Source organism: Chrysemys picta, chromosome 4, assembly GCF_011386835.1.
Source record: "Chrysemys picta bellii isolate R12L10 chromosome 4, ASM1138683v2, whole genome shotgun sequence".
Taxonomy (NCBI): Eukaryota; Metazoa; Chordata; order Testudines; family Emydidae; genus Chrysemys; species Chrysemys picta.
This window is the reverse complement of record NC_088794.1, coordinates 93110186-93181442: the sequence shown is the minus strand read 5'-3', so window position 1 is coordinate 93181442 and position 71257 is coordinate 93110186. Positions and strand designations below refer to the sequence as shown.

The following is a 71257-nucleotide window of genomic DNA, read 5'->3' as shown; positions in this document are numbered from 1 at the left end:
AAGGGTATGGCCATGTCCTTCATAGTTAGGACAACACACTCACATATCACATATCGCAAGTACTGTGTGTAAATATGATGAGAGAAAAATTAATTTTAAATCTTCCCTGTAGTGAGCCGGTGTGGCGCCCCTCCGTCCCGGATAGGGCCAAACTTCCCCTAACCCCAACGTGGGCGGAGCCACCGGGTCCGGAGCCCGCCCCGCCCCGGAAGCATAAACGCCCGCCGGCAGAGCTCAGTGAAGCCCAGACCGCCAGAGAGAGCAGACGTCTCGGGCCGAGCTCCCGCTTGGGAGACAGCCGCAGGCCGCGAGCCGACTGCTAGCCCCCCCCCCCCCCCCCGCACCAGTCAAGCCTACCTCTTGCCAGGTACCCCGAGGAGGACTGGCCAAGCCTGCCCCGGGCCCGCTACCCCGAGAAGGACTGGCCAAGCCTGCCCCGTGCCAGCTACCCTGAGGAGGACTGGCCAAGCCTGCCCCGGACCAGCTACCCTGAGGAGGAGCCAAGCCTGCCCCGTGCCAGCTACCCTGGGGGAGAGCTGCCGGACCGGCCCCCAAGCCCCGCACCAGAGGAACCGATGCTGCTGGACTGGCCCGAACCCGGCATCGCCAACGAAGTAGGCCCCGAGGGGGAACATGGAAGTAACCCGGGGGTAGCCGACCCCGGTCAGGCTGCAGAGGCCTGTGAGCCGATGTCAGTGTGTTTCGGTCAGGATACCCCACTGACCGGCAGCGGCAGTAACCGCTGCTAGGGCCCCGGGCTGGAACGCAGTGGAGTGGGTGGACCTGCGTTCCCCCTGCCACCCCACTCACGGGTGGCAGGCTTCCCTAGGGTTACCATACGTCCGGATTTTCCCGGACATGTCCGGCTTTTTGGGCTCCAAATCCCCGTCCGGGGGGAAATCCCAAAAAGCCGGACATGTCTCGGAAAATCGGGACATGCGGGGCCGGCAGTGCTGGGCCAGAGGCTGGCGGTGCCGAGCGCCGGGGGCCGGCGGCTCCGGGGGCCGGCGGTGCTGAGCGCCGGGGGCCGGCGGGGCCGGGGGCCGAGCGCCGGGGGCCGAGCGCCGGCGGGGCCGAGCGCCGGGGGCCGGGGGTGCTTGGCTGGGGGTCCGGGGGCCCGGGGGCCGGGCCGGGGACCGGGGGGGTGCTGAGCCCGCCGGGGGTGCTCGGCGGGGGGGCCAGGGGCCGGGCCGGGGACCGGCAGTGCTGGGTGAGCCGGGGGTGCTCCCCCTGGGGTGCCGGGCCCGGGGCCGGCACCCCAGGGCCTGAGCCGACCCAGGCTGGAGACGCCGGGGGGGGGCAGATTGGGCCGCGCCCACTCCCCCCACACCTCCTTACCTGCTTCAGGCTTCCCGCGAATCTAATGTTCGCGGGAAGCAGGGGAGGGGGCGGAGTTGGGGCGGGGACTTTGGGGAAGGGGCGTGGGCGGGGCTGGGGCGGGGCCGGGGCCCCGTGGAGCGTCCTCCTTTTGGAGGCTCAAAATATGGTAACCCTAGGCTTCCCCCTCACCCAATGCTCAGGTGAAGGACCCTGGGCTTACCCCAACTGCTTGTTTGCTCAGTCCCTGCATCCAAGGGCCTGAGCTGTGACTGTTTGTGCCCCGCCCTGACCCAGGGCCTGGGCTCCTGAACTACTCGTCTGTTCAGCCCCTGCACCGGAGGGCCTGAGCTGTGACTGTTTGTGCCCTGCCCTGACCCAGGGCCTGGGCCTGCTTAAACTGTGGACTATTGCTCAGCCCCTGCACCAAAGGGCCTGAGCTAGCTGAGTGTTTGCTAAGCCCTGCCTGAGGGCCTGAGCTCCCTGAACTGTGGGCCGCTCAGCCCCTGCGTAAAGGGGCCTGAGCTTTGACAGTCTGTGCTACAGTGAGCCGGTGTGGCGCCCCTCCGTCCCAGAGGGTAGAGCCCCGGCGCGACCCTACTACATTCCCCCAGCTTTTAATATACAATATCTAGCAGTTATGTCTGAGACAAAGCCTGACTAGAGGTTTGGTAAAGGAACAGGTTTTAAATGTCAAAAAAATTCCCAAATCCTAGTGATCCAATGGGTCCTAATAGCACAAGATGCTTCTACTCTCTCCCTGGGAGAATTAAAGATTCAGGTGTCATGCGCTATGCCTCTGAGGCTACGCCTACACTTGGAGATGGGAGTTCCCAGTTTGAGTAGACACCCGCATGCTAGTTTTCAAGCTTGCTAAAAACAGAAGTGTACCCATGGGCTCACAGGCAAGGCAAGCGACAGCAAGGGCTACCCGCTCTGAGTACAGACCCAGTGGATGCATACGCAGGGTGGCTAGTCCATACCACTGCCCGTGCCACCATACCTACCCTACTATAAGCTAGCGCTAGTATGTCTACTCGAGCTCGGAATCACACCCCTAACTCCAAGTGTAGATGTAGCCTAAGAGAGAGTGGGGGCTAGGGTGACTTTAAGCCAGCTTGGCACCTTCCTGATCCTGCACTGGGCTTGGCTGCAGCCTCTGGTGTAATTTAGATATCTCTGGAGGCCTGTCTAAGTTATGGCAGCCTGTCTGCAGCTGCCTAAAATACCGCCGCTGTGCCTGTGATATGTTCCTCCTGCACCCAGCCCCACACTCACTATGCTTCCAGTGACAGGATTTAGAAGCTGGCCCTCAAAAGGCAGCCTTGTGACAATGGTAGGAACAAAGAGCAAGTGCAGGCTATGAGTGAATTTTACAAGAAACAAATAGGCTGAAATACATTTGAATGAAACAGTCATTGAATACTCTTCAGTAATGAACACACTGGTAAAAATCCAAGTCTGTTCACAAACGCTGCCTGAAAAGAAAAAAGATGAAATTCTCTAAATATTAGTTTGCCACAAATAGTTCCCTTATCTCTAACATATTTCAGTTTTCTCCATGTTGTATGGTTGTATCACAACCATTTATTACTTTTAAGAACAATAGCAATTTGTTTTAAAAGATATATGGAAATATTTCTGTTTGCTCCCCAGAGTTGCTGAGCACCAGCAGCTCCTCTTGACTTTAACGAGTGTTGTGGAAACTCAACACCTTTGAAGATCAGGCCCTTAATGACTATCCCTCAGCATCCAACCAAAAGTGTAGGCCCAATCGAGCAAAGCACTTAAGTACATCTTAACTTTAAATTCAAGTGTAGTCCTGTTGCTTAAATGCTTTGCCAGATTGGGGTTTAATAGTCTTCTCAGTGCCTCCTCAAACACAAGAATATTGAATAATTATAAACAAAGAGGCAGAGGTTATCCACAGCACTGAGTTTATGCAATTTCCTTGGATTCTTGTCTATATCGTGTAAAACTGGCTTTTCTAGCCCTTCCAGGAAGCCTGAAAAAGACATTATAAACCAGCATCAGATCTTTACCTTGGAATCTGTTACTACCATTGATGTCAACGTATAAAATGCTGCAGAAGTATTTTTGACACTTCTAGAATGACCTCTCTCATTATTTCTAATGCAGACAGAATCTCATGGAACAAACCTCAATGCCAACTCTGCCCACATATCTACACCAGCAACACCATCACAGGACCTAACCAGATCAGCTACATCATCACTGGCTCATTCACCTGCATGTCCACCAAAATGTTATATATGCCATCATGTGCCAGCAATGCCTCTCTGCTATGTACATTGGCCAAACTGGACAGTCACTACGCAAGAGGATAAATGGACACAAGTCAGATATCAGGAATGGCAATATACAAAAACCTGTAGGAGAACACTTCAACCTCCCTGACCACACAATAGCAGATGTAAAGGTAGCCATCTTAGAGCAAAAAAACTTCAGGACCAGACTCCAAAGAGAAACTGCTGAGCTTCAGTTCATTTGCAAATTTGACACCATCAGATCAGGATTAAACAAAGACTGTGAATGGCTATCCAACTACAGAAGCAGTTTCTCCTCCCTTGGTGTTCACACTTCAACTGCTAGCAGAGCACCTCACCCTCCCTGATTGAACTAACCTCGTTATCTCCATACTGATTTATACCTGCCTCTGGAGATTTCCATTACTTGCATCTGAAGAAGTGAGGTTCTTACCCACGAAAGCTTATGCTCCCAATACTTCTGTTAGTCTTAAAGGTGCCACAGGACCCTCTGTTGCTTTAAATTATTAACGCTATTCCAGAACTCTCTTCACTTGCTTCATTTGCCTCTGTCAAACTGAATCTTGTTCTTTTTAAAGTATATATGTTTACCTATAAATACAGGGATCAATGGGTATCCACAACAAACACATGGATATACAGATTTTAGGTATGACTGATACCAACCAGGAAGTATACAAATATTTGATGCAACACCATTGCTGCACCAAATACTTGTAACGTTCCCTGTATATAATTATCATTCCTAAAACCTGTACATCTACTTGTATATTCACCTTCATATTTATATGTAAATAAGTATGACTGGTGCAGTTGTGTATATTAGGTAAATGAAATTTTGGTGTACAATTGTTATATTCACAAGTGTTATTTATTCAGGAAACAAATAAGAGACTGACAAAATTAATGATGGGTGTAGTATGTTGCTTTATCTCAAGGATATTGGTGTTTGTTTTTGTTTCATTCGTATTATAATTACTGCAGTGCATTGACTAAAGCAGAACACTTCTCAAATGGGTTTTGGGGCAGTCTAATCCAAATTGTGATCTATGCCGTATCTTGTATTTCTCATATTTTGTTTCTCTACATTATCAGTGTAGGGTTCACTCTTGTGAGTCTTATGCCGATAGGTTCATCTGCTGCTATTGTTAGTATGCTCTATAAATATTTTTGTTATGTTGTGAATTTGCAGGAGGGGCTTCAAGACCATAATAGGCTGTAGTTTTTGATGCATGTGTGACCAAAATGCCTGGATCTGTGAAGAGACCAAGGAAAATGTTTTGTTTCCTACTTGCTCATACCATCTCTAGCAGAAGCTTGAGTTGTTTAAGATGTAACTGCACACTACAACGCACAAGAACAAACCATGTTATACAATTGCAAAGAAGCCAAACAAAATAGAAGAAATACAGACTAGGGAAGAGGTCACAGCTTGGATTAGACAGTTCCAAGATTGGTGGGAGAAGTGCTGGACTTTAGCCAAATGAACAACGGGAATTGTGATTCTGAAGAAACAAACAACAATTTACCTTGCGTTAAAACAACATGCTATTGTATGTGCAAACATGTCAGTTTCCTATCTGTATAATGAAGGACCTTATGAGGATGTGCCCTTTCCTTACAATAAGAAAGGGAAAAATCAGAGGGAAAAACAAGAGAAGCTAAGAATGTTTATTAGCTAGGAGAGAGGGAGATACAGCAAGCAACAACCAACTGCAAAATGCCCACTTTAGGGGAGCAAGGGCTTGTCTCTTCCAAATGTATAGGGCTAATTACCAGAAAGGCAAGCTGGGAAAGGTTGGTGACCCTATACTGCAGACAGTCAGAAGTAAGCAGGCACTCACAATGTATATAAAAGTAGCCTCTACGTGAAGGACGGACAGGGATACAGGGGCAGAGTTATGGTTAGAATCTGAACTGTAGGATTTCCCAAAATTATAGTGTTTACTGGTTTGCTTTGCGTTTTTAAACTGGACCAGCCTGTTAAGATTGTTTTGAAGGACGCAGAGGAGGGAGACAACCTTAATCTGTTTTAACAATTTGTCTGTATCCTCTTTTATCTCTATTTCCATCTCTCACTTTCATTTTTTCCTCTTTTCCATTTTCTTTCAGCTTATACTTTTTTCTCCCATTTAATTCATCACTTCTTCATCTGTCTCTCCCACTTTGTCCTCCATTCTTTCAGTACTTACCAGGTCTTCTATATCTATCCTTTCCATTATCTCCTTTTCCAAAAGACCTTAATTTTCCACCTCTGACTCTATGCTCTCTCACACATCTATTTTCCTCCCCAGCCCATCTCAACCCCTTATTATTTCCCTCCATTGCCAAGTCTCCTCCATAACTCCTTTTTCAGTTGTCTTCAGGTATTGGTTATCCTTTCCCCCTCCTTCAGGTCTCCTTCCATTCTCCCCTCCATATCATTTTCTCCCTTGGGTCTTCCAAGTCTCTCTCCCTCTCTTTTTCCCCTTGCTTCTCCAAGGCAGTGGGAAACCCAGAATGTGCAAGTCTGACCAATGTGAGAGAGGCCGATGATCAAACGGTAGATTTGGAGTCATGCGCAGAGGTGACAAATGAAGTCACTAGAGTGGATGAGATCATTCAGAGATAGGATATGGTGGAAGGAAAGAAAAAGGCCCTGGACAGAACCCTATGGGATATCAGTAAAAAGGAAGAGAATTAGGTGCTGAAGGGCAAGTTGAAGGTGAGAAATCTGAGGTAACAAGAGACTTCAAAGAATGTGGTCAAAAAGGAGGAGGGAGATTGGGTGGTAGTTGGAGAGGGTTTTCTAAAGATAGGAAAGAGTATGGAATGTTTGAGGAGAGGAAAAGAAGCCACATGAGAGAGAGAAATTAAGGATGAGTAATAGGGGAAGGATGGTGTGAGGAAGATCAGGATGTGCGAGAAGATGTTACCTGTTAATCCACATACCAGAAGTTGAGAATGGGGAAGCTGCTTCTGCTGGAAGTGAGGCACTCATGCCTTCCCATGGTCATTCTTGCTCAGGTCGCACTTTGGGGTATTATATGCAGACAGATGTTTTTTAATTTTTAAAACTTTTAGTGTGAAAACAATGCATTGTTTCCGATGGCTTCTGTATGGGTGTCACAAATTCCAAATGACTCCACAGACAGGCTCAGAGCTGGGTGCTAAAACTTATGGCCCACCTCACTCTTACTGTTAATAGCCTTTCCATCATCACTCTTTTCAGTATAGAACAAGAAGGATGGAAGCAAAATGATACTATGGACCAGTGTGGATATAACTATAGTACATGTCGCTTGTAAATTTCTTTATTTTCATCCTAGTGAGTGGCACCATAGACCTCTTGGGAGAGCATCTGCATTCCCAGGCATTTCAAGGTGTCCAAAATCTCATTGGTGGGTTTTTTGTTTTTTTTTAGCTTCTTAGATGGTGCATCCGCATGCTGAGTTCCACAGTTCTTTTGTGTAATGCACTCTTGCAATAATAGGAAATTCTGGGGAAATGCATGCGAATTCCTTCATTCACATGCAGATAATTCATTTATAAGGAGAGGCTAGGACCACATAAGATTAAAATGTGTTAAAGATTAATTATTGTTGCATTCAAGTTTACAGTTCCAGCCACCCTAGTAACTATGTGTTTTAATTTAAAAAAAAAAACTACAACAAATTAATAATACCATAAATTACAAATAACACCCTTAACAATGCTTGCACTAAAACTGCCAATAGGACACAATCCTGACCCTTTCAAATTCTTCTTGTCTTCTAGCCTATTTCCTGTTCGGCAAGGTGAATTCCATTAAAAAACAATGATTTCCTGGGGGGGGGGGGGGGGGGGGCGGGGAGGGAAGAAGACACTACCTGCAGGAAAGCAGGGGTTTCAAAGGGCCGGGACTGTAGCTCACACCAGGATGCCTTCCACACTTTAATGAAGCACAAATGTTAAAATAGAAAACAAGGCCAATTACCAACCAAAAAAACCCCAGAACAAACACCAAATCACACTTAATTGTTTGTAGTGGGAATTGCAGACACAGAATAATTATTTATTATTAAAATTTACAAAAAAGAAAAAACCTCTAATAAACATGGACTAGGACCAGTGGCAAGATGGACTCCAGAGGACTGAGCCATAACAGATGAACAGTTAACCAGAGCTATCCTCTAGGATCTCTCACAGACTAAGAAACAAATCCCAATGAATGGGCACTCCACCCCACACCCCAAGATCCTGCATGAGAGAGCCTAGAAGGTGATTAGAGGGGTGAGGGAGCATGGGCGATGAGTGAACGTGCCACTGGGGGAGACTAGCCCCCCCGCCCCGCCACCTCGGCCCAAGGTCCTACCCCTCCCCTTCCGCTCCCTCTTCCTCTGCCTGGAGCGCACATACTCCCCTCCGTGGCCGCCCCTCCTCTCCCCCCCGCATCCCTAGCATGCTGGGTGGGCAGCATGGCCGGAGTGCCTCCAGCCCCAGAATGCCCAAAGTCCCAGAGTGCTGGGCGGGTGGCATGGTCCCAGTGCCCCCAGCGCCGGGTGGACAGACAGGTGGCATGGCGTGGCCCCAGCCCCAGCGTCCCAGGCCTGCAAGCAGTGGCCCCAGCCTGCCTGCGCCATCCTCTTGGCCACAGAAGAACAGGAAGGGAACTGGAAGCAGGCAGGAGGGGGCCTGGGGATGGAGCATGGGCGGGGCCACACCAGGCTGTTTGGGGAGGCACAGCCTTCCCATGCCTATGCTACCCGCCGCCTATGTGAGGGAGCCTGGCACAGCCAGGGGAGAAAGCCTGGGGGTGGTATCAGGGGCAGGAGGAGTCTGGAGGGCTGCAGAGTGGGAACCTGGAGCAGCCTCCCTTTAGTCCCAATCTCCCCACTAGCTTCCATGGGTCTGTTCCCCATTCTGTCTCCCTTTCGCCCAGCACCTCCATTCTCTTTCCCCTTTCAGTGCCCCCTACTCTGTCCCTCACCTCCCAAGTTCCCACACCACCATCTGCCTGGTAGCAACATTCATTGACTGCCTTCTCTTCTCCAGTGTCTGGGCACCAGAAGGAACAGAGATAATGGAGGCAGCCAGGCCACCTCAGATTTGGTGCCACAATGGTCCCTGAGAGATGGGAGGCCTGCCAGATGCCTGAAATTGCAGCTGGGGCACAGGCGCAAGATGCATGACACTTGTCAGCCCTGAGTGTGTGCCTCTGCACTGAGACCTCCCTAGCCATTACTATGCTCTTCCTGTCATTTGGCCAAGCCCCTGCCTCATCAATCACTGCAGCTCTCGGCAGGCAGGCAGATGGTTGGTATCTGTTCCCTCTTGGTCACGTTCCCTGATACTTCGTTCTACCCTCAGCTTGATTCTCCGCAATCCCCCCAGGCTCTCTGGTGTGATTGGGTGCTATGATAGTGTCGCTAGAGTAGATATGGGGACAGAGTAGGCAACGGGGTTTGTTGCAGGGATTGGTTTCTGGGTTAGTGTTTCTGTGGTGTGGTGTGTAGTTGCTGGTGAGTATTTGCTTCAGGCTTGGGGGCTGTCTGTAAGTGATGACTGGCCTGCCTCCCAAGGCTTGTAAGAGTGGGGGATCGTTTTCCAGAATAGGTTGTAGATCATTGATGATGAGCTGGAGAAATTTTAGCTGGGGGCTGTACATGATGGCCAGTGGTGTTCTGTTATTTTCCTTGTTGGGCCTATCCTGTAGTAAGTGACTTCTGGGTACCCATCTCACTCTGTCAATGTTTCCTCACTTCCCCAGATGGGTATTGTAGTTTTAAGAATGCTTGATAGAGATCTTGTAGGTGTTTGTCTCTGTCTGAGAGATTGGAGCAAATGTGGTTGTATCTTAAGGCTTGGCTGTAGACGATGGATCATCTGATGTGTCCTGGATGGAAGCTGGAGGCATGTAGGTAAGTATAGCGGTCAGTAGGTTTCTGGTATAGAGTGGTGTTTATGTAACCATCACTTATTTTCACTGTAGTGTCCAGGAAGTGGATCTCTTGTGTGGACTGGTCCAGGCTCAGGTTGATAGTGCGGTGGAAATTGTTGAAATCCAGGTGGAATTCTTCAAGGGTCTCCTTCCTGTGGGTCCATATGATGAAGATGTCATCAATGTAGCGCAAGTTGAGGAGGGGCGCTAGGGGAAGAGAGCTGAGGAAGTGTTGTTTTAAGTCAACCATAAAAATGTTGGCATACTACAGGGCCATGCGGATACCCATAGCAGTGCTGCTGACTTGAAGGTATAGGTCGTCCCCAAATCAGAAATGGTTGTGGGTGAGGATAAAGTCACAAAGCTCAGCAAAGGTGTGCTGTGCTTACATCAGGGATACTGTTCCTGACAGCTTGTAGTCCATCCTTGTGTGGAATATTGGTGTAAAGAACTTCTACATCCTGAAAACACCATTCTGGCCACCATGGAAGATCACGAATGCATTGTAGTTTCCTCAGGAAGTCAGTGGTGTCTCGAAGATAGCTAGGAGTGCTGGTAGCATAGGGTCTGAGGAGAAAGTCCAAATAGCCAGATAATCCTGCTGTAAGAGTGGCAATGCTTGAGATGATGGGGCATCCAGGATTTCCAGATTTATGGATCTTGGGTAGCAGATAGAATACTCATGGTCGGGGCTCTGGAGGTGTGTCCGTGTAGCTTTGTTCCTGTTCTATAGCAGGGAGTTTCTTGAGCAGATGGTGTCATTTCTTTTCGTACTCCTCAGTAGGATGGGAGGATAGTGACCTGTAGAATGAGGTGTTGGAGAGTTGTCTGGCAGCCTCCTATTCATAATCCGACCTGTTCATGATGACTACAGCACCTCCTTTGTCAGCCCTTTTGATTTTAATGTCAGAGTTGTTTTGAGGCTGTGGATGGCATTGCGTTCTGTACAGCTGAGGTTATGGAGCAAGTGATGCTGTTTGTTCACAATTTCAGCCTGTGCACATCTGCGGAAGCATTCTATGTAGAAGTCCAGTCTGTTGTGACAAGTCTGTCTACAACTTGTCAGCTGTTGGGAATGGGCCACATCCACCCTAATTGATTTAGCCTTGTTAGCACTGACCCCCCACTTAGTAAGGCAACTCCCATATTTTCATGTGCGGTATATTTATACCTGCTTACTGTATTTTCCACTCCATGCATCTGATTAAGTGGATTATAGCCCATGAAAGCTAATGCCCAAATAAATTTGTTAGTCTCTAAGGTGCCACAAGGACTCCTTGTGGTTTTTACTGATACAGACTAACACGGCTACCCCTCTGAAATCACTCTCCAAATGGATAGAGATGAGATGCTGAATATGGTGAGAGGGAGGAGACAGAGGACAGCCTCTTTCTGGGTTAGATTGTGCTCTGAGGGAGCATGTGTAGCGTGGCTACATAGGGAGTAAAGCTTTCCCAACTCTTCTGTGTGGCTATGTTAGACCAGCCTGGATTGTGGATAATGAAGAGGGGCTGTGTGCCTGAAGCTCCCCTTGACAGCAAATGGGTGGAGAGAAGATGGAGCCACAACTCCACCTGCCCCCCCCCTCCCATGCCGTGACCCATGCAGCTAATTGGATGCAAAGGGGTGAGGACACTGTACCCTGTAAAGGACTGTAGCAGATTACTGCCCACACACAGTGTGGAAAACACCAGAATAGCTGTGTCTCAAAGGCAGGGTGAACAGACGTTTTTAAAGGGACAATCCCGTATTTAAGCCCTCTTGGAAGTGTTCTGACTTTTTCTTAAAAACGGGGAAATTGTCCCGTATTTTCTGCCCCCCCCCCTCCCATCAGTGCTGGTGGGTCTTGCAACTGGCCAGATCCTTGCTCGCCAGCCACCCACCCACCCACCAGCGGTGAGTTGGGGGGTCCAGTGGCGGACGATGGGGGTGGGTGTGCAAGGCTGGTGGCGGGGCAAAGATGCAGTGCGCGGGACAGGCAGATCACCCTGTTGGTCTGTCAGCACAGCCCCCGCTGCATGCTGGCTCTGGGCCAGCAGGGCTCTGCCCCCCCATCCTATTTCCGGCTAGCACTGGCTGTGCACTGCGAGCTGCAGTGACTGGTAAGTGCAGGCAGGTGGTGGCTGGTTACGTGTTGCCTATGCTGCCCACCCATCGGCCCTTTACTTGCTGCCCCTCTCAGTATCCTCTCCCTGCTTTGCCCCTTCTCCCCCCCTTGCCCCACTACTCCTCCCTATCCCCCCCGGCGGGGCACATCCTGCTCCCAGCGCTGTGCGGAGAACCAGCCCCTAGTTGGAGTGCTCAGCTCAACAACAGCCTGGCGGCAGGCTTCTTCCTTCCCCACTGCCTCTGGCTAGGCCAGCACCCTGGAAAAGGCCCAAGATCCTCCGGACCATGGTGCTGACCAGGAGGAGCTGACCCCTGTATGTGCTAAAACCCTGCACAGTGCTGGCACGGGGGCTAAGCTCTGGAGTGGCAGGGGTGGAAGCGATTTGCAGCCTGTTCATGCCCCAAACCTGCAGGCTCCACAGCAGCCCAAGGGGCAGAGGCTTAGCACCCTCTTCACCCACCCACCCACCCCCACCCTGAGTCCTGCCCCCAGGGAGCGCGTGGCTGCTCCGTCCCCTAGGTACTGCTGAGCCACCTCTGTGGCTGGATTCAATGAAGCCCTTTCAGTCAGGTTCCTTGGGCCCTGGTGCACAATGCAGCCTTAGGGCTTGACCCCTTCATACCTATCTGTAGCCAGAGGGGGCTGGGTTATGTCGATGGCCAGGAGCAGCCTGGAGGTGTTCGCTGACTTTTGACACTGTGTGGGCAGGAAAGAACAAGCTGCTTCCAGCCACACGGGGAGGGCAGGGAAGATGAGCTCTGCAAAGACATGGGCCAGGTCATCCCTTCCCCCTCTCCTCCTTCCCTGCGGCTGGAAGCAGCTCCTGTCCCTTCCCTTCTGCATGGTGCTGAAAGGCTGCTGCTGGTCACATTCCGGTGTGACCCCTGGCAGAAATCTGGCATGTGACCCTGCATGCCCCCCCACCCCATGTGTTGCCTCAGGAAGACATGGCCCCAGGTACCAGAAGAGGCAGGTCCATCCCAGGGGCCCAGCCAGGCATGGAGGGTGGAAAGCACCGGGCAGGAAGGGTTGGATCGGTTGGTCACCCCCAGGCATGAGAGAAAAGTGTGTGTGTGTGTGTGTGTGTCACCTCTCCCCATGTGTGTGTACGGGGGATAGGTGTGTGTGCGCATCACCTCTCCCCTTGTAAACCCTAAAGATTTGTAGTTAGCAATACCAGTACCATGGTGCTGGGTTCTGTTCTGAATAGAACAGAAATAACGTCAACCTTTTAAAATGTTCATTTTCATTACTCCTGACCTAGATAACTGGCCATCTCCCTAAGCTCTCCCTCTTTCCAGAACCTTGAAATGGCTGGTTGTATCCCTTCTGTTGGTAATTTATTCTGGGTCCATTGTTTATGATGTCATGCTTTGGTTCCTAATTTCTGATCCTGTGCTCTCGCCTTTAGGAAGCTACATACATTGGGATAGTGAGAGGGATTCAATAACTTGCCCAGATGTCCTTGATAATATCTTGATTTTTTTCCTTTAGCGATTTGGAGGCCAATCACACTTTGATACCATGTTCATTACCCGACCTTGGCAATATACCCAGTGGTAGCCTGGAATCTAGTGCATGTGACAAAGTCATAGAGTTTAAGGCTAGAAGGGACCCCCAGACCATCTAGTCTAACCTCCTGCATATCACAAGCCACCAGCTCCACCCAGCACCCACATACTAAACCAAACAACCCAAATTAGACCAAAGTATTACAGTTCACAGGAAACTAGACTATTATGTCTTGTCTAGTTATGTCTGTCAGCTTAGAAAGCACCAGCCACAAGAGTGATTGGTCAGAACTCAGTATTTCCCTACTTACTGAACACATCTGCTTTCTGCTGAGCATGTATTGACGGCATACCTGTGAGGTGGAGAACTCTCATCCTCATATGGGAGTTCTCTGCCTCACAGAGCTCAAGAGTCACGATCCTGGCTTATATTAGCACACTATTCTAATGCTTCTCTTGCCATCCAGTTACCTACAACTGTTCTCCCACAGAGGATAGTTAGCACTGAGGGGGTTGTGGCATCATCCCATATTGGACGATGAGCCTCTACTATTTCTCAAGGTCCACCTCCCTCTTTTGGCTTTTAAATATCAACTTTGGGCTTTCATTGAGTTCTTTAAGTGTCATTCCTAGCCCACGTGCTGTGCCCTATGCCCACTCAAGACAGCATGTCTATCTGCTGATATTTCAGCCTTTGCATTCATGAAGGGGCATAGTGCAAAAGAAGACAGTCCCACACTCATTGTGAAATATTGTAAAAAGCATACCAATAAAATCTCAGGACTGGCTGACTTCTCTCCTTTCTGTCTGCAATTGTGATGCGGGGGCAATTTGCATATCTTTTAGCTCATCCCACTCCTGAGGTATGTATGTGCTGAATTTCTTCTGCCTGACTGCCAATGCAGTGCTGCCTGCTGCCCATCTTCTAGCCACTTCCAGTCACATACTTCTGTCACTGTTGTGCCATCCTTAATATGGATTCCCCCTGCATCTTTGCCACTATTCTCATGAAGGAGACACTTGTAATTTATAAAACTAGAACAATGCTCACTTCTCTTGCACTTTGCCTTTTCTTGTGCCTTCTTACTCCCCTGCCCATCACCCCTCAGTTTTAGCCTTTTTAGTTCCAGATTTAAGTTTCTCCGAAGATTCCTGAATATCTTCCTAATAATGGCATTCCCGGAGACCTGATCATCATCTGAATATTAAGATACTCACACTTCTATAATGCCTGCTTTCACGGATGGAGCCCTGTTACATTTTACCTGTAATATAAGCAGTCACATGAGTGTTATAACCCTGAACTGTCATAAGGTGGCAGCTGTCCCCTGTCTCGCTGCCTCATCTACTCTAAATCTCTCTCCAAAACTGATTTGGAAATCTCTCCCACCCCAATTTCTTTCCTATTCCTCTTAATTTCTCTGTTCTATTTGCCATTCATTTCTGTAAGAGTTTTGTATGCAATATGTATGAAAATCAGTTGCATTTTTAAAGACCATTACTGTTGTGCTTAATCATGCTGATGTGCATTCACCTGCACTTTAATGCTAAATAGCTACTACTCAGGGATAGAAATTGGCAGTAGGAGGGTTATAATGTAAGTAAGCATCTTAAATCCAGAGACCTGGGATAGGAAAGGGTGTGGTGGCAACTCCGGCATTATGCAATATCAAATCAAGCCGAGCTGCATTAAAATACAGCAGCCGCCTTTCATCTTTTACTGGCAGTTGCCTGCTTTACCAGATGCCAAAACAACTGATTTCATCACAGTAACAAGATTAAAAATGCAAATGAATCATCATAAGACTATGCAAAATATTTTCAATAAATAGTGAAACTACTCAAAATTTACATATTTTGTAACAATGTCAATGATTTTGTGCTTTAAAATACAGTAGGCCCATTCAGAGTTAAGCTTGACTTTGAAATTTCAAGGTTCCAAATTTGACTGATTATGTTTCAGATGTGAAAATACATTAAGTTGGGGGGGGCCTTGGGGAGGGTGAGAAACAAACGTCATAGGTCAGAATTGCCTGAAATGACGAGTGAAAAATGTTGTTTGAAATGTAATTTAAATATTTTTCACCATTTAGCACAGCCTTAAGCACTATTTGCAAAAACTTTGATGACATTGCAAATGTTTGATATTTTTAAAGTTTATGCTGTTTTTAAAAAAAAACGATATACAGTTTTCATGAAAACTTTTGGCAACAATATTTAATCTACATATTGATCATTTTTGAGCAGCTCTATAAATTAGTAATAGTGAAGGGGCCAGACTCCTTGCCTTTTGAACTGGGATCAGTGGGCAGGGCTACAGCCCCTTCCCTGTACAATTGCCAGAGCTGATTGAAAGCAGGGAAACAGGCTACATCACCCTCTACTCACGCACACCCACTTACCATCAGTAAATAGACAAGAAGGATTTTAATAGAGCTTTCAGATTCCTTTGTTAAAGATTCAAGTCAGGAAATGAAAAATATCAAACTTCTCATAATAGTGTTGACTTAAATCTGGTCTACACACAAAGTTGCACTGGTTTAACTAAAGATGTGATGTTAAACCAGTTTAGTTAAAACTTGTCAATTTTGTGTGTGGGCACCCACATTTTCAGTTTGTTATGTATTGCAGAGTTCTGTATTGACAAAGCATAACTTTTCCAGTGACAGTTTCTCTGAGGCAACTAGGTTTCAGCAGGTGGGGAGGCGTGGGATGGAGCTGTTGGAAAGTGAGAAGGTATGGTAGGCAGTTTGGAACTGTGAAATAAACTCTTTAGTTTGATGTTTCTGCTTAAAATGGTCAGTATTAACAATGCTATTATTAATATTAACAATAGTAATACCATTAATAATGATATTTAAAAGTAATCTATATACAGTATTTCAGAGTTAGTACCTCATCACCTTGAGATGAATAGAGTGGTTCATACTTCTCAAAGCTATCATTTCAGGCTGTCTGAAGACTCAGGGCTAGTCTTCACATATAGTTGTGCCTGATTAACTCCACGTGTAGACACTCTTATTCCAGATTATGAGTGTCACACATTAGGAGTTGAGCAAATCATTGTTTTTTCAGTTCAGTTGCCAAATTGGGGTGGGGGTGGGAGGAAAACAGGAAAAAAGTATTTTAGAACTGAAAGTGTGTCTTTGTTTTTGTTTTAAGGTTTTCTTGCCACAGCAAAAAACAGAATTTACTTGTCAAATATTTTACTTGTCACAGATCTAGCAAGTGCTTTTATAAGTCTGCAAATGGCTAGAAAGTTTAATTATTGTTTCACAGGCATTTCTGCAGGCCAAGAAAAGAAATACAAGAGAAGAGGGTATTCTTGTTGGGTCTGTAACTACTGTTTGCCAAATACTTCTTCTCTCACTTCACTTCAAATCTTTCCACAGCAGATATTACTTTGCTGATTGCTAAACTGATTTCTGCTGTAGCTTCCCATGTTAATATTGATTTCACGAGAGGAGAAGTTCTTTATCAAGAATCTTTGTCTCTTTTCCTCCATTTGCCTCTTGGTCTTTTCCCATTCCATGATTTCTTTAGGAACCTATTATCCATGTGAAGATGAAGCTGTGCTTCCATAGAGATTTCTTCAAGTTGTTTGAGCAACCTCTTTATGCATGATTTTATCTGGCCATTTTATGTGAATAATAGCTTGAAGCAGCCATTGGTGAAATATTTTCCAGTTCTTCAATGTGCAGGTGCTAACTTGCCTGTATTTTGTAAAGAAAGGCAAGAATGACTATAGTATGACAAACATACACCTTAGTAATGTTTTCAGTGATATTCTTCTGTGTCTAACCCAGATGGCACAATTTTCAGAATGAAAAATAGGTCATGAGAAATCCCAAAATGTTGGGGAGGGGGATTCTGTTTTAGAACAAAAAATAAAAAAGTTTTGAAATTTGCCCTCTACCAGACTCCTGTACCCCATTGGTCTGGGTCTGTCACATATCCCATACCATACCTAGTCAGGGGCAGGGCACAATTTGGACCTTGGTTGATTAGCCCATCAGTTTAATTGGAGATATCCAGAGTTCATTCACTCTGGGCTAAAAGCATAGAATTTAGTGGATTACAAGAACTGTTCATTCCAATTGAAATATATTTATTTGGATGTATTTTCAAGATGTTCTTTGGTACCCAGAGCTAACACTTCAAATGTTGGGTCTATTGCATCCACCAAGATGTTGACAGCAGCCAGAGTTGCTGAAAGGACTGCAAGAGGGGGAAGATTGGCCCAGACAGCCCTTCATGGTGGGGGCAACAGCCAGGCCAAATTTGAGTGAGTGACAGTGCAAGCTGGTGCATGGGGTCACTATGCCACACAAATTTGGCCAGGCCACCCCTCCATCATGAAGGAGGAGTGGCCAGGCGAAGGGAAAGGGCTCCGTTATGCCACCTGGTTCCGGTCACAGGTTACAAAATGGCTTCTAAAATACATAGGCCTGTTAACAATTGTCTCCTATTTGAGGCCTTCTAACGATCCACATATCTATTTCTCCCCCTCTCCTCCCCCCCCCCCCCCCCAGACTCTTATTTCTGAGTGCTCCTTGGACATTTCCCTTTGGATTTCCCTCTACCAGCTCAACCTCAGCATGTCTAAGCAGCCACTGGTTTGGGGTAACACATGAGATGCATTGCAAGTTAGCACACCATCAAAGTTCAGTTTCAAAGGCTTGTGCCCTTCCCTTCCTTCCTTCCTGACCATGAGATAGGCTGTGGAATACTCAGGGTGAACTCCTATCTCACTTCAAGTTAATGGCAAATATCCCATTCACTCTAATAGGACCAAGATTTCACTCTTGTCTACGGGCGCTACTGGTATCTAGCCAACAGTGGCTCTTCTCTATTAATGTTACCACAATGCCTAGTAATACTGCTTCCCACTATTAGGGTAGTGCTACTGCAGGTCAGGGACAGTAACCAGAATGGACTAAGATGTACTTGGAGTTTTTTCATGTGCATTTCCCTTCCTTCGTAGCAGAGTTACTTCTGGCCACAGGATGCTGAGAAGAATTTGTTATTGTGGTGGAGAGGTAGAGGCTGACATTTTTAAAGCATATTGAAAACAAGGTGTGTAATAATAAAACCCAGGATTTGGCTGGTATAAGAGCATGTTAAAAATCAGCCACCCTGCCTTGTTCTTACTGAAGCCAATGGCAATACTTCTATTGGGAGTTTTGGTATGGACTTCAATAGGAGCAAAGTTAGTTTTAGCTAATAAAAAACCTTATTATAAATTAAGTCTGTCACATTAAAAAAAAACCCTCGGGATTTGACTAATAAGAAGCCTATAAGAGCTCAGGCATTACCAAATGTAACACAAAGAGGCAAGTGTGATTTCTTTTTAAAAGTCATCTTTGACTCCTAAAATGAAAATCTTTTTCTCAGGAAAAAGGATTGCTAAATACATAAAAGATTATGTGAAAGAGACTGCTATATGTTTCATTTGTAGCTTTTTTTATTTGTAGTTGTCAGATGAAGGTTTACTTCCATGAACTAAGACAGTGATCAGATGAGAAGTCCCAGCTGAAGTTCCCAGTATTAGCAGAAGTATAGTTATTGCCTCCAATAATTCCATGTCTCAATCAGAAACAACCAAAATGAAATTAGCCTAAAGGAGAACATCCCACACTAATTAGCTGAATGACTTGGCTGCACTTTAATGCAAATGAAAATAAAATTACATGTACACTATGCAAACTCCTCGGGAGTAATAATGCCTTATTGCAAAAAGAAAATCTTCCCATACCCAAACTAAACTCTCAGCTTTGTTTGTGAGGAGGTGTGTGTTGGGATTCTGAACTAAACTACCTAAAACATTAACCAACAGGAAACAAGCTTGCAATCTTCAGAAACTGTGGACCACATTCTTCTTTCTGATCAGCGCCTTTGTGCCACTCAGGTAGCGCAAAGGAGCTGAAATCTCTCTATAACTGGCCAACAGAGAATTCCCTTAGTGGTGGAGAATTCTTAGCTGATGCCTCACCAGAGGTGCTGACTCCTGCACCAATAGCTTTCAGTATAAAGGAGTCTGAGGAGAGGGAGGGGCTATGCTCCTCTCCACTGATCCTGAGCTGGCATATGGCTCCTTATCAAACAGCTTTGACAGGCTTTTTCTGTTATGTTAAATCTCTCCAAACGTTGGGGGAAATTGCGTGAAATTCAGGTTTCACTAGATGAACTGTCATTGAAAGCAAAGGAAGCTCAGGGGGAATATACTGGCTGGCAAAGTATCGAGTGCAAACTAAGGGCTGGTCTACACTGGGGGGGGGGTGGATCGATCCAAGATACGCAACTCGCGTAGCTGAAGTCGAAGTATCTTGGATCGAATTACCTGGGGTTCACACAGCGCGGGATCGACGGCCGCGGCTCCCCCGTCGACTGTGCTACCGCCGCTCGCTCTGCTGGAATTCCGGAGTCGACGGTGAGCGCGTTCGGGGATCGATATATCGCGTCTTAACGAGACGCAATATATTGATCCCGGATAAATCGATTGCTACCCGCCGATACAGCAGGTAGTGAAGATGTACCCTAAGTGCTTGTCTTCACTACCTGCCTGGATCGGTGGGTAGAAATTGATCTCTCGGGGATTTAATTGTCGCGTCTCGTCAGGACGCGACAATCGATCCCCGAATCGACGCACGTACTCCACCAGCGCAGGTAGGAGTAAGCACCGTCGACGGGGGAGCCACAGCGGTCGATTTGCCGCCGTCCTCACAGCAGGGTAAGTCAGCTCGGATATGTTGAATTAAGCTACGCTATTTGCGTAGCTGAATTTGCGTATCTTAAATCGATCCCCCCCCCCCCCCTCCAGTGTAGACCTAGCCTAAGTTTGAATTTCCAAACTCTCCAATCATTTATTTTAACCTGGGGTCCACAACAGATCAAGTAGTTTTGAAAAGAAACTGTTGTGCCCCAGGCAGATTTTGTAGGAACAGCACATATGCTTATGAATGTCTTGGCACTGTCCTGTGCCTTGTAAATCAAAAGTAGCTAATGGCAATTGTATGGGTGTCAATAAATCAGTTTGTAAGATCTAGAGAAAATTTAAGCTGGCAATTATCTCAGAGCAGGGGACAGTGTCCCATCTCCGGCCGTTAGAGTCGCAGTCACAGATCGGCTACATGCCATTATAGGCAGTCCCATCATACCGTCCCCTCCAAAAACGTAACAAGCTCAGTCTTGAAACAATTTAGGTTTTTTGTCCCCACTGCTCCCCTTGGAAGGTTGTTCCAGAACTTCACCCCTCGGATGGTTAGAAACCATTATCTAATTTCAAGCCTAAATTTGTTGATGGCCAGTTTATATCTACGTGTTCTTGTGTCGACACTGGTGCTCTTAACTTAAATAATTCCTCTCCCTCCCTGGTATATATCTATCTGATGTATTTATAGAGAGCAATCATATCTCCCCTCAGTCTTCGTTTGGTTAGGCTAAACAAGTCAAGCTCTTTGAGTCACCTCTTATAAGGTAGGTTTTCCATTCCCCTGATCATTCTAGTAGCTCTTCTCTGTACTTTTTATATTGGAAGCATGTAAAGGTGGTGTAAAGCCAACTTTGCAATGCCTTCTTGAGACATGTTGTGTAATCCTGTGGCTCAAGCATCACTCTCTGTATTAGATGAAATAGATGAAAAAGAAACTTTTGAATAATAATCTATATTGAAATATATGTATTTGCTAAATGTAGATACTTTTACTTTAATTACACACACACACACACTTCAAGTGCTGCGTGAAAATGACCTCCTTATAGCTCAGCCTTGTCCTTCCTCTCTGTGCCAGATTCTTGAGTTGGCCAGTCCCATCCTCCAAACATATACAGCTCCTGTGGGTTATCCCTCTCCCCTACACCATGTAGCCACTGAGCAATTCCCACTTGGCTCCTGCTTCCAGCCATTCCCCTAACCCTCCAGAAATACTTTAATTATTTTGCCTGGAAAATCCAGTTAATTTTTCAAAACAAATTCTAGTAAGTATTTTACAGGGGGAAAAAGCTGTTTCCCAATGTGCCACATTGCAGTCTGTGTTCTCCTGCACAAAGAGGTCCATAGGCACATCCGTTGTAAGTAAAAAGGGTTTTGCAGGTGCATACAGAGGAAAGAAGGCAACACAGTGTACTCCTGTGTTACCTTGTAGTGCTACTGGCATCAGCAATTCCTCTTTGCTACAAGTGAGAATTAGGGGGCATTGCATGGATCCTGGAACATTGGGTCAGAGTTGGAGAATAGCCACTGAGGAGCAAAATGCTGAATATATAGTTTGACGCTAGTGTAGTTCAGATAATCTGCAGTGCAAATATATGTATACACACACACACACACACACACACACACACATATATAGTATTTAGTTATACTCATTACTTTCAGAGCTACAAGGAACCTCTAAGGAACAACTGAGATACACTGCTCTACCTTTTGCAGATTTCTTATTCTAATTATTTTTACAGAGAGCAAGCTGCAAGGGGAGTTCTTCTGTCTGTAGCACAATGACAAACAAAGCGCCGGAATGAATACTGAACTGTGCACACTTATATAATAGATACACTTGCCTATGTGACTATGGTGTCTATATACGTACTGGCTGCGGTGTTCAAAGCAGTACAGTAAAACTAATAGAAGATGTGTAGCTGAATCCCCTGCACTGCTTTGAAAATCTGAATCTGTATTTGCATATGTGTATTGAAGGCAAAGAGGCAGAGACACTGAGAAAAATTAATGTATGCCTGGGAATGCCGCAAAGTAAAAAAAATTAAGGTTATAAAGTTGTTTTGAATCAAATATTTCTGCTTTTGGTCACTGGTTTGATTTTTAGTTAAACAAATCCTTACTAATAACTTCAACTGAAGAAATAAATAGGCAAAGCATGTGTATGCATGCATGAAAACTCCCAAATTTAAAAGTTTTCAGTAAAAAAAAAACAAAAAAAGTTTTCAGTTTTCGAGTAAAAGGCAAAATTTTCCATGAAAAGCAGATACTTTCCATGGACAATGTGACAATTGCAATCCCAGTTTTCCATTGCAAAACAGCTTCAGCAGAAAATTTGTTATTCCTTATCTGACTGTTTTACAAATTTCCAGGCATTCAGTGAAGAGAGGAAGGATGGTCCCATGGTTAGGGCAGTAGTCTAGAATACAGGAGTTCTGGTCTCTGCTCCACAGACTTCCTGTGTGGCCTGGGCAAGTCACATAGCCTTTCCGTGCCTCAGTTCCCCTTTTATAAATGGGAATAAGAGCACTTCCCTACCTCCCAAGGGTGTTCTGAGGACAACTAAACTGAAAATTGTGAGGTGCTCAGATACTACAGTAGTGGGAGCCATATAAAAACCTGAAACAATCAGGAAGCAGAAACAATTTCACGTAACTTAGGTGACCACAATGCCAAAAATAGCAAAAATGCTAAGAGCCAGATTCTGATACCTTCCATGATCAGTCCTGTCACAAGGTGGCCACTTCCCAGGTGCCCCCTCACATCCTCAGGTTGGCTCTGCCTCAATTTCTCTCTTCCAGAGTCCCCAGTAACTCCTAGCAAGCTTTCCAAGTAAATTAACCCCTCAAGGGCTATTTATAGAATTATAAAAGTCTCACAATCATAATCCAGAATTCTCTAGCACCCTCCATCTTCCAAGTCCCAACAGTCCATCAACACAAAAGTATGCCTCTGGCATCTCTCACTCCATTTAGATGTTCATATAGGCCTCCAGCATCTCTCACCACACCTCACCTGTATGGCTCTGATATCTTTCACCACTTGTCAATTCCCTGATCTCGCAGGGTCTTGGGCATTGGTGCACCTCGGCCCCTTCTATTCTCTGCCTATGGCACATAATAGTTTAGTCACCTGAGGACTGTAATAGTTTGGTTTGATGTGTGGGTGTTGAGTGGTGCTGGCGGCCTAGGATGTACAAGAGATCAGACTGAATAATCTGGTGACCCATTCCGGCCTTAAATTCTATGATTCGATAACCATTACACTTGCTGTTAGGGCCCTAGTGCCACCCCACAAAAGCAGGCAGAGATACACACACACACCCTTCTGCAGATGATTTTAGGGTGTAAAAACCTAGCTGAGAGATACCATAGGTGATGCTAATATTGTCAGAGCTCACACAGCTGATCAACTGTTAGCCCATGAATTATAAACAGGCACGATGCTGGTCCTATGCTTTTTCAGTGTGAGTACAAGCATCTCCTGGGGGCGAGAGACCTGAAAGTGTCTTGCCCAGGTCCACTCACTCCCCTTTTCCGCCACTCCACTGCATGAGGCACCATGCGCGACACCATGCCATTCCCTAGTCCGCAAAGAGAAACAAATTAGTGGGCTCAACAGAGGGGTAAATGGATGAAATGTAATGGCCTGTGCTATGCAGGAGGTCAGGACAGAGGATCTAATGATCCTTCCAGCCTTAAAAATCTATTAATTGTCATGAAACCGGAAAGCACCTTTATTACCTTTACCATGGCAGGAGCCTGAGTGGTTGCAGCTTCAAGGCTGAGCTTTCCAGTCTGAGTCCAGGGTAAGTGGGACAATCTTCATCACGACCTGTCAGAAAGCTTTACCAATGAAATAAGTCAGGAACCTTGTGCTGTGAGTAGGAAGATGGAAATGGGTAGCAAGACCCAGTCTGGGGAAGAGGAGGCTGGAGTTAGGATTGGATAAGTTAGCCTGTCATCTGAAGAGGTGGGGGCCAGTCAGCAAAGGCCAGGAAAAGCATAATGTGGAACTGCAGGAAAAGGCATGAGTTTATGTGCTGTCTGTTGGATTGTTGCCATCTTGGTGGAGGCTGCAGCCTCATGGTACGTGGCATGCAATTTTATGTCCATCACATTCATATTTTGGTTACAATTATCATTTAATCAGAGTTCATTGTACACTAGATGCATGCATCAGTATGTGATGTTTGATTATTAGTACCTTCTTTTCTTGAAGCACTTTTGTTGCTTGTGAATAATACATGAGTGTTTACAGAGGTAGATAAATGATCTCATGTATAACTCAGATTCATGTGTCTCATCATAGCTGCTTTTTGATTTTTCAAGTGTGGTCTATCTCCTATTTCACGCTTACACACACATCATTTAATGTACTCACAGGAAGGGTATCAACTCAATTGTTCTTTGCTAAATGCAGTTTAATTGTGGACCACAGTTTAACATGCATTGTTTTGACAGTGTTATGAAAATTAATTGGCACTGCTTTTATTTTACAGAAGTCTCCTCCGCTGTTTCATTGCACATGCTCTGTGTCAGTGTACTGGATCATCAGCTAGTCAATAGCATATAGGACAGCATAATTACCACGTTGTTATTTAATTATATACCAGTGCACCTAGTAGCTGCGTTTGATATTATGTGACTGTATAGCAGCTAACCCCCCGATGCACTCCACAGCATATTGGTATTTTACTCCTTTCCCCTCTTGTGTATATGCATTAAGATATGATCTTGAAGTATATGAACACATACTAGTTGTTGCCATAAGATTCCTGCTTCACTCACTGTGTTGAACAAGAGTAAGATGAGGTTGATCAAATTTCACTTTGGGTGGATAACTTCAGCTCACACCCACATGAACAGGAAAAAAGAGACACTGTTGGAGGCTGATGGTCTACTTCAAACATCACAAGACTGGTCTGACTAATAAGCGCATGGGCGTAATTATAAACTTAAAGGCCACCATCAAACAAAACATTTATAAAAACAACAGGTGAAAGGCAACGTGTTAATGCTGATGAAACTGAGGAAAGTGAATCTCCTTGATACTCTATGCTACATTGAGCATAGCAATTCATGAAAGAATACACTTGACCGAGCTGTTTTTAAAAGGCTAGATATTATTTAATTAATGTGATAGCGAGAACAAAACCGAAATAAATGACTTTAATCAATAATGTCATATGATCCTCTTATGAGTGGCGAGGATTTTATGGATTTTGTTAACATGGATGCCAATGAAACAACAGGAGATTTTATAGATGAAAAGGTACTAGGCACTCTACAGAGAACAGTTGCTGAAAATAAACAGATAGCTGAGGAGGAGTTACACTGATTGCCCTATGCACACAGCAGTATCCTTGCATTTTCTCCACAACAGTGAAATGGAGCCAGAAAAGTAGACTAGTCAGTGTGTGAGTAAAACTATTAGACAGAGAGTCAATTCACAGAGCAGACATTCCTGACTTAAACCAGAATTACTGAGGTTTTAAAAGATTATTTACATGCTCGTTTACTGTGCTGTCATTTTTATTATGGCTTTTAAATATGTATATTATGTATAGTATTTCATAAAATACCATGAACTGTCCTTTACTTAAAACAAATACCTAGGTCATGACTCAATTAACTTTATTTCCTGGGATGGCTACTTAATTGGAATGAATCAGAATCCATCAAAGCATCCCAAGTTAAACATCTATTGGTCTGGCCAAACATGAGAAAGCTTTAGTCACTTCCAAGTGGTAGAAGATAGAGCATTCAGGAGGATTAGAGCAACAAGGTGGGTGAGGTAATATTTTTTACTGGACTGACTTCTGAGAGACAAGTTTTCAAGCTTATACACAGCTCTTCTTCAGGTCTGGGAAATGTACTTAGGGCATGGCTACCCTTGCAGATGTAGAGCGCTGTAAGTTAAACCTGCCTTCGGAGAGCGCAGTAGGGAAAGCGCTGCAGTCTGTCCACACTGACAGCTGCTTGCGCACTGGTGTGGCCACATTTGTGGCACTTGCAGCGGCATTGGGAGCGATGCATTATGGGCAGCTATCCCAGCATGCAAGTGACTGCAACATGCTCTTCAAATGGGCGGGGGGTGTGGAGTGTGACAGGGAGTGTGTTATGTGTATGTGGCGGGAAGAGAGTGGGTTTTTGGGGGGCTGAGAGCATGTCAGCATGCTGTCTTGTAAGTTCAGACAGCAGCAGACCCCTCCTCCCCCTGCCTCGCTCTCTCACTCACAGCATTCCACACTAATGGCTTGCATGCCGGCTGTCAGAAATGGAGCTTTGAAAGGGCATTTCCACACTCCTACAGGAGTTCAAAACAATGACAAGAGTGGCCACTTGACTTAAGGAGATTATGGGACATTTCCAGAGGCCGATCAGAGCGCAGTAACCCAACACCTCATTCATACTGATGCCCGTGCGTTGTAGCCAAGGCGCAGCAAACGTTATTCCTCTCACCGAGGTGGAGTACCAGCAGCGCTGTAGCTGCGGAGACAGAGCGCTCTACGTGCCTTGCCAGTGTGGATGGGGAGTGAGCTAGTGCGCCCGGGGCTCCTTTATTGGGCTGTAACTTGCAAGTGTAGCCAAGCCCTTAGTATCACAGCTAAATACAAGGCGGAACAGATTGTTTAGCATAAGTAGTTGACACATATTTCAAGGGATCATTCAAGGTAAAGTAGCCTGTTAGCACCTTACCAGTCAGAGGGGGAAAGGGTGGGGGAAATGGAGTGGGGAGGGATAGTGAGTTATAGATTGTTGTAATAAGCCATAAATCCAGCATTTCTGTTCAGTCCATGACTTTACTGTCTAGCAAAGTTATGAATTTAAGCTCCCAGGCACATCTTTTAAAGGAATTGTGCAGGTTTCCTTTGAGGATGACGGCTGAGAGATCAGATATGGAGTGATCGCTTTGTGAAAAGCGTTCAGCACAAGTGATAGGGTATTTTTGTCTTTATCATTTTTCTGTGTGAGCTCATTCAAAAGTATAGTGATTGTCTGGTTTCACCCACATAGTTGTTATTGGGGCATTTAGTGCACTGGATGAGGTACATGACATGTTGCAATAGGCATGTGTAGAACCCATGTTTCTTGAAAGAAGTGTTGAGTGGGGCATTGATCATTGGAGATATGTCTGCAGGTTTTCCATCTGTTGTTCTGGCAGGGTCTGATGCCGCTTTGAGTTAGTGTTTCCTTGTCTGTGAGGATGATGATCTGGGAGAGATTGGGAGGTTGTTTGAAGGCCAGAAGAGGGGTTTCAGGAAAGATTTCTTTCAGGAGGATGACTGTGCTTGGGATGGGGACTGGGTCTGAGATTGTTTTCTCCGCCTCACAGCTGCATGCAAGGCCTGAAGAATCAAGTTTTCATTATTCTGGATGTTGTAATTAGTTAGTTTCAGCAGCTTGTTGAAATCTTGTGCCTTCAGTGAGACCTCCCTTGTAGAATATGGGGAATAGAAACTGGAGACATCAACTTTGCCCAGTTCTATTTCTGATGCACTGCGTTCCACACCTGGGGAATGAAAAAAACAGAAACAATGGGATTCACTACTGAGGCCCTGTTATACGCTGTGGTACATATCCATCTAATACACTGTGTCAAGAACAGCCCAGAGGGTGCTGACAGATTTAATTACCAATCCAGTACTTTGATCTCTGGAACATCAGTCTCAAATCTGAACCCTAATGTGATGAGTGTGAGGATGAAGGAGACTGCATTGCTGTCAGCACCTCCTACTGTCCAGTCCATGGAAAGTCATTTATAGAGGTCTTACAGAGGACTGCATGTCTACCACCCAGTCTGGAGAGGAAGAGGGTTCAATGACAGTGAGGAAAAAATAAAACAGGACGTTGAGAGCAGGAAGAAGTAGAAAACTGGTATCTCCAGAAATGATCATAAAAAGAAAAAACTGTGATTCATCCAGTAGTTTTGCAACATAAACAACCACCTGGCCCACAGTATAAAGTACAAACAGCCTCCTCTCATGTCTGCTTCACCCCATCAGAAAAACCTTCCCAACAATCATCTGAAATCAAACAACTGCTCAACTTAAAAGATATGCTTTGCACTGCACTCTAAAGGCTGTTAAACTTGGACTTTGGAAGATGTCAACAAGGAGCACTTTTCCTCCAGACCTCAGTTGTGTGTAGAACCCATAGCCAGATCCTAAAGTCCTCAAGGTTTTATAAATGAAACCCCGCACCTTGAATTTCTCCCACAGTACACAGGAAGTCAGTACAATTCACAGACCACAGGTATAATGTGCGAATGTGAGCTCACTCCACTGAGCAGATGGTCCACTACATTTTGTACTCGCTGAAGTTTTTAAGTGGTCTGCAAAAGTATCCCCAAGCACAGCACAGTGCATTAGACTGAGCAGGAAGAGACAAAGTCATGAATGATGGTGGCTGACTCCATATCATCAGAGAAAGGCCACGTCATCTTAGCTAACTACAGACACAAAAAATAGTGGCACATACCCACATTCATATGATTAACATATCCTTTTTCAACATGACACAGTTACCATTACTCCCTCATAATCCATGAGTAGATGACAGTCCAAAAGTATCTAAAACTGTAAATCATTGTGGCCAATAGAAGGAGCAGTGGAGATTAGTATAGGAACAGAATTTTGTTTCAGGGAAAAAATTGTGAAGGCGTACAATTGTTTTCTATGTCATCAATTGACACTTAATACCAGTTATACAGCAAGGTGAACAAAAAATTCTTTTCAGACGCTTAATCAAGTCTAATGATTCTGAATTTGCTCTGAAATTCTGCTCTGCTCCTTGGATTTATTGCAAAGTCTGCTAATCAGTTTCACCTCCTCCTTATCCAGATCCCTGTCTGAGGTAAACCCTGGAAAAACAAGAAAACTGCAGTACCCAAATCTGATGAAAAAAGTTATGTAAAGCTGAGTAACACCAACATATGGAGAGAATTACAACCTCAAATGCCTCACCTTTTCCCACAGCTGCCTCAAGTAACTTACATGTTGAACACATGATTTATATTGAAAGCCTAGCTCTCAGCCATCCAAGACTTAAATAATTTGTTGTGGCCTTCCAAATTGTTCAACAAAGGCCTAAAAAACAAGTCATGGAATAAAATACAAAATACAATAAAAATATTGTAAAGGTGTCGGAACCTATATTAAACTGAATGTTTTCTATAACCTCAATGTTAAACTTTTGTGGTCTTGGGCTGGTCCACACTAACCCCCCACTTCAAACTAAGATACGCAACTTTAGCTACGTGAATAACGTAGCTGAAGTCGAAGTATCTTAGTTCGAACTTACCGCGGGTCCACACGCGGCAGGCAGGCTCCCCCGTTGACTCTGCGTACTCCTCTCGCGAAGCAGGAGTGCCGTCGACGGCAAGCACTTCTGGGATCGATTTATCGCGTCTAGACAAAATGCGATAAATCGATCCCAGAAGATCGATTGCTTACCGCTGGACCCGGAGGTAAGTATAGACATACCCCTTGATTAATTTACACTAATACTTGGTGAGATAACACCAAGTTTGAGTCAGACTAAGGTAAATGTGAAACTAAAATAAGGGCTGTCATATAGAACAAATGAGTAGAGCTGGGTGAAATTTTTCAAACAGAATCTTTTTTTCAGTGAAAAATTCAGACTCTGCAACACAGAAACGTTTCATGAATTCACATAAAATTCTCTGAAATGTTCATATTGAGGGAAAAGTTTTGATATTTTTGAACTGAAACATTTTGATTTTTTGATTCAAAACCATTTTTATTTTAAATGTCCTTTATTTTCACTTTTTAAAATTTAAAAATGAAAAAAGCTTGAAATTGAAACAAAACATTTCATTTCAGATGAAACATTTCATTCAGCTTGAATTTTTAATAAAAAACTTTTCAATTCGTCACAAATTTTGAAAAAAATTGGTTTTGGCTGAATCCAAAACAAATTTTTATTTTCGAGTTTTTGGGAATTGCCAGGAAACTGAAAATTTTTGGCCAAACTCTATAAATGAGTGATATTACCAGCTGAAAGTGGTCATTTAGAAGTCAGTCATGTTGAAAGTAGAAAAAGGGACCCAGACAAGAGAAATGTTTATTGGTATGAAATAAAACACAAAACTCTAGAGAGTGAGCAAGCTGCTCATGCTGACTGTAATGCAACGACTGACTGCTATTTACTTACCAGGTGCTATGTATCTTTGGAAGCTGTCATTCACAAGTGGGAAATAAAGCAGTATGGGAGCATCTGGGTTCTCTCCATCTTCAAACATATAACACTCCTTTAGATTCTTCCTTTCTTCCTCATTCAACACAGGCTTAGGAAATGGGATTCCTTGCTCTGAGAAGTACGTGGAGGCCCGGTCCAGAGGCTAGATCACCGTAGAACAGAACAAACATTAGAACCAACAAATAGACAAAAGTCAGGATGGGATTGTACTGGGATGCCAATAGGAATGCAAGCGACTGGAGACACATGGGTTACATTCAAAGGGTTTAGGGTGACCAGACGTCCCGATAAATTTGTCCAGATATCCGCCGGCAGTGCTGGTTTCTTTTTTGCTCCGCCGGTGGGACTGACTCAGCTTTTTTTTTTTTTTTGCACCTTCCCCCCATGTGTTCCAATATTTTCTTTCCCTCATCTGGTCACCCTAAAAAGGTTGCTGACAATACATTTTACTTTGTTCCTTGAAGGGCTGTCCAAAAATAATCTTACTGCACAAAACAGGAAAACACTTAGTACAGATTGCAAAGACAGTTCAAAATTATACTATTCATTTAAAGACACAAGTGGCCAAGAGAGTTGTAAAACAGGAATTGGACTGGGAACAACACAGCAAGAATTCAAAGGAAAGAATGGTGTGACTGAAGATAATGTCTGCATTTAAATATAGATGGGTCAGGGAGGTGGCCGGCAGATCTGGTTTAGACTCCGTTTTAGGGTTTGTGTTTGAGGACAAATCAGAAGTAGAACTCTCAGTCAAAATCTGACTCTAATGCACTGAAATCTAGTGAGCTGTTCTCATAAAACAAGTCTGACATTTAAATGGGAACACCAACAAGCATGTGAAGAATTTTTTCATTCATTAAATCACACTTGGATAACTCAGGAAGTAAATAAATAAAAAAGTTTTATCAAACTTTTTTTTCAATCACATGTGGACTGAAAATGAACATTCAAACCCTAATGGCTGTCAGAGAGTTGAATTTGTTCCTTAAAATATGGGACAGGTTTCTAATGGAAGTGGCATTTCAACCATCACTACTGCTTAGTGCCACGCCACACAATGCTTTAATTAAATGTAGTGCATAGACCAGTGTTCCCAAAACAGGGATACATGCCACTATCTACAAAGTAGTTCAAATTAGATCAAGATTTTTCCTCCTGGAATCACTTTTTTCTTCTAATATTTAAAAGTAGGAAGTTACTAACACTGGCTAATAAAGACTTACAGACAACTGGCCATTACTGAAGAAAACAAAGGAGAAGCTGACCACTCTTACCATTGTCTGTGATCCTCCACTGTAGTTCAAATGCAGGATGACATCCACTTTCCTCTCTGGTCTCATAAGTGGTGGGTAACTGGTATCAAAGAAGAATGCAGTATCTACCAGCTCCAGATGCTCTGCAGTGTGTCTCAGTTGATTAGGCAAAGAGTCTAGCATAGTGTCTGAAAGGTAAGTATTGCTTATAAATGAACCATTGCAGGAGCAGATCTGCTACCTCTTGAATTTCAAGGGTCAGACAGAAAAGAGAAGTACAGCTTCCCTCCCGTCCAAGGCATGCACAATTTCCTTTGCTTTGTGACAGCTATACCACTATAGCTTGCCCATGCCATACAGCAGTGGTTCTCAACATTTTTTGCACTGTGATCCCATGTTACAAGAGGGGAGAGTTTCAGGACCCCACCTCCTATCATTTGGGGACCCCTTTTTATCTAGGCGAAAAGGAAAGTTGTTAAAATCTAGCTGGAGCTATGGAATTCCCTTTCTCACTCCCCCGGAGGGCCATGATCCTCAGGCTGAGAATCCATGCCTTGACATGGGTCCTCTCTGATATAGATGGCCATTCCATTTCTGGTATCCTCCTATTACTTCACCCCAGGCACTGGCTCTAGTAGCCAGCCTCTCCTAGGCTGAGAAGGCATTTCTTCTGACCGTCCATTCAGTCTCTTCTGTCTGTTCATCAAAATCTATGAATCATGCCAAACCTGAGAGAGCTTTTCCATGTGACCTACAGCAAAATGAGTGGGGTCCCACTAAAGCAATTCTACTAAGCACTTTCAGCTCCAAACAATTCAATAGATGAATCAAATAGTTCTGTTAAAAATTAGCTTCAAGTTTTGCGATTTGGGGTGAACAGATTTTAAAAAATGAAGCTAATTCATTCTCCCTGTCCTATTCAGGATGGATGAGTTAAACATAAAGCCCATTCAGTTCTCTCCAAGACATACAAGTTTCCCTAACTAAATTCCAGACCCCCAAATTATCTCAAAGGAAGCCACTCAAAACTGAGTGGCAGTACTATACCTTTCCATTTAGAAAACTGCTCATGCTGTGTGTACTCGTTGTGCATCTGAAAACCCCTTAAGAAACTGTGGTACTTTGATACCGCTGGGCGATCCGTTAAAATATCTCGAAGTGCATTGGAAATGCCTCCTGCAGGAGTGTACATACAAGTAGCCATCTCATGTGGCCTCTCAGGTAAATCAGGCTCTTCCTCTGAAGAAAGGTGGTAGAAATATCATAAATTATCCATGTCGTAGGGGCAAGTAGGGGGGAGGTGTGGAATAGTCTTCTGCAATAGTAGTAATAATAATAATTTATTATTTATATAATTTTCTAAACATGCGCCTAAGGTCTGGATTCAAAGCCCGCTGAAGTCAATGGGAGTCTTTCAACAGACAACAATGGGCTTTAGATCAGGACCTTAATGCACCTTCAGAATGAGGGCTGAGATTCAAATTAGACAACGTTGTCATGATATTCTTTTCCTTGGGGGAAGCAATTGGAAGAACTGGCCCAGACTATTTCATCTCCCTTGATCTGGGTTTTCTGAAGACCATTTGTGACACAGTTTCACTGCCTGTGTGGTATATTGGATACATGCACTCAAAACTGTAGAAGGGCTCATTTGTAAAGGTCCAAATAAAATAAATATGTATACATTACAAAAAATAAAACAACAACATTCAAATCCAGTAGGCCTAAAGCCCATATTAATAGTTTCCTGGTCCCAGCAAAACTAACATTTCCCTCCCCTGCTCTACTTACTCCCACAGAACCCCAACAGTAAGGGCAAGTCTACACTTAAAACACTGGACCAGCGCAGCTGTAGCACTTCAGTGAAGACACTACTGACACCAATGGGAGAGGTTCTCCTATTGGCATAGGTACTTCACCTCCACCTTCACAAGAGGTAGTAGCTGTGTCAACAGGAGAAGCCCTCCTATCAACATAGCACTGTCTTCACCAGGGGGTCATGTCGGTTTAATTGGATCGCTCAGGGGTGGATTTCATATACTCATAAACAACATAGTTATAACGACATAATTCCCTAGTGTAAGACCTAGCTTAGGAAAACTGGGGAAATAGACTGACTTTGTAACGTGACCTCAAAGTCAGCAAATGCAGAGAAAAGGGGAGGCAAATTGTAGCGTCAAAGACCCCTCATTGAAAATGCCCTGCTATCAGCCCCACCCATTTACACCCAAAGGTGTTAGTTTGTGCAGTCCAGCTGACCTTAGTTGCCGCTGTTTCACACAAGGAATAAGGGAGTGTCCAACGTAGTCCAGGGGAAATGTTTAGAGTAAAAAGCAACATTTTGAATTGCATCTGGAAACAAACTGGGGGGTTAGCAGAGATTCCAGAACACAGGCAAAATATGCTTTATGTGGGAAGCAACACTAAGTGCTTTCCTGCATGAACACTAAGTTCAGTAGAGGAAATTCTTCTTCACGGTCCTTATGAGACAACATCTTGAGACTACCTCATTTTTTCTTAGCTCCTTTTCATTAGGCCCTACACTATGGCAACTCTCCTTCACCTAAAGAGTATCTTATTATTGCTGCTTCAAGATCAATCAAAGAGAGTGCTATTCAGCAACACCAGCCATTGCTTACCTTTCCTGGCCCTGCCCTGGCCCTGAGAATGAGCACACTGCCCAGGTATAGTTCTCACATCAGATGAGCATACAGGAGCAATCAAAACAAAATGGAAGGGAATGCCAGATTTACCTATTTCAGTCACTCTGTCTTGGGTCCATCTGTGCCAGAAGTCCTCTGAATTGTCAGCTGCATGCCATGCATCCAAGAGATTCTTGGAAAATACACTACTCCACATTCCTATCAAGGGGAAGAGATTTAATAGCAACATATGAGTCCAAGTGAAGACTGATGCATTTGTAGTGAACATGACCTTTTGTCCCTCCCCACAAATCTGTTTCACGTTTCTTTCTAATTTTAACATATAGCCCAGGCTTCTACAACTAGATTCCTGGAGCAGGAAAAGAAGGATGTAAAGCAAGTCTCTCCTGAGGGTGCAATGTCTGTAGATCTTATATGAGTTAAATTTGCAAAGCTGATTTACACCCATATTTATAATCACTGTAAATTACCAAAATAAGAGACCTCTGAAATTGGACTATCACCTAGATCCAAATATTGGCAGATTCCTCAATCCAGCTTTTGCTCCTCAGCTGTTGGAACTCTGTATTTCAATGAGAGAGGTGGTTCAAAAATGGTAAAAACTTCACAGGATATTTCAAAGTTGTTTCCATTTCCTAGTGTTTGACCTGGAACAATTTGTTTTTCTTTTTCCCTGAAATATGTCTGACAATTTTGAATTTTAATTTGTCCCCTTTCTCTTTTTTCCCTCCCTTTTTGTCATTGAATGCAGTAGAATAAAAAAAATCTCCAAAGTCAGGCTCCCCCATTCCCAACTTATTTTGTTTTTTTTTTTTCCTTTTGCCATTCTGTAACTTTTCCAAAGTGGAAAAAGTCTTGAAAAGTTACAGAGTGGCCGAAGGAAACAGAGAAAAGAAAAGCAAAAAAGTGTGGGGGGTGAGGGAGAACCCTAGATATCATTCATTCTACTGCATTCAGTAGCAAACAGGAATGGAAGGGTGGAAAAGTGGAAGGGAACACAGTTCAAAATATTTAGTTTGATAAAAACCCAGAACATTAAAAATACATAAATAGCCTTTTTCAAAAGTCTTTGTTTTAATAGAAAGGCATTTTAATAAAAAAAATTAAAATTAAAACTCTCTCTAATCAGCACGAATTCAGGGAATCAGCCACAGAGGTTATCATTAGAGGTGGATGGGACACAGTTTTCCCATCCCACAAATATTTTTGAGAGTTCACATTTTTCTGCCCATTTCTGAAAGTCAAAAATCTCAAAAATATTTGCAAATGAAAATTCCAATTTTTCCCCCACTTCGGGTCAATTGAAACATTTTGTTTTGATAATTTTGAAATTTTGCATTTTGATTTCAACTTTTTTCTTTTATTAGACCCTTTCCCCCATCCAATTAGATTACATTTCAAAACAAAAATCATTTTGAAGCAGAAAACCAACATGACAATATACTTTCCCATTTTGACAATTTCCAACTTTTTTTTCTGTTAAGTCAGGAAATTTCACAGTTTCAGTTTGGACAAATCAGCATTATTCAATGAAAACAATTTTTCAAAAAAAATTCTGAGGTGCTCTAGTTCTTATCTCTCTAACAGCCAGAAGATAGCAGACTTTCTATATCTCTATTTATTCTCTTTTTTCAAATTTCTGTGGATATATAATTTTCTTTTATACGTTGCTTCTCCAGCTTCTTTCATAACCCCCCGTTTGCTACTATATATTGTTTATACATGTAACTATTCTTTAAATCCTTGAAGAGATGTTGGCATACAGTATGAATGAAAGACATTATTACTGGGCTTAGACATGCTGCTATTTATTGGGTTAAATTTTCAATGTTATCGTGCTGTATTCCTCAGGGTTCTAAATTAACAGTAGAGCTACGCCTAAGGGGCTGAACTGCAGAGATTTGGAATATAAAAGTGTGTGATGTTTTCTGCAAACTCAGGTGTTAAAGGTGTATAAAATCTCATATCTGCTCTGAATCTATCATTTGGAATCACAAGAAAATGAAACCAAGTGCAACTGTTTAGAACAATTAGGAAGATTTAGAATCACATTTAACTTTATCTGCTGCTCATTAAGGTATAGAAACATTTTCTGCAATTAATACTGCACCACTACAACCAGTCACAGAACAGTGGCTTGCCAGGCACTGGTTTCCATTGCTATTAGTGTTCTTATTAGGTAAACACTTTCCCAAGTGAATAAGACACCTTGCATGAAGCAGATCCGAGATTCTGGGAGCTTCTTCATCAGCCGGCCCATGAAGAACTCGCTTCCAAAATCCTCCGCACGAATAAAGGCTCCATATTTCAGGAATCCCACCTCATAGGGGGTGAACTCCACCCACTCTGCAAACAGAGCCACAAAAAACTATTTAACTGCAGTGGGTAACTAGACATGGTGTTAGCCAACAGGTAAAGAGAGTCAAAAGTAGAATAAACCTTCTGAGTTTCAGCTTTTTCAGGTTATAACATAGTTCACCTTGGTCCACCCAGTCTGGGGGTTGTGGCGGCTCAAGGAACCCCAAACCCCTCCATGGGGGAGCCTGCAGCCAATCAACCAAAGTAGCAGAAGAGGGGCAAGGCTAGGAACAATGGGGAGGAGTAATGAGTCAGCATGTCCCCATGGCAACCTATAGTGACAGGGCTCCTATGCAGCCCCAAATGACAATTCAAGTAGCTCTCCCCTGACAGGACCTAAAGGTGGGCAGCATTGCAAACGCTGGGGAGCATAGCCACTCTTGCAAAGAGAATGGATGGGAACTCTCAGTGGAATGGGATTAGTGCTCTGTGGATATAAACATTTTATTTCAAATGGGTAAAAGGTATATTTACAATTAATCTGACAATGGTCAGAACACTCATGTACCAAAGTAAATGTAAGCGATACATATAGGGTGATATTTGTCCCTATGCAAGGGCCAGCAAGAGGTCTATGCATCACTTCAATCCCATGTACACCCTCTAAATCAGAATTATGAATGTGTCAAATGAAGATCGAGAATAGTGTAACACCACTTTGTTTTCCACTTCCTGTCCATTTCAGATTCATTGATGGAGCAATATTGGGTCTGAAAGAGAACATAGATTCAACTTCCTTTTCATTGAGGAAAGGGTTCGTTCCTCCAATGAAAGGGAGACCAGGATGTAATTTGACTTCTATTCCTTTTGATTTGTCATGCAAAAGAAGCACTGAACTAGTGGTGAGTGATCTCCAAAAGGTTCAGAGAATTAGTTTCTTTAAGGGCCTATAAGTTCAGATACTTAACTGAATATCTAGACCTCTAAGGTCTGCAAGATGTGTCTGGAAATCTCATGAGAATGGGCTCTTACAAGATGTCCACAATCCCTGCTTCCAATCAGGCTGATGGAGTAATACTGGGAGAACAACCTATTTCACCATAATTCTGCACATTTAACTTCAGGCCCTGGCTAGATCCCAGTGTATATGTGCACACACATAAGGAAACACAATAATATATGTATGCTAAAGTATGCAAACTTTGTTAACCCTCCTAATAGGATTGTTTCAGTCACAGGGTGAAAGTTTGGAAGGTTCCCGTGTTATCCCATCGGTGTGTCCAAGCCTAAGTAGGAACTTCTTAGATTTAAACTCAGCTGTAACTCTGAAATATAATCATTACCTCTAAAATCTTTAGTGGTAATGTTGTCCTTGACATTGAGAGCCAGGTAGATGGGCAGTGGGTTCTGACCCCAATTCACTGCCCGTTGCTGATCTGAGAGTTTATGTTCATCTTTCTGTTTTTGAAGAAAAAATGGTTAACTGAGAAACAACAGCAATGACACAAGAATCTACTGTAATACTTGCTTATAGAATCACAGAGTTCTATTGGGCTACTGCAGGTACCAACTCCAGCACACACTGACAGGACTGAACTTTCTGCTAACCCCCACTCCTCCCTCAGGTCAGATCAACAACATAACACACAAGACAACAACTTAACACTAAAATAAGGATATAGCTCCATGTACTGGTGGAGGTGCTGCATACACTAATCATTGCACTACCACAACATCTGAGTTTGGAAGTCACTGAAATGTCTGAATTCCCTCCTAGGTTCTCCTCTATGTACTTCACTCACAGGAAGAGAGATTTGGGTAGAAGTCAGGGGCCTCTGAGTGGTCTTGGTTAAGATGGATCCTATTAACCAGCCTACACTCTATTTCAATGTGTGATACTAGAATTTGCAGACTAAACAGTATATCCTTAGCATTGCATTTTCATGTATTGTGCAAAAAATAGGATAGACAATGCTATTTCTACTGTTCTCCTATATTTGAATGTCATCTTTTTAAAATATGATTTTGTCAAGCCACCATGTCAATGACACTCCTCCCAAATTAATTCCAAAGTTTGTTTTTTTTAGAAAAAGCGAATATTGAGATACAGTAGAACCTCAACGTAATGAACACCAGAGTTATGAACTGACCAGTCAACCACACACCTCATTTGGAACCGGAAGTACACAATCAGGCAGCACCAGAGACAAAAATAAAAAGCAAATACAGTACAATATTGTGTTAAACATAAACTACTAAGAAATAAAGGGATAGCAGCACTTTTCTTCTGCATAGTAAAGTTTCAAAGCTGTATTAAGTCAATGTTTAGTTGTGAGCTTTTGAAAGAACAACCATAACGTTTTGTTCAGAGTTACAAATATTTCAGTTACAAACAACCTCCGTTTCCAAGGTGTTCGTAACTCTAAGGTTCTACTGTATCTATAGTGAGGGAAAAAATCTGAAATGAAATATTTTTTTTAAAACAATCTCTCAAAACAGCGAAACAGAATTTTATCAAATTTTACAAAATAACTTCTGGCCCGAGAATAAGAAAGAAAAATGTCACATGAAAAAGGGGTTTGGCTTTGCCCATAAAATTTGAAAGGGCTTCTTTCACCATTAGTGTGGCAATACCACTGAGACACTATGATTTTTCAAGCTTTGCTTGTGCACGTCTTACAATAACTTTCAAAGTTAGCCACAGAAACACCCGCTTGAGATAAAATCCAAAACAGCTGCCACAAGCTGATGAACAGCAATTTTAAAGGTCCTGTAAGTTTAAGGTCTGACAGAGCCATAGCTCCACTATATATTTTTAATGACTGCATTGAACATACAATGTACTTTAATACAGTTGAACCTCACTAACGTACACCTTGCTAAATGACACCCCTTATAACCACCACAAAAATTGACAGTCTCCAGTTCTCAGCAAAGATTTAGTAGCTGATGCTCTAGGGGAGCTTCAGCACACTAAGATTTGGTTATTTTTTTACTAAATATGCTACACAACATTTACTAGTATATGCCGTGTTGTGGTTGTGCCAATCCCAGGATATTTGAAAGGCAAGATGGGTGAGATAATATGTTTTATTGGACCAACTTCTGTTAGTGAGCTCTGGCTAACTGTCTCACTAATCCAATAAAAGATATTACCTCCCCCACCTTATCTCTTTAATTTACTAATATACTCTGGATTACAGATGCTCTCCGGGTTACGCAAACGCGACTTATGTAAATCCGCACTTACGGAAAAAAATCCGTAAGCTAGAAAGTTTGTGGGGGGTTTTTTTTTTTGCATAATGGTCAGGTATACATTCCCGATTTATGCAAAATTCGAGTTATGCAAGGCATTCCGGAACAGAACGCTTGCGTAAATTGGGGAGTGTCCATATTAACTTATCAGTGGTTCTCAATCTTCTCCATACTGATACCCCTTTTCCATAACAAAAACTTGCCCACACACATCTGAATTCCCCTTTCATTTAGTCAGGATCTAGCCAGGTTCCCCTCTGCCATTTCACTCTGTGAGAAGGGCAAGAGGGTTGCAACCCTTCACGTTGTGAACCTCTGTCCTAAATAATTAGCCTGAAACTACAGTTGAGAAAATACATGAAAATGCAGTACGTGTTTCATTGCCCTTGATTTGTTTCTCTTCTGTTGTTCATTTATTCACTAAGTCACAAAATTTAGTAACTCTCTCTGTATCTCACTATCATTAGCATGTGATCATAAGGTCCTATTCTGTGCATGAGATATTGATTTGCCATCAACCCAGTGGAATTTCTTTGAGTGAATAACTCTATAAAGATATTGTATGGGTCTCTCTTCCTAGGGTTTAATTCTCTCTTAATTTTTAGAAAGAGACCATAATCCTTAGTGAAAAGAGGGATGTATACAGTACCCCATCATTCAACATGGATTCAATCATGAGCCCCCAGAGATCTATAAAAGATGTCTTGTATCCTGCTTGGGTGCGTTGACTGAGCTCCCTATGATAATTCTTCAGACTTTCCAAGGAAAAAGCACTCATTTTGGATTTGGATGCTTGCTTCCGAGCTTCAATGATTAGCTCCCCTAGATCCTTATGTGACCAATCATCATCTTCATACAAGTTTGTCATGGTCCTGGGAACAGAAAATACTATGTTAAAGACAACAGTGAATTAGAATTAGGAGCCTGTGAAACTCAAAGGATCTATGTGGCAAAGCTTCATGCAAACTTTTTTCAGATTCCCTTCACTTAAGCTAAACTCACACGACCTATGTTTTGTTTAGAGTTTCAGAGATGAACAAATTCCAAAGCCCAGAGGGAAACTCATCTGACAACATTGGGTTTGGGGTCAAAGATGTGCAAATCCACATGATTTCCAAGTTTCAACATGGTTTCCACTCCAATGCAAAAAAATTCAATCTAGGTTCACTGTCAAAACTCAGCACAGGTTTGCTTGAAACCTTACCCAGGATTGAGGAAATGTTCACAAATCTCAGGTAAACTCTCCTTGTTTCATTTGGTAATTTTTACACCACTCCATTCAGAATACATACTGTACGGAACGCTATCCAATGATTCCCCACTGGTATTCATGAATGGGGTTAAATTATCTAAAGTAATGATTATTTTTGCTAGCTGAAATCTAAGTGCCAGGAAAAGAACTATTAGCTAGAAAATAAGAAAAAATTAGGTTTAGGTGAAAATGTTCTGAAGTACCTAAGTGACATAGGAGCCTAAGTCTCATTTTCAAAAGTGACATGGGAGCCTAAATCTCATTGATTTTCAATGAGACTTAAGGTCCCAAGTGCCTAAATCACTTTTTAAAATGGAACTTAGGCAACTTTGAAAATTTTACCCTTAGGCCGTGTCTACGGGGACTGTAGCTGAATAGCTAGGACGCTGTAGCTATGCTGGAATAACCCTGTAATGTATTTCCAAGCAGGATAACACATTCCTTGAGCACTTCTCTCATTCCCAGAAGCTTAGAGAAGGATCAAATAAAACCTTATAAAATGACCTCCTTACCATGTTGTGCCAGATGAGCCAGTGATGTATGAAACACAGTCCAGAACATTCAGTTTCTGAAGACCCAAAATGCTGCCATACATGGCTGTCAAAGCTCTTATCCCACCTCCTGTTGTTGTCACAGCCACGACTGGCACCTGTTCAACACACACGAAAGCAGAAAGTTGGTGACAAACAACGAGGAGCATTAACAGTTAAAAAGGAGAAAGATAAGCAAAAGGTGAGCAAAAAATGTGAGTGGTTACAGCATTCCCATAAACTCTGGCACAGCAAAATAATACAAGGGCGGCACTGCATATGCTCCATTCTAAATTGTTTGATACTCTCCTTGCTGCTGAATACAGTGAAGTTCAGATTCTTCCATTGTCAAAGTGGGTTTTTTTTTTAAATATGTCTGGTAATTGGGATCAAACTCAGCTTTGGGATTCTCCTAAACAGGGTATTCACCTGGAGGCCAACATAGGAATAGCCAGTCCAGACTAGAACATTGGTCTGTCAAACCTGAGATCTCCTTGGCCTGAACTGGACCTGGAGAGAAGACTTCCTCATGGAACACCCTTCTCCTGAGCCAAATGGGGGCCTGAAGGGGGTAGAACACTCATATGCCTATTGTCCTGGCCTGGGTAAAGGAGAGAAAAGGATCCCCTGGGTATCGCCTTTCTACACAGGACACACCCTACTTCCTCAGTCCCCCTCCAACAACACACCACTCATCATAACTAGCACCAGCAGTGACTCCCACTGAAACACCATGAAAGACCCCCAATTGATTTCAATGGGCTTTGGACCAGGCTTTTTGTACCCAATAGGCTGAGCATTCATCTGGGGCAATACAAGACACAAGATTCTTCTGCCTCAACTACCTCATGGTCCTTCAGATCCTCTTCTAGCTGAAGAACCTTCTTCAGAGCAGCAGCAACCACTTTCTTCCGACTCTTCAGGAAATTCTGTTCCTCTGTGCACAGGTCAAATCCCAAACGTACATCTAGTTTTCTTGAGCTGTTAAACAGGCCCTGAGTCCTGAAGCCAAGGCAAAACCCAATTATTACCTGTTGTAGTCAACTCTCTCTCTCTCCATATCTATATATCTATATATATAGATAGATATAGATATATAGATATATATAGATATAGATATATAAAATCTTGGATATGTTTACAGAAAAGACATTCCAACACCTCTGTATAGACAGACTAATGTAAGAAATGAGAGAGAGAGAGAAAGCAATATGTGCTTAAATTTAATTCCATGAATGGTCAATGGGACTAGGAGCACGTTTAAAGCTAAGCATGGGTTTATGTGCTTTGCTGGATCGGCACCAAAAAGCTCAGCCCCTTGCCGGGTAGAGCCCTAAATTGTGTACCGTAGAAGAACAAGGCTATGGAAAGGGCGATGACACCAGACCAGCCAGTGTGTGTACAGATTTTTAATTGCTAGTTTGACTGGTGCTTCTATGGCATCTAATGAAAGAGTTTCATTAAAATGATTAGCCTATTCGCAATGTGTTGTGTTTCATTACATATTCTCATCTGCTGTTGAAATCAATTACAGATTATTATGTTTTGTTAAATGATTGCAGCAAGACATTATTCCCCGGCAAGAGCTCTGCTGACATTATCCACTTCCAAAGAACAAATGGCCTTCTCTTGTAACTGACAGACCCCCATGCCTGTACAGAGCTCTGTTGATTTCAGTTGGGCTCTGCCGGGGTCCATCCACACAGATCCAAAAGCAAGATTGGGACTCTCTTACCATTCTTTTGTCTTCACATGCAAATCAAACGTTCTGGTCTGAAAATCGAGAATGGGAAAATTATAAGAGCCATCATATTTTTAAGCTTGTGTGTCCTCTCAGCCTTGGTATGAGTTTTACCTGCCCCACAATTAGCACTGAAGCCACAGAGCCTGACCATAAATAATTCGAGAAAGATAGTTATAGACAGACTCAAAACTAGAGCTGAGCGAATAACTGATTTTTTAGTTTACTGAACAATGAAAAAAATGGGGGGGGGGGAATTGTTTCGAATAGACCCAAAATGAATTTTTTTCCAATTTTTTGGCTAACCGAAAAATTTTTAAAAATTGTTTTGGGTTGAATTAAATGTTTCAGTCAGCACAAAATAAAATGTTTTACTTTCAAGTTTTTAAATCTTTATTACATTTTGAAACAAAGTTATTTTGAATTGAAAAATCAAAAGCCTTTCACTTAAAAAATAAGGTTTTTCATTTTTTTAATTTATTGGGGGTTTTTTCAACTGAAACAACACAGCAAATTCAACACAAATTTGTGAAAAGTTTTCATCAACTCGAATCTGTATTTTTCATAAAAAAGTTTCATCTGAAAACTTTCACACAGTTCTACTCAACACCACTAGTTAATTCTCAGTCTAATATTTTAACTCAATGTTTCCAGGCACCTGTACCAGTTTAAAAGACTTAAGGCCTCAGCCAGTAATTGCCACCTTTAAACAAACTATGGCATACCAATTTATGCTCTAAATCCCAGGCTAATTAGTCATGGACATGAGTTAATAATGGGCCAGAACCTCAGCTATTATAAATCAGCATAGTTCCATTGAGGTCAATAAGAATATGCTAATTTAGACCATCTGAGATTCCAACTCTCTGGGTGCAAACTGATTTTTTACATGCATTTATCCTACATGTTTGTGTGGATTTCACTCTGGTTTGTTGTTGTTGTTTTAATTTGGACTCCATTTCTCATCTTCCCTGATGAAGGAAGGCATGGAAGAAGTAAATCCCTCCCCAAAGCAGGCAGAGCTAGCAGGGCCGGCTCTAGGATTTTTGCCGCCCAAAGCAAAAACAATTTTGGCCGCCCCCCCACCCCATTCTTTAATTGCCCCACCCCCAGCCCCGCCTCAACTCCGCCCCTTCCCCAAATCTGCAGCCCTGCCTCCTCCCCCCAGGCTCTCAAGCCTAGGAGGGAGGGAGGGGGAGAAGCGGCGCTCGCGCAGCGGCCACTTGGAGTCTCCCCCTCCCAGGTTTGAGAGCCTGGGAGGGAGGGGGAGACTCTGAGTGGCTGCGGCGCGGGCGCCGCTTCTCCCCCTCCCTCCCAGGCTCTCAAGCCTGGGACGGAGGGGGAGCAGCGGCGTGCGAAACGGCCGCTCGGGATCTCCCCCTCCCTCCCAGGCTTGAGAGCCTGGGAGGCAGGGGGAGTAGCGGCACGCGAATCAGCTGTTTCGCGCGCCATGGCAGCAGCAACGGAGGTGAGCTAGGGCGGCCGGGGCACATTTTTAGGGGCGGCATTCTGGCGCCGGCTATGCCGCCCCTAAAAATGTGCCGCCCCAAGCACCAGCTTGTTTTGCTGGTGCCTAGAGCCGGTCCTGAGAGCTAGGCTGATGCACAGAGCACAAAGAAATTCTCCTATTATAGGAAAGTCTGGTAGCACCACCTTTTATTAAGGTTGCCCAAAATTCCCATTATAGACCCTGTGTTTTCAATTGTTTGTAACTTTGCCAGGCTTTAATGTTTGGGCTAAAATTTTCCATGCTGGGTTTCTGCCTCAGGATGAATATTTTTGGAAAGTTTCAGACAATATGTTCAGTCATTTCCGGGAATGAGTTTAAGGAAAAATTATTTTTTTTGTTCATGTTAGAAAAATTCTTACAACATTTTCATTGGAAGTTGCAGTGTCCCAATGCTCTGGAGCAGGGACTTGAAATTTGGCCTTTCTGTCAAGGATGTGCCATTTGTTATTCCCATGAAAATCCACCCAAATTTGACTAAATTGTAATTCTGTGAAACAAAAGCCAGACCAAGAAGAAAAACAAAAGTAGATTGGGATAAGGAGCTGGGGTGACAGGGTGAAACTGGGACTCGAAACTGTGAGGGAGGTAAAAAAGGAACAGAGTGGGATTTGGGAGGGGGGTGAGACTAAAACTGACGGGGGAAGGATACTGGGACTGGAAGGTGTGGGGGGAGACTGGGAGGCAGTGGGACACAGACTGCAGGAAGATTGGGATTGAAGCTTTGAGTGGGTGGAGAATGGGACTGAGAGTTGGAGTGATGACTGGGACTGGCTAGGCAAGGAGATTTGGATTGAAATGTGAAGACGGTGTGGAAAAGAGGGGACTAAGCCATGGACAGGTGGAAAGAGATGAAGGAGAAGGGATCAATCTTGGTGGCAATGTACAGAAGGATCTTTGACCACTAAATGTGCTAACCTCCAGAGCTTGGAATGGGACCCAATATTCCTGAATCTCTAAATTCCTCTGCTGTCAGCAAATATCTGTGAAACCCACTAGCAAAGGGCATGTGTCACATCCCCTTCTAGTGCTGTTCCATATAGAGAATGACAACCTACTACTGCTGTCAGTTACTCCATTAGATCAAGAGGCAGATGTCTGGATAGTGAATGTAAAAGTTCCAACTCTGATGATGATCCATATGGGTGTCAATATGATGCCATATGATGGAATTTCTGTTTTTTTCAGTTTGCTATTTTTAAAACATCCGAAATTACAATTACAAAAAACCATTAAAAGAATATTAAGTTTTCACTGTCAAGCATTCACAAGTTAAGAAATGCCACAATTAAGGTTACTGGTGCAACCTTAATTTGGCTTTTTGTGCATCCACATGATGATACAGTCTTAAATTTTTGATTACAAACTATTTTTCCCCACAGGACCCTGGTTCATTCAGTGCTCAGAATTGATCTGTTCTGAGGATGCATCTGGGTTGTATAGTAAAGAAGTCTTTTGTCTATGGGATCCCTGTCTCATTTGTTGCAGAAGTTGGAAGGTATGTAGTGAATGGTGTGCAGAGAATTACAGAAAGTGAAAGGATGGTCTCATGGTTAAGGCAGTTGAATGCTGTCCTGAAGAACTGGCCACTGCAGAAGTCATGGAGTTCTTGGAAAGTCACAGAATCCATGACTTCCATGACCTCCATGACAAACTCGCAGCCTTAGTGATGAGCACCATACAAAATCCCATGAGGAAATTAATAATTTTGTCTGTGGAGCAGGGTTTGAATAGTGGGCAGTAAAGGCTTGAGGCCACAAATTTAACAATGAGGAGATATCAAAATACTGAACAGCTGCTTATTAAATGAGTACCATCCATCCTGTGAACTGAATGAGGCAAAGGTCCTGTGGAAAAAATAGCATGTAGTCATATAATTAAAAACTGTATTATAATGCATATGCTTAAGGGAACCGAACTGAAGTTATACAGGCAATTTCCTAACTTTCAAGTGCTTGACTTTGCAACCTTCATGTTCTTTTAACATGTGTATGTGTCTGTGTGTATGCAACAACATATAAACTGACTGGAGTTTAGCAACAATGCAAAGTTGTTTCCCTGTAAGTTGAAAACATCCTGGTTTGGTATTTATTCTATCAAGACTGGTGAGTTGACACTCACCTCTCCTATTGTTACTTTATCTTGAATGGGAAGTGAATTCAGAGCTAGAGTCAGGGACTCACTTTCATCTTGACTTGAGGAAGTCTAAAAAGAAAATGGTAGGAGAGGTTAATTGTAATACAACAAGGAGGAAATGGTTAAACATTTCGCCCCCACACTTCCAAGTCCCCAGAAAAGATAAACGAATGAGCTGTGTTCATAAAGGTCCGTGATGATAACGTACCACAGAGAGCTGTCTCATCTTTGGTAGTGCAATGCCCAGTTCTGAGTGATTATACTTGATATAGTGGAATCTGGCAGGAGAAGCAGGACAAAGGCAGGAGCTCAGTGAAAGGTTCTGGGTTCCTTCATAGGATCCTTCCACTGTAAAAGCGAATTTTCTTTCTAAACAGGTGACAAAACAAACATTGAACCCATGATTATCACATCTTTAACTAATTTAAAACAACATTTCAGAGTTCTCTACATTGAGTTCATAATGTGGATGCTGCTTAATAAGCCAATAATGTTCCAAGACACCATATAAACCATGTATCCATAATTTTTTATAGACATAATAAACATTGTCTAGGGGCCCAGTCCTGTGAGCACCATCAACTCCCAGTGAAGTCAATGAGGGGACTTGGCATCTCTCACAGTCAGGCCATAAGGCATTTACACTGTAGAATACAAGGGAGTTCCGGATAAAAGGGATTCAGGTAATTGGGAGGATTGCCCTATAAGAGAGACATTCATTTAGTTATATTACACTCCAATACAGAAAAGCTCTTTTACTTTATGTTATATTAATTTTGACAGTCAGTGGTTTAGGTTACATAAATAATTATACTGATTTATATGTGCATCTTGGCTTCAGCTTTAGTTCCTTTATAAAACAAATCTCATTATATTCTAATGATCTGCACTATAATTCTTGCTCGGAGTGTTAGAGCATTGCAGTAGCAATTCTTTCACTGCTGGTGAGATAAAACACACATTCAAAACCACTGGTTTCAGTTGATTATAACTTTCTCTGGAAATTCCTGTTTCTGGAAGGGTGGGATTTTCAAACCAGCTCAGTGAAATCAATGAGAATCCAACCCTTCATCTACTTGATTATTCTTCAGTTAGCAAGGGAGTGTTAAAACATTTTTAGCTCTTATGCAATGTTTTAGACACTTTTTGCACTCAGAGAATTCAAAAGTTTGTCCATATAAACTTAAAATTGGTATTTACAGTAGATAGGTTTGGTTTGGGCCCACCTCTCCCCTCTCTATGAACAACAGGGAAAGTACCACATCAATCCACATATTTAAGGCTATATAGGCCAACCATGAAATCCCTAAAAGGATTTTCTCAGTCAAGAAACTTGGGCTCTGATCTAGCATGAGAGCAAGCGTCCCTGACTTCAATGTGGTGATCCGCGTGCTTACATGTTTTGCTGGATCAGGGACCAACACAGAATATTTTAAAAGTTGCATTGCAAATCCATAAGGCTATGGATATAGAGGAAACAAAATGGCTATGCACAGCCCAAGATGTGCAATGAGTATCTCGGGTAATATAGAGTATATTTCAGGTCTCAAACTGCTGGTATTTGTGTCTGAAAAAGGGCAATTAGAAATTTTTAAATTGAGAAAAGAGTTTTGTTTCTCACCCCACTTACTCCCATCTTCTCTGAACTCAAACACCTGGAGACATTTCACTCCAACTCTTGGACTAGATCAGGCATGGAAAATTTCCTCTCCGTATATGAATGTTTCAGAAAGCTATGAGCATCCAACAACAACTGTTTAATTAACTACAGTTGGTGTTCAACTGTGAATGATGTAATACTCCCTATATGTTGTCTGATCAATTAGAATCTGATCCAAAGCCCATAGGAAATGTTGGGAGTTTCTCCTTTCCTTTAAAGCACGGAATGCCCTTACTGTAATGCATAGAAACAAATCACCCCAGAAATGGCAGATATTTTTCTGTTGAAATTTTGCTATAAAATTTTAACCAGTTTCATCCAACTCTACCAGTTAAGGAAGTACTAACCTGTGGGTTCCTTCTTCATCCTCCCCTCATTCACCTGAACTTCCAAACAGGAAACTTCACGAGACTGTAACAGAGACAATGAATAAAAGATAGATAAAATGAGACAGACAAAACTAAGTGTGATTCCCCTGCTAGTCTCTTGCTATAAGAACATAAGAACGCATATATTCTATCCAGATGGAAAGGAGGCGGGAGTGTTGTGCAGACCGCAAGATCAGCCCTTGGGAGGACTAATTACTTCATGATGCTCTGCAACAGCTTCCAATGAAAGTCTTTGGAAAGATTCATGTCTAGTCCTCGGCTGAAAGGATGGTGGGCTGAGACTTACTATATGACTTCTAGGATGGGTGTATACGGATGGAGAAAACAGAAGTATCCTCAGGCCTGCACCAAGGAGACAATAGATTCTCCAGGGGGAAAAATGAGAGAAAGCTACTGAAATAACAGCGGTAATTGAAAGGACCAGCCATAGAAGAAGCTTTACAGTTATATAGATATATTGCTACCTCATACCAGCCACACTGTAGGTAATGGTGTATGGGAAATTTTACAGCTATTCCAATTTTAGCTTCTCCCAACAGGAGTCACTCTAGATAATGGTGCGGGAACACTGGCTGTGAGGATGCTCACAGCTGTACCACTTCTAGTCTTTGCCATCCGGTGACACTCTGTGGGACTTTGGAGGAGCACAGCTTGGGGCAGTTCACAGCTCTTCCAGTTCAGTTTCTCCTAACATGGGAGATGTGTGGGAAAGCTGACTGTCATGTTCACTGGGATCCAATGCCAGCCTATTCCTCAGAAGAGATTTTGTGTTGGAAGGATAATTGTGGGGCAACTCATTCTCTGTTCAAAGCAGTATGATGTGCATTACTATATAGTAGAGCAGGGGTTGGCAACCTTTGGTGGTGTGCCAACTCTTCATTTATTCACTCTAATTTAAGGTTTCGCGTGCCAGTAATACATTTTAACATTTTTAGAAGGGCTCTTTCTATAAGTCTATAATATATAACTAAACTATTGTTGTATGTAAAGTAAATAAGGTTTTTAAAATGTTTAAGAAGCTTGATTTAAAATTAAATTAAAATGCAGAGCCCCCCGGACCGGTGGCCAGGACCCAGGCAGTGTGGGTGCCACTGAAAATCAGCTTGTGTGCCGCCTTTGGCACGCGTGCCATAGGTTGCCTACCCCTGCAGTAGAGGAAAGATAATAGAAAATAAAAATTACCACTAATACACCATTCGTAGCAATGTTTTCAGGAAGATCTGGACTAAAAATAAAAAGAAACATACTCAGTTCGTAACTAGTATTTAAATAATTTAAGGATATGAATTGCCATTTCTGTTCTTTATTTGTATTTTGCTTATTTTAATTTTTTTGTCACTTTTGGAAGTGTTGGGTCTGACAGTACAGGCTAGCAACAGGAGTAATTCTCAATGTATTTTCCAGTTTTCCTCACATTCCTGGGAAACGCTAAATAAATCTGGCTTTTTAATGCTCCTACTATTCCAGTACTACAGCTCTGCTGAGCAGAGACTGCTCATTGTGCCAAAACAGGGTAGTTTTCAAATGTATATCAAGCTGAGTTTGCTGACAGATAGAAACCACTGAATTTATTCCATTGGCCAAAAATATCCATACTTGACCCTGGAGTTCCAGAGCTGAAAGGCTAATGAATTAGTCCAACATGGCATAATAAGCATAAGGAGACAATTTTCCCCCATTCACTTTGAACATCAATAACAAAACTAATTTAAAACCGAGATATACATGCCCATATTATTTCACAGAAATGGGTTAGAATCTTTTTTAGTACTTAAATCTATGTTAAATCCGTATACAGACCAACTGGTGGGGGAAATCAGCAGACTTCCTGCACTTCACTCAATTTTCATTTTAGCTTTAAAATTCACCTGGATGCCTAAGTGTGACCTCATAAAAACAACATTGCCAACTATTCCGCTACTCAATGCCATACAGAAACATCCAGTTAGTGTCCAGTGAGGCTGAACATACACTATCAACTACATCCACATAGGTCTGGCCATGTTGCTTTAGGTGGGAGCAGGTGTACGAATCATGTTCCTTGTTGTTAATTAATCTCTAACGCCTCTAACAATTACGTTATTTGACAACGCTTGGATTTTACTCACCTGCTTTCCATTGTGAACTCAACCTCTAGCTCCTCCTTTCCCTAAAAATGAAAATGAATTAAGTCACTACATCATTACTCTTCTCCATAAAGGTACTGTGTAAACCTGACCCCTTGATATGCATAGAACTCCTGCAAAGTAACTTTCCCCTCTCCTTGGTGCAAATGCAATGTGCTTCATTTTCTTCAGTTTCAATCTAAATTATATTATATCCATTATATTATTCTGCTTCCCAGTAGCTGATTTTCCCATTACAAGGAGAGGTTTTTGAGAGAAGTCATATTTGTCACTCTCTTTTCCCTCTTTGGGAAACGATGAAGAGAGATAAATATTTCTGAATGAGCAATAGACAGCTTCACCTGTCCTTGAAAATGTTCCTTACCTTAGCAGCAACAGTACCTAACCTGCTTGGTCACAAGACACCCTATAAGTCACCAGACATTAAACTTTCCTTTTAACTGACCTTACATTCTATTGACAATAATTTGTCACTTAAGAAAACATGAAATACGGGCCCAATTTTCCAATATATGTACCCAAATCTGAATTTGGAGACTTAAATCATAAAATTGGCATTAACATTTCTCAATGTTGATCTGAGCACCCCAGCATAGAATCAGTTTGTATTTACCAAAAAGACGTGAATTTAAGTCCTATTTAGACATTCATGTTTGAACATTGGGCTCACAGTACATAACTGCAGCATCAGTTGTTTCTGTGTCACGGCAAAATAATACCTCATCCACAGATCAGAACCACTCGCTCCAACTGCAAAAGAACCTCTAATACCATTTGGGGGGTGATACTATAGTCTTTGGCTGGTTCAGCCTTGCTATGAAGATCAGCAATAAGACAGACTTGGTCAACAGTGTCAACTTCACACCAACGTCCTTTGAAAAACTGTGTGAAGGTGCTTGCCCACACTTTAATTTTAAATACAGAAACAATGTTGAGATGTCTTACAATGAAGTAAGCTGAGAAGTTGATATGGGGAGATGGCTAATACCGTAAGTACACAGCAAGGAAAAAGCAAGTTCTGTATTACGAACATTTATGAGGAAAACTGAGACAAGTGTAAACTTCTCAGCAAGTTCTGCATTTGATTTCAATCCTCACCTGTGGATTCACCTGAAAGTTCAGCCGAACTGTTTCTCCAAGTTGGATTTTAGATAAATCAAAGAAAACAGTGAGGAGATGGTCATCTGGGGTGTGATCATCTTCATCACAGACTTTCAGCTCCAGGATGTTCTAGAAACAAAAGTAAAATCATGCGTAAAAGTATAGGAAGCAGAAGTTCCAGCCCTCACATGTGGGGAAATGAGCTGCAGAATTAAAAGGTGAGTGATAAAATGAGACAGAGAAAACAGGAAAGGGGATGTTTGGCAGTGACCCAACTGTGAATAAGTATATTTAAAATCTAAATAAAATATTGCTTTGTTGCCCGCCCAGTTTTAGTGTCAAAAGCTAGAAGTGTGGTCAAATAATACTCAGCTGCCTGTACATGAATTAAGACATGCAACCTCTACTGAGTTGGCTCAAAGATTTATCTACAGTAATCCCTGCTATCCAAAAAACTCTATTCTTATCCCCTCTGTGAGAAAGAAATGGAAGATGTAATGTTATATATTATACATATTATAGTAACCATTATATGGTCATTGCCAAGTATATCCATCCCAAGTACTATAGTGGGGCAGGGAAATTACTGTTAAGCTCCTGGTGATTACAGGATCAATCCATATTCATTTATTTCCAGTAATCCACACTGCAGGTCAGCTGGTGGTTATTTTTGTACCCAATAAATGTAATAGCATATAATATAAAAGGAACTAGTATAATTACTGCATAATTATATACGCCCTATGTTCCCTCCTACTATGAGATGAAGAGGAGAACAAAACTGCACAAAAATGTGTGATGGGGCTGTGCAGAGGGGAAAATAGTTACCCTAAATATTCTCCTCTTCTGCAAACAATGTGAGGCTTGCTAACCAGTTTGGAAGTGTAATTCAATTTGCCATCAGCGAGCAATGGTAGGTAGGTGGAGATACATGTCCTCACATCTTGTACACAAAGGTATAAAAACCTCTGTAGTGGCAGCAAAGCATCTGCGTAGAAATGTGACATCTTGTGCAATACTAGTTGCTGCTCAATTGTGTCCACCCATCTTTTCCAGTATAACCAGCCCTTCCACATTATTCTGTTTGGTGTTCATGTACTACATGGGTTATAGTGTGCACAGTTCACCAGCCTAGACCCTACAGCTCAGCATCCAGGTTGGGCTGAGGGGTTTCCTACCTTGAGGCTGCAGCACGCAGCTAGGATACAAAGCAGCCCTTTCATAGCTGTGAAAAGTCTAATTTTACTATTTCAGAAATTGTAAGAGTACGAGTGTCATTTGAGGAGTTTTGCCTGTGGTATTTTTATCATCTAGGAAGAAAGGAGTTTGTAGAGTGCAGGGGGCAGAAAACTTGAACAACCTGACTCACTCTGCTTGGCAGAACTAGAGATCTACCAGCCTCTGACAGCAAGCTGTTCACAGTGTCTTACCTTGACCTGACTCTGAATCCTGAAGTGGAAGGTTTCATTCCATACTGGGTTTTTGGAGTTGACGACAGTTTTGGTCCGGGCCTTTTTGACTGAAGCAGTTGGTAGCCATAGGCTCACATAACAATCAGACTGGGTTACTGTGTAAGAAAGGTACAGATTAAATGGCAATGAAGTAATCTACTATATGTAGTATTAACTTATTTACCAAATTTACTCTATGTATACATGGAGATATAGAGAATTCAGAACACTACAGTAGCTGATCTTCCATCATGTCTGTCCAGTATGGCACCCATTGCCCCAACCAATTTTCTTTTTTATCAAAACTATTAGCATTTTTAATGATTGGAAAAATAATGAATTAACTAAAACCTGTTCAAAATGCATAGCTATATTGTACTCTCTACAAAGGAGACAGAGAATCCGTTTTTATGCTTTGCATTATTTGGGGCTTCAAGGCTGAATCCCCACTCTGTCACTCCGAGTGCAGAAGGTGGAGGCCTGCAAGGATTCTAAAAATTAATACTGGCCACTCCAGGCTTGTATTAAACTCCCAAGGTTACAGATTTTCCCTGACCTTAGCTTGGTAAATGCTGCCACCACCTACATGCAAAAAAAAAAAAAAAACTTGGACCTAGGAAGGAGCACTTGGGAATTCCTCCCTGTGGGGTACCCTCAAGCCCTTTCACACACACCCTCTGGGGAAGAGCTGAGAAAGAAAACAAAGGAAATCAGCTGTTACCACCAGCTAATCAAACAACATATGCACAAACCTCTTAGGACATCAAAAACCCAATTTTGTTCTTTAAAAAGGTAAATTTTATTAAAAACAAAAAGAAAGGAAATACATCTGGAACTTAGGCTTTTTGCTAGATCTTAAAAAAAAAACAATTACAAAAATTAAGCATCAAGATAGCTCTCTTGAGGTTCACCTTAAAGGTTACAAGCAAAACAAAAGCATCTGGGGTTAGCACAAAGGAGATCCACAAGCCAAAATAAAGAAATAAACCTAATTGCGTCTATTTAAACATGCCCTGTCCAATGATTTTTTCTTGGTATGGAAGATGAATTTTATACCTGGTTCAAACCTTACACAGCATTCATGCTTATAGCATTTCTGCTCCGTGTCTCCTTCTCGGGAGAACAGACAGACAAAGAGAAAGCTTCTTTCCAAATTTTAAAAAGTTCTACTTTCCCATTGGCTCTTTTGGTCAGGTGCCCACTTCCTTTTCTTTACCTGCGGGACTTTTAACCCTTTACAGGTAAAGCAAGCAGAGAACAGCTACCAAGAGGGATTTTACAGCTAACTGGCTTGCTGGGTGTCCATCAAAGGGAGCTATCCCTCCCCCACTTCATTTATCACAGGGGCTTCAGAAAGGGTTAATAGTCTACAAATCATTATGTATCAGAAAAGATCTGCCCTGAACTCATCAAGGAACCATCTAGTGTTTGGCTCTCACTCTGAAGGAGAAAGGAGGGTATAAGGATCCTCTTTTCTTGAACCAGCCACATGGCAGGATTTCTCCCTAGTGCTTACCAGAACTGGGAGGAAATGCCTTGGCAGCATGGTCATATATGCACCATGCCCCCACCCCACAAAAAAATGTGCTCTGCTCTCTAAGGGGGTGCTCATCTTGTCAGCCAGCCAGCATATTTTCTGCTGTCAGCAGTGTGCGCTACTTGGGGGTACATTCTGTTCCTAATCAAAGAAATAGCAGGTACACTTGGCAGTATACTTCACTAGCCCCCTCTGCAACCATAGGATGCACGAACAGTGCCACTACCACCATTCCCCTAAGATCAGGGCAGGATTGTGACTAAGACTCTCCCAATGCCAACTGGCAAGGGGATTACAAAAATATCCTGGTCCTGGTACGTACATTCTCGTGCATTAACAAATATCATGAGAGATCTTAAATGAAAGCCAGGGTCACACTGGTCATTAATATTGCTGTAAAATGTAAGGAGTTATGTATGTATATGGAAAATATGTTCCTAAAGTCTGTTTCAGGGCATAGTTGACAAACAGGTTTCCTGCCAGACAAAAGATGTGTATTCACTTGTCTCTGCTGACATGTAAATTAAATGTTGTAAGCCAACAAAATGGAAGCTCCATTTACATACAAAGTCAACAGGGGGATGTGAAATCAACAGGGAGGCAGTACACCAGAGAATAGGCTGCAGGGGGTTATTTGATTCTGGGTACAAACAATGAACTCTGGGGGGAAACGAGGAGAAGGCAAGGAAGACACCACTTTATCCTGTATCTAGGAAGTAATCAGGCAGTTCAATTAGAAATGGGATCACAAGCTGCCCTGGTTGAAATGCTGCAAAGGTCATTTGGGGTGAGATAAACTTCTTTGATAGGAGGCTAGCCTGTTAAGTTTAGTCTCTAGAAATCGTATTATGCTTTTGTTTGATACATAACCTTTTGTTGCACTTTGCACGTGGCTTTATTAATCTTCATCTTGTTGATTTCAGACCAATTCTCTAATTTGTCAAGGTCCTTTTGAATTCTAATCTTATCCTCCAAAGTGCTTACAACCACTCTCAGCTCGGTGTCATCTGCAAATTGCATAAGCTTACTCTCCACTCCATTATCCAAGTCATTAATGAAAATATTGAATAGTACCTGATCCAGGAAAGATGCCTGGGGGAGCCCACTAGATGCTTTCTTCTAAGCTGAACTTCATCAGGCCCTGCTGATTTGAATAAATTAAATGTATCTAAATATTTTGTAACCTCGTCTTTCTATTTTGGTTTGCATACTTTCCCCCTGGTTGTTAATATTATGTGTTAAGTATCTGGTTCACAATTAACTTTTTTAGTGTAGACTGAAGCAAAATAGGCATTAAACACTTCATGCTTCCTAATGTCATCTGCTATTAGCATTTCTTCTCTGCTAAGTAGAGGACTTACACTTCCCTTCATCTTTTGCCTGTACCTCTCTGGTGCAAAGAGAATTCTAAAAAAATGTGCTAATGCCTCAACAGTTTGATGCCTATTCTTAATCCAAAATGCTTTAACTTTGCTTCCACTATTTTATGTCTGGAAAAATCAGTCCTTCTTCCAAAATCAAAGAAGACAGCATATGCAATATGCCTTCAACCACTGAATAGAGTCCATACAGGCAGCACACCTAATACTGTAGAAGGCTACTGCAGTATTGTATTACCTAAGCAAGGACTGTTTCATGCCTGTCAAGGGCATCAGAATTGTTTTGGATGCTCAGTGCTGGGTGCAGGAACCTGTTGCTTTTTTGGGCAGGGGCGGTATTTGGAGGAATGGCTGATGTTGTGTGTTGAGGTGGCTTTTCCTCTTCCTCTGCCCCTGTCTGCCTGGATAGTGCAGTGAAGCTCTGAGACGGTGCAATGTGACCCAGTGGGTGAGTCCTTATGGCCCACTTGAGGGTCACGGCCCATAGGCTGGGAAGAACTGATCTACAGTTTTGTTGTGAATCAGCTGAGCATTGGTAGGTCAGCAGAGGGAAGTTTGGTGAGTCTATTGATGGTAACTCTATAGCTGCTCTTTTCTCCCTGCTCAGGGAGGCGATGGGTGGCCAACAGGGGAGAATCCAGGGCAGTTGGGAGAAGTGCATCACAGAGGCAGGATTTCTGGGGCTGTTGGCAGGAGCAAAACATTTCAAGGTAGTTGGAGGGTGTTATTGGAACCTACCAAGGTTCTACAACCCAAAGAGCTGTGACAGCTGAAGCCTGTATAGGGCTTGCCTGGGTTGGGGTGCACCCAGGATGGTACCAGGGACGGTCAGACTTTGCATTGCTACTCATTGAGGGGAAAAGGATTAAGTTTACTCTCAGGGCAGACTAAGGGCAGAGCTATACTACAGACCTATGTCAGTATAACTACATCACTCAACTGCATCATAACATCTTAACATAGCATCTTAACCTCCCATGTAAACAGCAGTATATTGGCAGGAGAGCTTCTCCCCCTAACATAGCTACCATCTCTTGGGGAGGTGGATTAACTATGCCAGCAGGAGAGCTCTCTCCCATCTGCATAGGAGCATCTTTACTTAAGTGCTACACTGATGCAATGTTTTTAGTGTAGACCAGCCCCAAGAGTCTCCATGTCCGGATGAAATGAACAGAGTCATTAAGGAACTGCTTGAAACTGATCCAGATCAACAGGGTGTCCAGAGAGACAATGCAAACTTCAAATGACTCATGAATTGACACTCTCAGCAGGGAAGCTGAGCAGAGACCCCAGCTCGAGAACAAAGGATTGAGAGGTGTGAGATGGGGCAATAAGAGTGGGCTCTGGAAGAACCATGCAGCTCTCCCCTGGAACTAATGAAATCAGAGAGACAGAGCCTGAAAATGGAACTCACTACAGGTTGGCTGATGAATTGTGGCTTGACAATAATGGACTATGCTTTAAGCTTTATTTCTCTATAAGGCTACCATAAGGACTTTAGTGCTGTGGTCCAGTTGACTAATAAATCCTACTCTGTTTTGAAAACACTGCTTGGGTGTTACTGCAAATACCTAGGGTTCATTAGTCCCTGAAGACTGTCCAAGTCACCACTAGGAACTTATCTCAGTCGCACTTGCTGAGTGTGAAGCAGGAGTGCTGAAGTCCACTCAGTCTAGGAGGCAGGGTGTGCCCTACCCTAAAGGAAGGTTGAGACCCCTTGGGGATCTGCCACACTGAAGGGGTTGCTCCAAGAGATTGTTTAGAAGCTTGGGCATAGCACTGATCCTATGGATCTGTGACAACAGCCTAGACAGCTTATCCGCTTTTGTTTCAAGAGTACAAGATGACTGGTTTAGCAAGACAAAGAATCCAATTCTAGATTGATAGAGCTTTCCACAGGTTGGCAAGGAAATGCGTTAGTGCTTGGTATGGTAATTGTGACTGATTCCTGCTCCTTTTGCTTGCTGAATATCCTCTTTTCTTACTAATACATCTGGCTTCACAACTTTCTGCAATGGGAACTCGTCAAACTGATGTATTTGCTTCTGTACGGTCTGTCAGAATGGAGAAGGCCCTTGTTCAGGACAGCTTTGAATCTTTACCTCTGCCTGCTCTTCATTTTTTACAAAAATTTTAAAAATACTACAGCATAGACCTGGTCAACATATTTTGCCCAAGTTTTGAATTTTTGGGGGGGAAAATTACCACGCCATAAGCTGGTCAAAAAAAAACAGCAACCAAAAAACCCCACCAAAGTCATTGCAATTTTGAACAGTTTGACTGTGGAACATTTGCCTTGGGAACCTGCTGCCCTAGTCAGCAAAAGTACACTTTTATAAGCAAAGTTTTATTACGGTTTGCGTAATTTCATTGTTTGCAATTTTATCTTGTCATGTGATTTCCATATGAGCCCAAAAGTGCGGCTGATGAAATTTGTAAAACTCTTTGCTATGCGAGTGAAAATGTGCCTAAGTGTCAAAGCAGCAGAGTAAAATGTGGGTGCTCTTTTGCATGACATTGTGTTGCTTTCAGTCTGGTTGTTTTAATTAGAAATGGGCTGACGCCACAACCTTCACATCTGGATTTGAATTTGCCCCAAAGTCAGGGGTATTTGGTGTGGGGTTTTGCTTCAGTCAGTTATAGAATGATAGGCTAGCTATGAAATTTGGCTTCAGAACTGAGCTCCTTTAAAGCTGAGGTATGTTCAGATCTGGGATTTCAGTATGGGATGATTTCTAGCACTACGCTGCTATATCGGATCATTCCCGAGCACTTTAGCTTCTTCAGGAGTGATGAGGTCTCTCTCTCTCTACCTGGTAAAAGAATTAAAATTATTTTTTGATTGGGTTTATTTGCACAGCACTTTGCAAATATGACTTTGGCCCTTTTCACCATCATGACCATCCCAGGTATTTTCCTAAAAGCAGCTGTATGCATGTTAAAGCAGCTGTATGCATGACACAATCTAAGGGAAGTTATATATGGATAAGAATAATCCTGTGGCAAAATTATACCCAAGTGTGAATGCACTTTGTTTCAGGCAATAGGACACAAAGGATAAATGTGAATCATAGGATTACACCTCCCATTGTGCCCCACCCCTAAAACTGTATGAAGTGTACCCTAAAAAATGAAAGTCTATTACTAATGTATGACTAGCCAGCGAAAACTGCTGCAAGTGGCATGGAGAAAATGGGTCCTCAGTGCAGATCACTATATAGTGTTTATGAAGCTATTTGGAAAACTTTTCCATTTGAAATACACACCTACTCAAACATTTAAGCTACAGTACAATGGACACACCCAAATCTGGATATGCTGCGTCTTGTCTTGTCCCATTTGGTTTTGCTTGTGCCTTTACACTGTACATTCTATGGGTAGCTCTGACCTTTGGAATCACAAAGTCAATGGTTTTACTCTTCCTTTCCTCAATATTTGGAACTTGGAAGTGACAAAGCTATCTCGGGTCTGTTTGGTTGTTTGATTTTTGTTTGCTGTCCTTTCCCTCATACAGATAGACAGGAAAGTGTAAACCCATTGCTACGGTTTAACATTTCTGCGTAAGACTCCTGCATTCTAAACCCTGCTCTGATTCCCTCTGTGACTCTTAGTCAAGTCATGTAACCTCTCTGCCTCAGTTCCCCATCTGTAAAATGGGAAGAATAATGTTTATCTCTCTTCCCCGTAGGGGATGGAGGAGGTTGTGATGATGAATATGTCAGTGCTTTAAAATCTCACACATAACCACCACCTCCTCCAATGGTCCTAGTATCTCCCATACCAAGAAAAACTTTTTTAAATATTGGAAACAGCACAGAGGTTTCAGCACAAGTAGCTAAGCTCCTTACACCCTGCAGCAGGAGACGTGGAAGGGATGGGGGGAAGCTGTCCTTGCCCCCTTTTTAATATAAAATGAGACATTTCATTTCTGAGTGACCCAACGGATCACTTCATTGACCCTCCCCAAAATTCTCAGACCAGACTTCTGTACAGTGGCATGATCACGCTTGGAGTTTGTGGAGAGCAACATATTGATTCACAGGCCCACCCAAAAATATTTAGGAGCACAGTCCTGATATCTGTGTGGTCTTTACAGGCTACTGTACAGTACTGTGCATGTCTACAGCTTTGTATTCATGTTAAATAATAGTAAATACATATAATTAAGACAAGGGTCAGGAGATCTAGGTTCTATTCTTAGCTCTACCACAGTCCCTCTGGGTGACTTTAGACAAGTCACTAAACCTCTTTGTATTTCATTTCCCATCTGTAAAATATATCTCATAATACTTCCTAGGAGTGTTGCGAGGCTTAATTCATTCATGTTTGTGAGGTACTTTGAGATCCTCAGGTGGAAGGCACTATAGAAATGCCAAGAATTGCTGGTATTACATTTTCTGCATAGCTTTCTTTTGTATTCTACCATGCTAGATACATGTACATACCAAAATGAAAAATCACTCAGTACTCACTTATTCACTCAGCTCTAATCATGGTATAGCCAGTCCCTAAAAGTGTGTATGATGTGTCAGCCCTAGGATCAGTGTTGGGCAATATACTAGAAAAAATAGAGTAGCATCCATATATAGGATCCAGGCCACTTTATTAGGCTATTGCACAAGTTACTAATTATCTTTTGGTATAGAAGCAGGGTTGGGTCTTAATTGCACGGTACCATCAGAGATCATTACAGCAACATGATCCAAGTCTGAAAATACCACGGCCACACCGACACATATTGCTCAAGACAATAATACCGATACCAGAGCAAGGAACCAAGTTTGATGTCCCCATAATACGTATCACACAGAAACATACCTCATCAACAAATCATGATAAATAATAGTACTTGGCACTTTTATATCTTTCATTCGAGGATCTCAAAGCACTTGACATAGTAGGTCAACAAACCCCCTTTTTACAGATGGGGAACCCGAGGCAGAGTCATGAATAGAAACCAGGCTTCCAAGCTTCCATATATCCCTGCGAGCAGATATCTGTGCAATGTCATAACACCTCAAGCACAGCATGCACCACAGGAAACAATGTATACCACTTTGGAATCTTATGTTTTTATAACACTACAACAGTTTATCTGACCAGCATGTAAATTGGAAAAAAAAAATCAAACATTGGAGGCCATATTTCTTCAAAGATTTCCAGTCACTCTGTAATTTTAAATTGGAGGTGATTCAGTTGCTGGTCTAGACATGTGATGGTTACAATCATGGCAACACATTATTATTATTTTAGAGTGGTAGCTGTGTTAGTCTGTATCAGCAAAAACAACAAGGAGTCCTCTAAGATGCCACAAGGACTCCTCGTTGTTTTTATTATTATTGGTGACCTTAGGCAATAATGTATTGCACATTGTATGAACCAGTACATAATGGTGGACAGCAGGACATTCCCACAGTATGGGATGGATCAAGTGAAATTATAACGTGTATATATATTTCCATTTAATCTTCCATAGTGCTAATTTGCATGGATGCTATAAATAAGCAAATAGTGAATGTGCCTAAACACCCCAAAGTCAACCATCAGACACAAAGGGAATGGTGCACCCAGCCCCTAATCATGTGCCATTGTACAACCACTTGCTTTAAAACCAGATCCATTTTATTGAGTCCAGATAACCACACTCTCACCCTCTTCCTGCTCCTAATCCCATGTGATCAATGAGCTGATGGAGAAATATTGAAATGTCAGTGATTTGCTGTATAAGTGATGTGCTTACTACTTGTGGTTGCACAAACCCAGAGTGTCCAAAGTTCACTGCCCTAGGATGATTCAAACAGCATGACAGACAGCTGCGTCTTTATACTACACAACTTTGTGTGCTGTGCATAAGAGCTGATTGTTAATCCTATGGCTAATATGGTGGGGAACCATTCGAGGAGCAATAATGTGTGCCAGTGCATGCCATTAGTATGGAATCATAGAAATACTGGGCTGGAAGGGACTTGGAGAATTCCTCAAGTCCAGCCCCCAGTGCTGAGTCAGGACCAAGTAAACCAAAACCATCCATGACAGGTGTTTGCATAGGCACCGACTCCGTGGGTGCTCCGGGGCTGAAGCACCCATGGGGAAAAATTGGTGGGTGCTCTGCACCCACCGGCATCTCCCCTGCCCCAGCTCACCTCCGCTCCGCCTCCTCCCCTGAGCACGCTGCATCCCCACTTCTCCTCCCAGCGTGTGCCGCCACGAAAGGGCTGTTTCGTGGCGGCACGCGCTGGGAGGGAGCGGGAGGAGGGGGAACATGGCACGCTCTGGGAAGAGACCTGGTGGGGGATTTGGGAGGGGGTGGAGTTGGGGGCGGGGACTTTGGGGAAGGGGTTGGAATGGGGTCAGGGCAGGGGTGGGAGGGGTTGGGACAGGGGTGGAGTCAGGTCGGAGCCGGAGGCGAGCACCCACCAACGCTGGGAAAAGTTGGCGCCTATGGGTGTTTGTCTAGACTGTTCTTCAAAAATCTCCCATGATGGGCATTCCACAACCTCCCTTGGAAGCCCATTCCAGAAACCCTTACAAAGTTTTTCCTAATATCTAACCTAAATCTCCCTTGCTGCAAATTAAGCACATTATTTTTTGTCCTACCTTCAGGGGACATGGAGAACAACTGATCACGGTCATCTTTATAACAGCTCTTAACGTATTTGAAGACTTATCAGGTCTTCTTTTTTCAGGACTAAACATGCACCGTTTTTTTAACCTTTCCGCATAGGTCAGGTTTTCTAAACTTTTTATCATTTTCATTATTCTCCTCTGGACTTTCTCCAATTTGTCCACATCTTTCTTAAAGTATGGTGCCCAGAACTGGACACAGTACTCCAGTCAAGGTATCATCACTGCCGATTAGAGTACTTTCCATGTCTTACATAAGACGCTCCTTTTAATACACTCCAGGATAATATTAGCTTGCCTTTTTTTTTTTTTTTTTTTGTAACTGCACCATATTGTTGCCTCATATTCAATTTGTGGTCCACTATAAATCCCGGATTCTTTCCAGCAGTACTACGGCCTAGTCAGTTGTTCCCCATTCTGTAGCTGTGCCCCTCATTTTTCCTTCCTAACTTTCTGTTCTCCAAAATGTAGCAATCCCACCCAGTTTGGTGTCATCTACAGATTTTATAAGCACACTCTCCATTCCATTATACAAGTCATTAATAAAAATATTGAATAGTGCTAGTCCCAGGGCAGACTCCGACAAGCACCCAACAGATAGGCCCTGCCAGACTGACAGCAAACCACTGATAACTATTCTTTGAGTATGGTCTTTCAAGCAGTTGTGCACCCACCTGATAGTAATTTCTCTAAACCATATATCCCTAGCTTGCTTATGAGAATGTCATCTCGGACTCTGTCAAAAGCTTTACTAAAATCAAGATATATCATGTTTACTGCTGCCCCCAGCCTCCCATCCACTAGGTCAGTAACTTTGTCAAAGAAGAAAATTAGGTTCTTGACAAATCTATGCTGGCTATTCCTTATAAACCTGTTGCCCTCTAGGTGCTTACAAATTGATTGTTCAGTAATTTGTTCCAGTATCTTTTCAGCCTCAAAATTGGGCTGACTAGTCTATAATTCCCTGGTTCTTTTTTGTTCCCCTTTTAAAAGATTTGTACTAATATGCCAGTATATCTATGTATTGTTTATTATACTGCCAGTAATTGGGTCTCTGATTTTCCTAAACACTAACACCACTGGCAATAACAGCAGTGTTGTTTTTGTGATATTTCCTGGGCAATATTTATAGTGAGGTCTGGAAGGTCAGTGAGTTTGATAAGGATTAAAATAATCTGCATTAGTATCTAGTTATAAGCAACCAAGCCCCAGACATGGTCTAAAAAGAGTTGTATGGCTGTAATGTGGGAGCAGAGAGTATCTAGGGCACACACAATGGGCCAAATTCACAGATGACCAATGGTGTTGTCAGTTATATATTGGTAAAAAGATGCAAATAGGTATAAATAGGTGTAGCTTACATACTAATGGGACAGTGGAGGGTGAGGAGGAGAAGCAAGAGAGGGTATGAAGATGCAAGAGAAAAAGTCTTTAAATAAAGACTTCAGATTGTCTTGGACAAAAACTCTTCCATGCCGAATGAACGCTCACTATGAGATGAAACTAAGAGAAGAAAATGTAATCTCAATATTAGGAAAGTGACACTATGGAGAAATCTCCCATGGACAGTGGTGGAGGCTCATCTTTCCAGAATGTCAAAACTAGACCAAACAAAACACTAGGGAAAGGTACTGTAGGCAGATGACTTGGTGATCTAATGAAGTCTTCCATCTTTCTATGATTCTATGAAAACTGGTGAGGCTTGTGTTATTTTACACCTTTCTATTAAGTTACTTATCCAGCTACACCCTTCCCTTTTGTTTCTTCACAGCATAAGTTACACCCAGCTGCCAACATGTAATTTACACCACCCTTTGTCACCTCTGAATTTGGCCCAAAGGGTTTAAACATTTTTTTTAAAAGACAGACATTTTAGTTAAAACTTGTTCAATTATAATATTCTACCAATTTTTATGTATTTCATGAGGGCAGTTGTATTTTTGTCATAAGAGATCCCGTTAGTACATACAAATTAGATGCAGTGAATTACAAATATTACTGAAATTAAACAGCAGTCATTTAGGCCCTGATCCTGCAGCTTGATCCATGCAGGTGAACCCATGGATTTAGTAGGAGCCCCAAGAACTTCAATAAGGCTCTGCACAGGGTCCATCCTCATTGTTTTAGTTGCAAGATTGGGGCTCAATACAGAAATACTTCATAGAGGATTTTTTCAGGGCAATGTTTGTAGTATTGAGTACTAGAGATGGTGAGTGAGGAGTTCTGCGAATGTGGGCATGGAAGTCAGAATCACAAGTGCCACCATTTTTACTGTCCACATTTCAACCCTGTGGATTAGTCACTTTTACTCACTCATCAGTAAGCACAGATTATCTGCAACTCCTACTTGCAAAATGCTCTCAATTAATCTCAAAACATCCTGAATCACATACCAAAGGATGTCAAACTAATTTGTTTACAGCAGTAGCTTCCTGCATATTAATATCTGCCTCAGAAGAGGTGATGCACTTTGTTTTCAAAACTTTGTTTCTTTTCCTTCTTGATCTTTTGCAACTTGGAATATTTTCTCTGGGAGCCTGGTGTTCACCATATGAAGGATGTACCCAGTCCACCAAAGCTCTCCTTTCACAAGCATTGTTTCAATGTTGTTTGTGCAACTTCTCATTATTCATGATTTTATCTTGCCACTTTGTGTGAATAATAGCTTAGAGGTGTTGTTGATGAAATGCTTTCAGCATTTATTTGCAGGCAATAACTTGTCAATGTTTCACAGAGTAAGGTAGAAAGGCTGCAACATGGTAAACACACCTTTTGTCCAATACTGTTTCGGTTCCAGACTCCAGATTGCATTCTGTTATAGTGTGAATATGCCTTTTATATTCAAGCAATGATTTTAACAGGCAGCATGATCTAATAGAATAAGTATAGGACTGGGAACTTGGAACTTCTGACTTCTAATCCTGGCTCTTCCACTGCCTAGTCCTTTATCCAAAGATCTTCTTGAATTAGGAAGGGTAGTAATCCAATTGTAGGCAACTCCCACAAAAAAAGAAAATCAAATGCGAGGAAAGGATAAAGAGCATTGGCTTCCCTCCCTGAAGACATTTACGGAAAGAAAAGGAAAAGAGCTGGTGAAGGAATATGGTAAAGTCAATTTCAGGCAAGTGGCCAGGGCCCATTAGAGGGGAATTGTATGGTGATAAGAACCCAGAATTAGCTTGACAGGGTGAGATATTCTTCAGGCCCATAGGCCATTTCAATCTCCTCAAACAGAATTGAGATGAGGGAGGAACCTCCTTTTCTGCTCTGGGAGAGGTCCTGAAGGCGTCTATTCAGACTCCTGCACTGGGCCATTGGGAGAAGGGGCCTGGGCACTCACTTAGGGGTCCTCTCCCTTTACACTCAGCAACAGGAAAGGGATCTTTAGGTAAAATTTAATGTTCCTGATTACTTCACTCCCCTTTCACAGTGAGAGGGGAATCAGAAGGCTCTTCTTCACATCATTTGTCAGTGGGGAAGCCCATAGGGGACCCAAACAAAACACCAGTATCAGGAAACTAAAACTTCTAGATGGTTGCAATTCTGCTCATTTTATCTGAACCAAGGTAGTTCGGGCTGGTTCATGTAAAGGCATTTTGGTTTCAGCCTCTCTATTTAAAATAGATTCACCAATACAAGACAAATGACCACCTACTGTGTTCTGAAGAAGAGAGATCATCATTGTTGACAGCATTTTCTATTGTACTATGAATTTCATGTATTGTTTAAGAGTATCATTAAAGTACTAATTTGCATATCTATAACCTTCTGGGGCTTCTATGAGAGTAACTGGGAATAAAAACAATTAGCCAAGTGAGGGCTCAATTATGCCTTGAAGGCACAGACTGCATTGGGGGAAGGGCAGTGCCACACTGCCCAGTGGGCACTGCGGGAGGTAGTGTGTCTCCTAAAGAGACTGGTGCCTTTTCACTGCAGGTGATCACAATGTCCTGGAGATTGTCATTATGGACAGCAGAAACTGTCTCCTCAGTACATAAACAAACAAATTTACACCAAGTGCTGGACTCTTTGAAAAAACACACAACACATGATACTGGAAGAAATGTGAAATTAAAGCTTGGCATTTTTCATTTAGTCATGTAACCTGCCTTAACCTACTTTGAGAAATGCACCAGCTTCCATAATAGCAAGGTAAAGCACAAGATGCTGTTTTTATTAAAGCCGTAAGTAAAATTATTACTACACATTTGCAGTAAGAAAATCCCATAAGAGAACAGATGTGAATTAGATTTCTTTTCCTTCCCCTCCTACATAGTATCATCTATTCTCTTTAAACTAAAGTTATCTCAGAGAGAGATAATGCCTCTGGGCAGAAACAACTATGTAAGCACCAGAAAGCTCTGCAAGGCTCCCCTCATTATTTTCCTCCGCATTATTTTGTCAAAGTTTGGGACTTGCCCCCCTGAGGAAGATACTGGAGGTCTGACCCATACACCCCACCAATCCCCTGGGATCTACTGTGGGCATATATCTATCCACTTGAAGGCCTTGTGCCCAGGGCCAGCGCAACCCATTAGGCGACCTAGGCAGTCGCCTATGGCACTACAATTTGCAGGGCGGCGACCGTGGCAGTATTTCGACGACGGGACCTTCCGCCGCCTTTGTGGGGGGCGGCATTTCGGGGCGGGACCTTCCGCCGCCTAGGGCGGCAGAAAAGCTGGCGACGCTCCTGCTTGTGCCTCTGCATTGGCTTTGGATTCCGTGAAGCTCTACCTTGGCTTCCTGACATTGTGTTTCTTTGGAAGCCACAAAACCAGGAACCCCGGGGCTGGTGCCTCTCCTTCTGACCCCCACCTTCTTTAAAAGGAGTTCCTCAGTCCAAAGAGCCCTTCACAGGAAGGGAAATAATGCCTTTGGCTGTATTATATTTCACAGTACACAGGAGAAGATGAACATCCCCCCTCTCGACTCATGAATCCCTAGACCTGCAGACACCACTCTGTGCTCTTCAGAGGAATGGGGGACGGGGAGGGACAGCACTGTGAGGGTGCTTGACCCTTCAACCATCTGCCTGGGGAGAGCCACACAGAGAAGTTCCTGTCAGTGCATGGATCCTAAGGGCAGACTCTGGACTTTGGTTCTCTGGAGTGTTCCAAGGCACTTTTGAATCTGACAGTGCTATATGGTTTCGGTGGGACAAGACACTCTGCCAAAGCTTCTTGTGTACAATGTGGTAATTGGATTTTAGAATTTCACTGACAAAGGCTCTTATAATATACAAGCATGCGTCTGACGAAGTGAGTATTCACCCCACGAAAGCTTATGCTCCAATACATCTGTTAGTCTATAAGGTGCCACAGGACTCTTTGTCGCATAACATACAATGTCCTCTAAGTGTACACCTGGGATCTAGGTACAGCATAGGGATCCCTCTTTTCTTTTTGGTAACCTCTATTGTGTTTATGTTGCTTAGTTATACAGCCAGTATTTTCACATCTCTGAGGAAGCTCTGGGAACTGGAGAGATACTCACACAGGTCGGCCTTCCGCAGATTTTTCATTCTGATAATTTTTACACTGAGCAAGTTGCAAGGAGAGGGCTCCATCTGCTGAACAATGACAAACAAAGGACATGGAATGAACATACGCAGAGAGAGAGAAATAAACTCCAGAGTAAGCTGAGTCAGCTATTGTGTCCTCTTAAATATTTCGATACAAATCACCAAAAAGTTTCTGGATGAAATTCTTCCCTGTGACATGTTCAGCTTCTTTCTCTGTGCAGGTTTATGGCCATGTAGATCTGTGCTGTGCCTGGAACCACTGGTCAAGCCTCCAACTTGCCCAGATTCTTCCCTTTTTTTATTCTGGGTGAGCTAGGGGAGACTCCACTTTAGAGGTGTGAGGTTATTTATTATAACTTATTCCACTCACTAATAGTCAATAAAAAGAGCTGGGGAGAAGATTGTATTAACCAATCAATATGACAGGTGTGACTTAACATCTTATGATCCAATGGCATGGAAATATATGGTGGCTCATAAATGTATTTTGTTTTATCAATACCAGTTAATATATAAATAAAGACACCAGTTCCACTGATCTGTGCAAATTCAAAGGAAGTCATTTCGCATCCACCATTATTTTATTAAATTAAATTTCAGCAGACTCTTATTACTAACTCACTGACCAGCATTCCTTTTGTTTTGGGTTTTATGTAATCATTCGCAGCTAATCTGGTGAATTCCATGCAGAAGCAGCATATTCTGTATAGGAATGAGCAATATGTCTTTTCCTTATTAAATCTTAAGTGATATTTCAAATACACTCTATATGGAGCTACAACTGAAAACCACATGAAAATTTCAACTCTTTGAAAAATCTGCTGCCTCTCTTTTACTTGAGCCACTCCTAAGAAGCATATTGCATATCCTTCAGAGTCTGCAATGGCTGGCAATTCATACCTAGATGCAGCAATTCCAGGGACCTCCAAAGCTGAAAGCATTTTAATCTAAAGCTCTGACGCTAGGAACTGTAAAAACTCTCATTCTCTGTGGATTGGCACAGAAGGGGGAACTGTAACACTCACTAACCACAAATAGAGAATCACCACTGAAACCATCACATTCTGACATGATGTGACTATTTTGCATATTGTACAGTCAACAGGAGATAATGAAGCAGGACAAAAAATGCTAATATCAATACTGTTGACATTCTGCACCAGAGCCTCAGCTGATTCAAATCACCATAACTCCACTGATTTCAATAAAGCTATGCCAACTCACACCCTCTGAGGATCTGGCCCAGAATATCAACAAAAGTGGGTCTCAAAGACTCAGACCCCTGTAGAACACAGGAAGTGAAACTGACATCTTTAGAATTCTCTCCCTCAGTATCCTGGGTTGGGCAACTTTTCCTTCAAAGAAGGAGCCAGAAAGAATATATATTCTGGAAACATAGGGAAATCATTGGAAAACTGAAGGTCACTTAACAATCCTGTCAGGAATGTGAGACATAAGGCTGACTCGGGCAAAACTCTTATCTTGGGTAAGGATCAGAGAAACATGGCACATGTCCACAAGCATGGGGGGGGGTGGAGGGTAGGGCGTTCCGTAAATGAATTTCCATTTAAAGGAATTAATATAGAAAATAATAAAAGTTCCATGCTCCAATCCACACACACACAAAAAGAAGCGGAACTACACAGTGAAGAAAAGCTAGAGGAAGGGATTCAAAGCAGAAACAAAAGGACATTTCACCTATGAAGCAGGGAATGTTGCTATTACTAATTAATTATTCAACTTTTTGGTGATGAGCAAATTCAATCCCACCTTCCACCCCCACTAAAAACACAAAAACCTAAGCTAGTTTGTTCTCCTGGTACTTTTTGCATAAGATCAGTTTTTTGCACTGCATTGTGCACTGATTCATCTGATGTCTATCTACATTTCACAATGGATTTCTTTGCATGCTTCATTTTGAAAGGAAGCAAGAGGGGGCAGTGGTAACATTTAAAAGGAAACATCTTTTCAGTTTCAGTTGTTGGTATAAATCATTATTGCAGGGTCACATGTGGACCCCCAAATTTAGAGGAGTTCATTAACCCCTTAAGTGTTTTAACCTTTCCCACAGTTCCCCCTGTGTATCACCTCAGATGCATGAAAAATGGGGTCATTTTTGATTACATCATTTCTTATACTGTGTCCATCACCATGTCATCTGACTACCTATTTGACACAGAGTTACGGTATTAATTGATCATGCTGAAGGTATAGAGCAAACAAAACCCATCCAAGTGCCTTCATTGCTATGAAAGATGGTGTGGTAGGACAAACGCTTCTCACAGCCGTAGCTAGAGAACAAATAGCAAGTCTGCCTACTATAGATTGCTTCTGTAGTTAAAGCAGAACTCTGAAAACAGCACAAACTGCAGAAGCTGCCTGCACATCTGAATCTCAAATACTCTTATTTTGTTCTTTCTTACCTGGCACGAACTGGTAGATATCCCCATTGTGATCTTTGCTGCATTCAAGTCAGAGGCTAAAAGTGGTCCTTGAGCGTAGGTCACAGAGCTGACAGTGACTCCCAAAGCAGGTTTATACTCTTTAAACAGGTAGAAGTGAATGAGCAGGTGCTTTATAAACTGACTCAGAGCCCCACCCTTCCATGACTTCCAAAAATTAAGTAATTCCCGTCTCCTTTCTTTCATTAGGTGTGGGAACTGGAAAGATTTTCTTTGTAGGTTTAGTGATTGGGGGGAAGGGACAATACAGCAAAAGGGGCCCTATCCTTCAAATTATGGGTGCATAGCATATAAATAATTAATTAGATT

The 71257-nt window shown here is 42.7% G+C and overlaps 1 protein-coding gene across 2 annotated transcripts; it reads right to left on the bottom strand.

The window, feature by feature from the left end:
• Positions 1–24945: 24945 nt before the first annotated feature.
• On the bottom strand, positions 24946–71032 carry LOC101934938 (cytosolic phospholipase A2 epsilon). 2 transcript variants are annotated; one of them, XM_024106616.3, is made up of 20 exons: positions 70910–71032; positions 68459–68534; positions 53405–53541; positions 51972–52103; positions 50856–50896; positions 49930–49972; positions 48706–48769; positions 46907–47067; positions 46684–46767; positions 43050–43087; positions 42160–42316; positions 41297–41433; positions 40182–40404; positions 37621–37735; positions 36188–36325; positions 34070–34177; positions 32364–32555; positions 31338–31504; positions 30019–30205; positions 24946–27355 (listed from the first exon to the last, which is right to left on the bottom strand). In XM_024106616.3, the coding sequence occupies exons 1-20, from the start codon at positions 70934–70936 to the stop codon at positions 27117–27119; spliced, it is 2466 nt and encodes an 821-aa protein (XP_023962384.2). In that variant the 5' UTR covers positions 70937–71032; the 3' UTR covers positions 24946–27116. The 2 variants fall into 2 exon arrangements, with proteins under 2 accessions (XP_023962384.2, XP_023962385.2); XM_024106617.3 differs by having other exon boundaries at positions 68459–68531.
• Positions 71033–71257: the final 225 nt, after the last annotated feature.

Coding starts and splice junctions, on each gene's coding strand:
- LOC101934938 (XM_024106616.3), bottom strand. CDS start 70,936: ATGGGGATATCTACCAGTTCGTGCCAG. Junction 52,104..53,404: donor GGATTCAGAGTCAGGTCAAG/GTAAGACACTGT, acceptor TTTTGTTTCTAG/AACATCCTGGAGCTGAAAGT. Junction 34,178..36,187: donor TCGGATCTGCTTCATGCAAG/GTGTCTTATTCA, acceptor TCCCCTTGATAG/GAATGTGGAGTAGTGTATTT.